This window comes from Diadema setosum, chromosome 17 (assembly GCF_964275005.1).
Source record: "Diadema setosum chromosome 17, eeDiaSeto1, whole genome shotgun sequence".
In the NCBI taxonomy this organism is placed as follows: domain Eukaryota; kingdom Metazoa; phylum Echinodermata; class Echinoidea; order Diadematoida; family Diadematidae; genus Diadema; species Diadema setosum.
The window spans coordinates 13,626,396-13,698,484 of record NC_092701.1 but is presented as its reverse complement, the minus strand read 5'-3'; the positions used below and the strand labels follow the sequence as shown (position 1 = coordinate 13,698,484).

The 72,089-nt window shown below is 37.2% G+C and overlaps 1 protein-coding gene across 1 annotated transcript; it reads left to right on the top strand.

The window, feature by feature from the left end:
* The first annotated feature begins 18,122 nt into the window (after positions 1 to 18,122).
* LOC140240468 (discoidin domain-containing receptor 2-like) lies at positions 18,123 to 65,408 on the top strand. Its single transcript, XM_072320239.1, has 15 exons — positions 18,123 to 18,207; positions 34,630 to 34,741; positions 40,086 to 40,323; positions 40,850 to 40,997; positions 45,153 to 45,330; positions 45,995 to 46,329; positions 49,679 to 49,750; positions 54,228 to 54,338; positions 55,937 to 56,281; positions 56,908 to 57,014; positions 57,970 to 58,107; positions 59,185 to 59,315; positions 61,366 to 61,590; positions 63,215 to 63,449; positions 64,620 to 65,408. The coding sequence occupies exons 1-15, from the start codon at positions 18,123 to 18,125 to the stop codon at positions 64,923 to 64,925; spliced, it is 2,766 nt and encodes a 921-aa protein (XP_072176340.1). The 3' UTR covers positions 64,926 to 65,408.
* The last annotated feature ends 6,681 nt before the right edge of the window (positions 65,409 to 72,089 follow it).

The following is a 72,089-nucleotide window of genomic DNA, read 5'->3' as shown; positions in this document are numbered from 1 at the left end:
AAGAAAAAGACAAAGAGAGGGAGAAAACAAAGAAAACATAGGAGAGAGAGAAGGGTATGGCGAAACCACCAGAGTGGCATTATGTAATCAACAAAGCTGCGTTTAACTTTACTCGAGTCCCCGAGAAGTGGTACTACACGTGCATGCATAATGTTTATCTTGGATACATGTACTGTAGGTACCCTTCTCTCCTTTCATGATAATTGTTTATACGTATCACATAACTATATCAATGCATGTTTACGTCGCAATTTGTCCAATCGGGGTTTTCCCTTTTTGAAGGAGTGCTTGCTTTCCAAGAAAAAAAAAAAAAGAAGGATGAAATTAATGATTATGAGCAAAATTGAATGCATTTAAGCAGCGGAATCGCGCTACATCAAGAGCACTCCAAAATCTTCGAGTGATCCCGGAGGTCACTCCGAGTGAAAATGAACATTTTCACTCAAAATTCACTCCAATTTCACTCTGAATTGACTCCGTTTTAAATGTATCCACCCCTTCAAGTGTGAATGTTTTCATTTTTTTTTATTATTATTTTTTTTAAGAGAGCGAGTAGGCCTACTGTGCATTGGAATACGAATCTCTGCTGTGCAGCGATATTATGATCGCTATAAAAACGATCAGTTCGATGAGCAAAGCACGTGCTTGCCCTGCCAGCAGTGAGTGCGCCATGTGGTTCAAACATACTCATCTTGTGTGCCCAGCGTGTTCTTATCGGGTGCTGTTCGTTATTCCGAAGGTTCGCTATTCCGAAGGTTCGTTGTTCCGAAGGGTCGTTAATCCGAAACACGCAAATTCCCTATACCTTATAGAGGTTCGTTAATCCGAAAATGAAAAGGGGTTCGTTAATCCGAAAATTTGTGGCGTTATTCCGAAGGTTCGTTATTCCGAAGATCGCTTGATCCGGAAATGAAATTCGGAACAATGAACCTTCGGAATAACGAATCTTAGGAATAAAGAGCCTTCGGAATAACGAACCTTCGGAATAACGAGCTGTTAACCGTTTTTATCACAGAACTCTTGTGTGTAGAGTTCTGTCGTTTTTACGTTATGGTCAATTCATGACGTGTGATTGCTTCGACTTGACGCCTGTGAGATTGACAGGTGCCGTTTATGAGAATAAAAACTGTCAGTAGTGACTATCAATCCCCAAATCAGTTGCTATAATAATCAGACTAATTTCTTAAATGTAGAGTTACATGTAGTTACATGTATTTCGAATGACAATGCGCAGATCCCCTTTATCATCACACTTTTGATACGGCGGACAGAAGGCCGTTAAATTTCATTGCTCTCAATGATTCGATACAATCATAGCTTATAAAAGGTCCAATTAAACAAATCGGATATGAAATCACGGTTACAGCTCGTTATTCCGAAGGTTCGTTAGTAAGGTTCTTTAGTCCGAAGGTTTGTTAATCCGAAAATGAAATAAGGTTCGTTATTCGGAAGGTTCGTTAATCCGAATATGAAACAAAGCTCGACTTACTTCGAAGGTTCGTTACGGACCCTATATCATTTCAGATCCTATATCATTTCGGATCAACGAACCTTCGAGATAACGAACCCTATTTCATTTTCGGATTAACGAACCTTCGGAATGACGAACCCTATGTCATTTTTGGATTAACGAACCTTCGGAATAACGCCACAAATGTTCGAATCAACGAACCTTTTTTCGTTTTCGGATTAACGAACCTCTATGGTTTAGGGAATTTGTGTGTTTCGGATAAACGAACCTTCGGAATAACGAACAGCACCCGAAATCACACCGTCTTTATCTTGTCAAGATATAAGACAAAAAAAAAAAAAAAAAAGGTCTTTATATGGCAGTGTCAAACATTCTTTACGAGACGCTGTTGCCCCGATTTCGTTGCTGTTCCCACGGCCCTCAGTTCATGAACTTGCGATGTTTCTTTATTGCGTGTGTTTCTAGCTTGTATTATATTTTGGCACTCAAGGAATGCGCGTACAGTATGGTATAGGCTACATACTCGTGCTCTTGTTGTTGCTGAACATTTCCCCTTCACAGTGATTGTGTGGCATGATCGTTGAGTATGTTCAGATGGTGTTAGTGCGTTGATTAAAATGCTACCACAATAGATGCACGTGTGCTATACAACGATCTGAGGTCTTTGCTCCGCGCTGCTTTCTTGTTTACAAACATTGAATCTTGGTGAACTTAATTCACTATCGTCCCCATGCTAACATGCAAAAGAAGAAAACGCTTTTGTTCTTGTTTATGTGTACCATGCAGTGAACAGAAGGTAGACCTGTAAACTGTGCCGCTAGGCCCTAGCTGTAGTTTGCACTTTGACGGATTGTCACTGCTCGTCTACTATTCGAAGCGAAATGAAAATCAAACTAGAGATCTCGTACTGTGTACTATATACCATATTTAAAATGCAATTTGTGGTAGTACTTGTCAACGCTGTGTTTTTGGCTCAAACTTTTCTCCCTCAAACTTACTTGGTTACGCAGGGGCGGATCCAGGGAGGACCGCAACCGGCGCCCGCCCCCCCCCTTTTTTTTTTGTTGAAACAAAAGAAATGTAAAAAAAAAAAAAAAAAAAAAAAAAAAAAAATGGGGGAGGGGTGCGTGCGCCCCCCTTTAATTTTGTAAACGCGCCCCCACTTTACGGAATTCCTGGATCCGCCCCTGTTACGGGATATAACCTATCAGAATCTTCATGTAGTATTTCTTGTGATTTTGGTGCAAGCTGCATGGCAGTATTGATTTTGAGACACTTCTATGGTCCGTCAGCACCTGATTCTCTTTATGTGACGATGTGCACGTGAAAAGCATTCAAACTTTCCCACGTTTTTGCTCTTGCATTAAAGGCGTATTAATTCACCACGTACATGAAACAAAACCCCCATAGTTCTGAAATGTGAGTTATAGGGATAGAAACAACCGCTGGAAAAAAAAAATGAATAAGTATGATCGAAAATACAGTACACAATGTGTACGGTTACAGTTCGCTATTCCGAAGGTTCGTTAATCCGAAAATATGAGGTTTGTAACTTGTTATTCCAAAGGTTCATTTATCAAAAAATGAAATAAGGTTCGTTATGCCGAATGTTCGTTAATCCGAAAATGAAACAAAGGTCCTAATTCCGAAGGTTCTTTACAATCTATAAGAGAAATACTGATATCTCCTTATATTCTAGGCTTTATTACAAAAAATTATGTAGGATGCTTTGCACAACGTACCTATTATGCATCACATGTGATATCTAAAACATCTTTTAAATCACTGCTCCCAAAGGTAAACATATGACCTTTGTGTATTTACTCGTTTGTGTGTGTGTGTGTGCGTGTGTGTGTATGGGGGGGGGGGAATAGTTTCCTTCTTCTTCTTTTTTTGTTAGAGTTTATCTTAGTTGATCTTGATACAGTGTACCTCTTTCGGTGCGCCCTTTCTCTTGTTATGTCACTTCATCTGTTTCTACATTTTGAAGCAAAGTAATTTGTTCAAGCATTGTGCATGTCCTCGTAACCGTAATGTGTCATTTTGCGGCGATGAGATGGTTCTAGTAGGCCCTATTATCGCTGTGAGATGTAATTTTTGTAATAACGTGTTGAGAATAACTGATTTTTGTTTCTGAACGAAAGGAAAATGACGGAATTATTGTTTTGATAACCAATGTGGATGACGTGTTGAGAATTCTGATTCCTGTTTCTGAACGAAAGGAAAATGACGGAATTATTATTTTGATAACCAATGTGGATGACTACCTTCTGTAAGTGATTTTGGTGTGAAAAGAGAGTTTGCTCAAAGAAACGCTTCTCATGAATGGTCAACGAAACAAAATACATCATACAATGCAACGTGACTCGCGTGCATTTAGCAAACGAAATGTCTAGACCTCCTTTAAGTTCAAGTAAAATGCAGAAAACACAGAATAAGAAAGCAGACAAACTAACAAATGTGGAATTAATGACCGCAGACGTAACGTAGGAAAACCTGACACCTATGCTTGAAGAAATTCCCACAAAAGTAGAGCGCAAGATAAAAGAATACATGTGCGTAGTCCATACAGGTCGTGATGCGCTCGGTCGAAATGCGTATGTCGCAGTAAACGAAATTTTAGGCATGTCTACACATGTATATATAAATACTTGAATTCTACATACATTTTATAGTTTTATCTTTACAATAATATATAAAACAACCCCTTTCCGCATCCCTAGAAGTCATAAAAGAAAAAAAAAAGAAAATCGCCCTCAAAGTTCAGGTTATGTTCAAGCTCACAACCCGTTCCCCCCCCCCCCCATAATATGATGCAACAGTCCTGCTTAGCGACGGCGTTAACGCTTCATCGCACACACATACATGGCGACAGCTTGGGTGTGTGAGAAAATTCACTCTTAAATGGATGCCCCCATGGCACTCAGGATTATCACTGACCCTCCTATGCCTTTTGTCTATCCACCCTCCTGCTTTAATCCCCCTCCCTTCACCTGTTGGCCTCCTTGCCCATGACCTCCCACCCTCTCCTTTTGTTTTCTTTGTTCCGTGTCCCTGACTGTTCGTGTTGTGTGAACTTCTTAATAATGTGATTGCTTTCCCTGCCTGATTATCATTTTGCCTCTGACGAAGATTCTGCTGGAATCAAAAGCTCAGGCCCCTTTAGAGTATAGACTCCATTTTACTCCTTTGGCACGCCACCGATATTCGTTAAGCAGTTTTCAGCATTTTTGTGTTTGTTTTTGTTTTTGTTTTGTTTTGTTTTGTTTTGTTTTTGCTACAGATAATTAGCCAATCACAAGACAGATATAATTCGATTCTAACCAATACCAAAATACGGTTGCCTGAATGTAAACTTTGGTGTGTTTGTGTGTGTGTCGGCTGCGGTGTAGTTTGAAACAACAGAAACAGAAAAAAAAAGAAAGAGGCACGCAATGTGTGCTATATACGAAAAGCCTCATTTACCGAGAAAGTTGATCGCTTCCATTCTCCTCCTATGTTGTTGTCAATGGAAGCTAAAGAGAATGATTTTAGCAAGTATACCAGTACCTAAAGAGGACCTGAGGAACCCGTTGTTTTGAATGCTGTGCTCGGTACGAATTCAAAACGCAGTCGAAGTTATCAGAATGCCATTATAACAGAACTGATAGCTCTATAGAAAACTTGTTTAGGTCAGTAAAGGTTGCCGTAATGCAATCTTTGTGGAATTGACTCATTACATCTGAGCATTTTGAAAAACGTGTAGAGTACTTTCGTTTTGCATATAATTGTTAAGAAATAGTTTGAACTATGAAAATAAAAAGGTATGGTTACTTCAACGATGTTGAATAGTTCGATTAGCCGTGATGCATAAAGTGAATTCATGAATTCATCTGACTAATCCTTACCGATTGATGATCACTTCTATAAGCCAACAGTTAAGCTGAACTGCTTTGGAGTGATAAGACGCCAACTAACGAACAAAATGCCACATAATCGCGCGATTTTCAAACATTTTTGTGAGCGTCACCCGACCAATTTCAAGTGACGAATGTAACACTATTACTGTATTATAGCAGACTGCTTTACAATTTGTAAAGATTACGATCAACTGTTAATAAAAAAATAAATAAAACGATGAGGCAAAGTTTAAGAAATGAATAAATGCAGATGATCATGCTCAATATCTAAAGCAAGATCTCACAATCAGTCACACGGCGATGTATTATGCTTCATTTTATGTTATTTGATTTCTATAAGCTATACTTTCTTTAAAATTGAAGAACCCTAAAAAAAAAAAAGATCTGTTCTTTTTTACTGAACTTGGACTTGGTCAGTGGGAAGATGAAAAAAAAAAATAAGTGTACCACTTGATGTGTTATATGAAGTACGGGTAATTGCGAAAGGGTGTATTCCCGCCTTTTCTAGACAGGTAAACGATGAAAACTTGGTACAACATGTTGTATGCTATTATAATTATTATAAAATCCTGTAGCCAGAACTGATTTTACGATCATCTTTAACCTTTCAGAAAGTTCCAGTTTTCAACTTGAATAGTAGCGATAGCATGTAAGAGTAAATTAGCATCTCTCTGACTATTTTTGGTCAATATGCATACTCTTAACCCTATTCTAACTGGGGGGGGGGGTCAAATTGACCCCCCCCCCCCACACGTTTCGCGCCACGATTCTGCAACGCGCAAAGATTTTGCCGCGTCGTTTCACAACTTTTTTCATTGAAGTCTTCCGCATATTTTGAGACTAAATTTGCGACGTCCGAGTACACCGTTCTGAAGTAACGTAATGTTATGCAAATGCATGTCAACCGGAAAACAGCTCAAATTCATGATATCGTGTGCAAATTGAATGCAAATTGTGTTTTTTGGTTAAATTGATATAAATTAGAGTATTTCATCTTTGAACCATTGAAATTAATCAATTCTAGTGTAGATAAGCCTGAAAAAGTGCCTGCAACAAATTTTGAAAAACAACACAAAACAAAAGGTCGAAAAAAACAATAAAATACATAAGAAATTAACAAAACAATAAAAAACAAAAGAAATTGATTTTGACTGTGCTTTATTTTTAAATGAAAATTGATTCATAATTATGTCTTGAGGAATTTTGACACAAAAATTTAGCAATACTTCAGTCTTTTTTATGGAGTTATAGGTGAAAATATGATTTCATGCACAACTTTGCATAATTAATTTATTAAAAATAGAAAGGCAATATTTTTCTATTGTATGACCATCTAATCTTGTAGTTGACATCCAGCTCTATCTTCAGGAAAAATTTCGCAGCGATCGCGCGATCGGTGGCCGAGATCTGAAGGGGGGGGGGGTCACCCCCAGTAAAAACTCCTCCCAGTTAGAATAGGGTTAAGCCAGCTGGACAGAGCGATCAATGGGCGCGATTATCACCACGCGTGGTTAACCTAAACAATGCTCGGCCGGCTTGTTCGGTTTCATTGTTGTTTTTTGTTTCTATTTCCCCCTTTTAAAAACGAAGGTTCCTCAGTCCAGCCATTGTTTTCGCTTCCTGCTCAAGACATTGAACAGTTCAGCAAAGCTGAAGTTTAGATCACTAAACGGCGACATGAACTCATGATGATAATAGGGACTTAGATCACAGCCGAAAGTGCGCTCCTTCATTACTCTAGAATGAGAAAGAATACCCTGTCTGTGTTCAAAGTAGGCTTGGGCGGGAAGCAGTTACCTTTATATACAAACATGAAGAATATTGTTTCATTGTCGGTGAGCTTCAACGATCTCGCTAAGTAGGGAGGACGCGTCAATCACTCATAAGTGAGTGCGTCAATCACCCGAGCAATATATTTCCAGTTTACCAGTTTAGAAGTTGGCACATAGTTATATCATACACACACACACGGTATAATCATTATGTTTATACAGTATTATGCATATATAGAAACTTGATTTTTTTATGTTAATCGTTGATTCTCTATTATAGGGGTCCTATATATTGCAATCTTGTAACATCATTTCAATTTTCATAATTAATCTCGTCTCTATTATAACATGCAATATCGCCACTTTTTTATCTTTTGATCTGTAAGTGTTCGATGTATTCTTATAATATTCTATGTATGACGGCGATAGATGCATGTTCTCACTTGCTAATGTTTACAATGTTTGCTTGCTTATGAAGTTCTTGAAAGGAGTATAATGTCAGCAAGATGAAATAGTAATTTGTCCGTGTATTGATAAAAATGAGGAATAGCGGACGATGAAAAAAAAGGTTTGAATCATGAATTGTCGGATGACGTCGACAGGTTGATGATATAAATATTAGCGTATCATGGGAAAGATTAAGTAATGATGAGCCCAATGATATCGCAGGGCTCCAAACTAATTTTTATTTTTTGACCACCAAAATCATTGATTTTTATTTTTTTTTTTTTGGTGGCCAAAAAAAATCAAGAAAAACATAGGAAAAACTAAATCGGTCCTACTAAAAACAATTATTAAGCATTACTGACGTGACAGGTACCCATGTCTAAAATAAATGAATACAAAAGTAGATCATCTTATCACCATTATTCTGAATTCTAAGATTTAGCAAATAGGCTTATAGATGATTATAAAAGTTGATGCCTATTAGGTGGTCATAACTTACTTTTGGGATGAGAAAGTGGGAGCATTTCCAGATTGTTTGTTTTAGCATTGTAAAGAGCCGAAAGTTACCGCTAATCATTTCTGATTGTAAAAGCAATCATCCAACATTCACTGTAGTATGTTAGAACCTCACGGAGCCGAATATTACCGTTAATCATTTTCAAATACACTGTATAAAAGCAAACAACCGACATTCATTTTAGCATCTTATGGAGCTGAATGTTACCCTTATTGATTTCCGAATGTGAAGCAAACATCCTCTATTTATTTAAGCATCATACTGAGCCTATTTATACCATTAATCATTTTCAAATGTGAAAGCAATAATCTGTTATTTATGTTAGCATTGTACCAGAGCTGCCAACCGTTCCGAAAAATTCGTATACGAAAAATCGAAGGGAATACGACAATATGAAAACGTCCTTAGAAAGTACGAATTCACAGTGGGGAAAAATAATGGGTAAAAATATAGCAAACGCACGTCGCATGTGCCATGTTATCTGTATTCAGCTGGGATATCGATGCAACGCGTACGCACCGTATGTGGAAAGCGCTGAATAGAAAAATGTGCGCACACGCATATCGCTGCTTGCGTACTGTGTACACCGAACAGAACTTCGCGCGCGTAAATCCCTGTCGCCTACGGACCCTGGATGTTTACATGGATCGCCGTGGTATCCCCATGTGTGGCGGCCGGCTGGGGAGTGTCTACACACTGTAGCCAGCTGCCACTACAGTACCGTATGAGGTAGGGTGAAAGCGTCCCGTTGTGCAATGTCTGCTTCTTTTTCTCTTCTTTTCATCCTCTTGTCCCTTTCCTCCCAAGTACGAAATGATTTTTAGAGTGTTGTGTGTTTTTTTATAACGCTATTGCATCATTTTCTGCAAGGAAGTTGTAGAGGTGAGTTTCTGTTCGTGTATTGATGACTGATGTGCACTGCCCTCTGCAGTATATGTGCAGGTGAAAAGCGTTCGAACTTTCTTTCCCGAGTATCGTGGAAACTCGATTATTTCTAGGCCTATTAAAGGAGATCTCATATAACAGAATACTTATAACTAACTATTTTCCGGTCAAAATGAATCAATTTCCTTTGTTTTTTATCGTTTATTGACTTGATCCCATAGGATCTCGTCGCAATACCGAGTTTCATATGTGTGTTTATTTTCGCGTAGCTTTCGGTGCTGCAAAACTTTTGCTAGGGCCTAAGCTTACTACTAAACTTCGTTTTATTTCCGTCGTTTCTCACACCTCGTTTAGTACGATTTCTTCCATTTTATATCACTTTATCCGTTCCCTTTATACTTTGAAGTATTTAAACGTAATTCTCTTAGTGTCTCGCACTGTTTTTTTTCGTAACGGCGATTTCTCCGCTTCGCTGCAATCGAAGCGACGGAGTTTGATCCCAGCCGCTTCGATGTGCTATTTGTTGTTTTCTAAATGTTTGTGTTGTTGGGAGGTGTTGATACCTTGTATTTGTTATTTACCTTGTATTTGTTATTGAGTTTCTTAGGTATTTATCTCGAGGGACTATACGTGTTTCTTAATGTTGATCATATATAGGAAAAGGCTAAAATGATCTTGAGTGATGTCTGATAGTGATGATAACTATGCTGGTGACTGGTGTAAAAAGACGGCTTCCTGTGAATGCTTAGCGTACGTGACGTTTTTTCCCTTTCCCTCTAGTCTTCTTTCCCCCCTTACTCTTCTTTCCCCTCTCAAGAATGATTTAAAAAAAAGACATTACGTACACCTCACAACAAAACGAACCATGTGCTATAGCAACTTTCGTAAAGTTAAATCTAAATGTTGAATATCAGCAAAGAATAAGGCGAAAACACGAATGACAACAAATAAAAGCGAAGAGATTGTGTATGCAGTCTCTTCGGCTCGAAGAAACTTGACACCCCACCCCTCTCCCTTGTGGAAATTTCCACAAAAGCAGGTGCCACACCCAGGTGCGTGCCAGACGAAAGAATGCGCGCATTGGAATAAACAGCGTGTAAATATCCTGGAAATATCGATCGAAGAACCAGCTCATTAGTTGAATTAAAGGAATAATTCCAAAGATATCATGATTCTATGTCTATAGCCTTTCTTTTGGCGCATAGTAGGGAACATCGAACAGTCGATTATAGTGTACTTGATCGAATATCTAATGTTCCCTGAACAATAAAAAAAGGATTGATTATTCAGTCAATTAAAAATGCAATCACAGAAATACATGAAAGGTCTCGTATGCCCAGACAAATTCACTACGAGTAGGTCCAATGAGATGCAGTCATCACCTGGTTAGACAGCAAAATACAACGTGTAATGACAATTAATTTCAGTTCACGCACATCAAAACTGCTTTATATTACTTTTCAAAGTTTTGACTATCAACATTCGTTCGTGGGTGTATTTTGTTTGTTTGTTTTATTTGTTTGTTTTGTTTGTTTTATGTGTTTTTCCCTCGTGAAAGACGTAATGATTTCTTCATATCGAACGTAAACTGCATGTTTACCGTAAACAAGCCATTCAGCTCAGCTCAGCTATGGCGCATTCGATCCATCGAACTTGCAGTAACCTCTTATAGGCAGGAGCACATGGCGCATTCATTTAAACTTGAAAATGAAGCCACGTGTTTGCACCACATCGGCGCTTCCACACACAGCGCGGCATTTTGCGATCATCGTTATAGCAGACTTTCCGATTCCAGTCAGGGGAAAAGGAATTGGAATACTTCGAAAAATACTGATGTTTAAAATCCAATAAAATGAAAAAAGCCTGAAAACAACGCATGATTATGTTTTGATAGTACATAATTGGAAACACAGAACAGAGTTTTGCATCCGCTCACACAGAAGCTCTCTTGAGAAGATCAAGCATTCCCCGTCCCCTGCTAGAAAGTGGAAGCTTCCATAATCAGCCCAGAAAGTTTTTGGAGGTACAAACTTGCACTTGTACACATTGCGAGAAAGCAATCAATCAACGCTGAACATTGCGTAGTTCTGAATCTTTATCGTGCTGGTGACCAGCTGGATGCTTCGGCATGTGTCATAACGTTATGTTTAAAGCCTGTAGGCCTCATAGCAAAAAGAGGGAGATTGAAAAAATACGAATTCTGGTGGAAAATACGAATTTTGGAGCTGCTGAGTACTAATTTGTGCTTCCAAAGGTTGGCAGCTCTGTCGTATACGGAGCAGAATTTAACAGTTAGTCATTTCCAAATATAAAAGCAAACATCTGACATCTATTTTATCATCGTACGGAGCCGAATGTCACTGCTGTCCACTTGCGAAAGTGAAATGAGTCATCACTGACAATTATTTAATCATATCGTACGGGGCCGAATGTTGAACGTCAAGGCAGACATCAGACAGTTGTTTTTTTTTTTGTGTGTGTTTTGTTTTGTTTTGTTTTTGTTTTGTTTTTTACCATCAAACGCAGCCGAATGTTACTATTCATTTCGAAATGTAATACACATGTAGCAAATATCCGACATTTATTTTAGCATAGTACGGAGCAGAATGTAACTGATATTCACTTCCAAACGTAAAAGCAATCATGTGACATTAATCATTTTGGCATCTTCCGGAGCCGAATGTTATTGCTATTTATTTGCGAAAGTACATAGCAATATAAATTATAAGCAAGCATCCGACATTTATTCAAACATCGTACGGAGTTGAATATTATTATCATTCATTTCCGAACGTCGAAGGGAGCTGATTGTTATTATTATATTTCGAACGTAAAACCGAATATCAGACATTTATTTTATCATCGTATATACGGAGTTATTTTGGTTAATCATTTCCGAACGTCACAACAAACATGCGTTATTTATTTTAGCATCTTCCGGAGCTGAATGTTATTGCTATTTACTCTTGAACATAAAAGCAATCATCAGACATTTATGTTATCATCGTATACGGAGTTGAATATAATTGTATTCATTTCCAAACCATCGAACGCAGCTGAATGTTACTGTCATTCATTTCGAAATTTAAAAGCAAACATCCGACAGTTATTTTAGCATCTTATGGAGCAGAATATTAATGCTATTCACTTCCGAACGTAAAAACAATAATCTGACATTTACTTTAGCATCTTCCGGAGCCGAATGCTATTGCTATTTACTTTCGAAAGTAAAAGCAATCATCCGTCATTTATTTTATTATCGTACGGACTTGAATATTATTGTTATTCATTTCCGAACGTTAAAGGGCTCTTATTTTGACATTTACCTTAGCATCTTCGGGAGCTGAATGTTATGGCTATTTACTTTCGAACGTAAAAACAACAGAATAACAGACATAATATATTGTATATTTTATCATCGTACGGAGTTGAATACTATTGTTGTTCATTTCCGAACATCAAAGCACTCATTAAACATTAATTTTACCATCGGATGCAGCTGAATGTTACTGTTATTCATTTCGAAATTTAAAAGCAAACATCCAACAGTTATTTTAGCATCGTATGGAGCAGAATATTACTGATATTCTCTTCCGAACGTAAAATCAATCATCTGACATTATTTTATTATAGCATATTCCGGAGCCGAATGCTATTGCTATTTACTTTCGAAAGTAAAAGCAATCAACCGTCATTTATTTATTATCGTACGGACTTGAATATTATTGTTATTCATTTCCGAACGTCTAAGGGATCATTCGACATTTACTTTAGCATCTTTGGGAGCTGAATATTATTGCTATTTACTTCCGAACGTAAAAGCAAACATCAGACATACATTGTATATTTTATCATCGTATATACGGAGTTGAATATTATTGTAATTCATTTCCGAACATCAAAGCAATCATTGAACATTAATTTTACCATCGAACGCTGCTGAATGTTAATGTTATTCATTTCTAAATTTAAAAGCAAACATCCAACCGTTATTTTAGCATCGTATGGAGCAGAATATTACTGCTATTCACCTGCGAGCGTAAAAGCCATCATTTTGACATCTATTTTAGCATCTTCCGGAGCCGAATGTTATTGCTATTTACTTCCGAAAGTATAAAAAACAAACATCCGTCTTTTATTTTATCATCGTACGGAGTTGAATATTTTTGTTATTCATTTCCAAACGTCAAAGGGATCATTCGACATTTACTTAAGCATCTTCCAGAGCTGAATGTTATTGCTATTTACTTCGAACGTAAAAGCAAACATCAGACATACATTGTATATTTTATCATCGTATATACGGAGTTGAATATTATTGTAATTCATTTCCGAACATCAAAGCAATCATTGAACATTAATTTTACCATCGAACGCTGCTGAATGTTAATGTTATTCATTTCTAAATTTAAAAGCAAACATCCAACCGTTATTTTAGCATCGTATGGAGCAGAATATTACTGCTATTCACTTGCGAGCGTAAAAGCCATCATTTTGACATCTATTTTAGCATCTTCCGGAGCCGAATGTTATTGCTATTTACTTCCGAAAGTATAAAAAACAAACATCCGTCTTTTATTTTATCATCGTACGGAGTTGAATATTTTTGTTATTCATTTCCAAACGTCAAAGGGATCATTCGACATTTACTTAAGCATCTTCCAGAGCTGAATGTTATTGCTATTTACTTTCAAACGTAAGAGCAAACATCCGACATTTATCTTATCATCGTACGGAGTTGAATATTATTATTATTCACTTCCGAACGCCAAAGCAAACATTCGGTTATTCTAGTATCATATACGGAGTCAAATGTTACCGTGATTCATTTCCAAGATCTAAAGCAAACATGCGACATCTATTTTTGCATCTTATGGAGCCGATTGTTACCGCTGATCATTACCAAAAGTAAAGGCAAACATCCGACTTTTGTGTGGCCCGATTGGGCCACCAAAATTTCAGCAATGAAATTATGTTGGCGCAGGTCGTTAAAAGTCGTGAATAGCAGACGCGGTGTCGGATCCACGAGGCTAGATGATCGTAACCGATGTCGATATGTTCTAATAATTATTGATACTCGAGTGATGAACGCATGTGCACAACTTCCGCAGGTGTACTTCTTTAGAAAGAAACGAACAATCAAGGCAGTGGTCATCAGAGTGTGATCAAATCGATAATCGAAAATCGGAATTTGATGAAAATGGGGAAAGTTGGAACTCCATGAAATGTATTTTGATTGAGCGGTCAGAATAGAACTTGGTTAAATATAACGGGAATGTGCCCTTGAATACCCTCGTCCACCCTCGTCCACCCTCGTCCAACACACGTCTATCGAGACGCAAATTCCCTAGGATGGATTTCCCGTGCGGGCGGATGGACTCGTCCACTGAACGCGTATACCCGCGGGTACCCGCGGGGATACGCGTGAGTGGCCTCGTCCAGATCTCGGAAAAGTGTGACGTTTCCCGCGGTCGGCACCGTATGCTCTCTCCATGACCCATGTGTGTGTGTGTGTGTGTGTGGGGGGGGGGGGGGGTCCCCACTCGTAGTTTTGCTCTGTGTGGACACAATAATCAACGAGCTTGTGAGTTAGTGTGAACCTTGCGTCTCGTTTTTGTATCCTGTATGGGCATAAGGTCATCCAGCAAAGACTCTGCACTTCCATTATAATCATCGAGTGGGGCTCGCTCGTAAGTTGTAACTTAAAGTTTAGGTGCGTGTGTGAACCCACGTCATAAATTCACAAGTGGAGCTAATCATTGACAGTTAAGTTTTCGACCTAAACTTCAAGTTTGGCAACTGTGTGTGAACGTAACTATTGTCTCACATTAGATCATGTTTGCTATTGTGCATTCCCTCAGTCTTCCACATTTTCCTTGTAAAATTCAGTGTATGCTATCATGTTTGCTGTTGAAAGGGAGGTCGATATGTGGTACTGCTAAAAACAAAAACCAAAAACAGAAAAAGTACAAACAAATTGAGGTAATTCCACAGAAAATGTTACCCAAAGGTGAGAAGGGGAAACAATAATGGTAGTGTAAAAAACAGCAAATCTTGATTGAATTATAAATGCCAGGTAAGAGAGTGTGTACTTCTTAGATGTTGCAAGGATGGGTCCCACATATAATATATTGTGAAGCAAAAGTTGATGTCATTGAAAGAATGTTAACCTTAAATTGCCCCAGTTCTTGGAAACTTTACTTTATTTGAGAAGCAGAATGTTGATTTTGGTGTTATCCATGACCTGTCAATTAAGCTTTAAAGGACAAGTCCACCTTCATATGTATACATATGGATTGTGTGACTGCAACAATATTAGTAGAACACATCAGTGAAAGTTTGGAGAAAATCCGACAATCCGTTCAGAAGTTATGAATTTTTAAAGCATCTGCGCAATCACTGCTGAATGAGGAGACTACTACAGTGTATGATGTCACATGCGTACAACGGTATAAGGAAAATAAAAAGAGAATTTCACAAAACTTTGTTTTTTGAATAAAGTGCACATTTCTTCGACTTGTTACTGATGTATGTTAAGGGAAATATTATTCCCCTTGCCTTCTGAAAGAGAAAAGTCAAGTGTTCTTTTGTTATGGGAGAAAAGTGAAAATATGTTGACTTTTCTCCATGCTTTCTTTATATCGTTGTACTCATGTGACATCACAAGCTATAGTAGTCTTCTCACCCAGCCGTGACTGAGCAGAAACTTCAAAAATTCATAACTTTGAACGGATTGTCGGATTTTCCCCAAACTTTCACTGATGTGTTCTACTAATATTGCTGCATTCACTCAACCCACATGTCTATGAAGGTGAACTTGTCCTTTAAGATTTGCAATATTGTGCTTGCTTTCTAAGCAGTTGTGGAAGCTTTGATGAGCTTTTACGATGAACTTTTATGTCTAATATCAGAAGCTAGAGGAGGAGGAGAAATAGTGTGAGATGAAGTGTATAGATAACAGGCAAATAAAGACTTGCATGATTTTCTTTTAGACTGATTTTCTTTCAGTATGTCTGTGAAATCAGTTATGTACTGGAGCATATCAGAGCTCTGCCATGCTGACGTTGAATGACTCTTGAGAATCCTGATGAATCATGACCTTTAAAGGACAAGTTCACACTCATTAACATAAGGTGAACTTGTCCTTTAAGATGATAGGATCAAGGTGGATGGAAACTCAATAGGTTTCTATTGCAAACTGACACATTATGATCCCCTTTTTTGGTAATAATTCTTTCTTTGTGAGCTCTTATGGGTCTGGGAAACTGCATAATTAATGTGATTTTAAATTTTTACCCTACATTTCATTTGAAGCTCTGATGATTGCCTCTCTAGAGCAGTGATGATGAAGCAAACACATTCTCATGTGCATTGAGGAAAATCTTTTATCACTTTGCCATTGAATATATGAATAGACCGTCTTACACTTATTGTACAGTTACAAGATGTTAATGGTCTGTGTGTTTTCATTGCATGATGTTATTGAGGATCTCAAAGTATATGATTATTGATATTAGAATAACTCCCTGCAAGCGTTATGTTTTATATCTATATAAATCTTATATCAAAGAAGAGGACCCTTGTCTACAGAGAATGAAAGGTCTTGCTATGAGCACCAAGTGCAGTCCTGTCCTACTAGCAAAGTTACTGATGTCGTTACTTGGATGCTGTAAGAACATTTACATATGTTTCATTCTCTTTTTCCAAAACATGTAATGAAATGAGCAGTGAAGAAAATGAAAGGTATTGTTGCAAAACTATGACAAGCTTATATTAGCATGATGAATGGCATCTAAGATCCATTCCAATTTTGCCTTTAGTCAGTATTCAGTTCTTTTAAGATAGATTGGTTACACATCACATTTTGTATTGGTATCCTTTCCCATGCTGATTCTATTCCAAGTATTGTATACAGGCTCTGTACAGTCATTTACCTTTTTAATTTAGTTTTCTGTGATTTCTGGCATCGTCATTCATGCACACCTTTTTTATTCCCTTTCATTCTTTACAGGAGCTTTGTTCTGCTGATGCCCTCAGACAAAGGTCACTGAAGCCTGAAAGCGTAAAATCCACCAACCCGCAATGAGCTGTCTGCAGACACCATCTACAACAATAAAAACACCTCATCCCACTCAGGTTAACCTCCTGTCAGCTCTGCCTGACTGGTGCTAAACAACTACCATTAGTTCGGGTTCTCTTTGTTGTAACCCTTTTGGCCCCTGAAAGTACCTGAGAAAGGATCACCACTCGGCAGTCAAGTAGCTGTTAGCAGAGCAGTGTGTAACGGTGGAAGGGTGCAGGTCGCACAGAATAGCTGGCTGCCAAACGACATGACAGTGGGACTCACACAGTGACGGAGTGAGGATTGCGGATACATCGCCAGATGGAGTTTGTGTGTGTGGATACGTAGGCTTTGAGCTACTGCCATCTGCATTTACAAGTAGCAGACAACTTGGCCACCAAACGCTGGCAAGGCTGCTCTGCCCTGTGCCCCTGTTCTCTGCGCTGTGGATTATGCGCTGGGAATGTAGGCACACTGCTGGATGACACTAGCGTGTTTTAGCAGCAATCTGCTCTACAAGTTGTGTTTTGGAGTATGCATGACCGAAGTGGAAAAACAGATGCCTGGCTTTTAGTAGAGAGCTGCATGGAGCCATTCTGTGCTTTTTAGCGTGGATCTGTATCACAATTTGGAGATAGCATTTGGATGGCTTATTGATGACAAATTCTCTGACGTGTGGATGGATATACAGAGTGAAATATATCCATAGTTGATTTTTGCTCTTTTAAGTACAGCTTCTGTGAGTTTTATGCCTTTTCATGCCAAACAAAATGATTTCTTCCTGATGCACATCTTGTGAATTAGATGACTTATGGATGAAGTAACATCACATAGATCCATTGTTTTTACAAGGGAAATGTACTTGCCGTATTGAAATGGACGTTACCCTGTGTAACTACAGTGACGATTTGATGCACGAATGGAACATGACTGCACATAGTCACATTACTTTTGCTTAGGTCTAGTTGAGTTACCAGACCTTACAGAGCTTGAATTTTTGCAGTTCTATGCAAGATACCTAATTCCTTTTTATGATTCCTGCTTCTTGGGGAAAAGACCAGTCGTCATCATGGAGACTACACTCTACATGTCAGTACTCATTGGTATCATCACATCAGTACTCCTGCAGGGAGCTGAATCTTCCATTGATATAAGTGAGTATTAAGATATCTACTCTACTTTTGTCATTTGAATAAACTTTATATGGCTGCATGTTAATATTTACCTAATATGACCAAAGATGAAAGTATTGAATCTGTGGAGTGAATGAAGCAGAGGAGTGAAACACCAGATTGAATGAAAATACTACCAAAGGCTGTATCTTATCAAGCAAACATACCGAACATACCAATACTCACTACTTCACCAAGTTTCTTTGAAATTGTAAGCATTGATAAAGGAATAAGAGAATGAAACTAAAAGTATAAACTTATACTTTTAGTTTTATTCTCTTATTAAAAGTAGAAAGTTAAATATGCAGTGTTTGCCTAAGTTGACTTTGACACTTACAAAAATAAGACAAGTAGCTCTAAAGTGGAGAGAAACTACAATGCTCTTATGTGTGAAGTCAGAGTCCAAAGGCTCTTGTTTCAAGTGAATCAGGTTAAAAAGAAAAATGTAGGAGTGTGCCTTGCTGTTTCACTTTTCAGTCCAGAGGAACCCATATCCACTCTTTCCTTATATTATGTTAAAATGTAATGCATTCATTTAAATTGTTATCAAATATCCACTTTATAACATTATTTTTAATTGTTAAAGAGACAGTGGTAGACTGCTTATAGCAGAGATCAATGAAGACTAATCTGTGCAAATTGATAAAATAAGAAGAAAAGTTGAATGCACTTACACAGGAAATGGGCAAAATATAGCATAACCTATAAAAGTAAAATAACATTCTGGTACACAGCATCCTACATGAAACAGCATCCTACATGAAACAACATTGATATGACATACAATTGCAAGCTTTTATATCCACCACAGGCTGTAGTCCAACAAAGGAAATCAATGTTCCAGATCTATCCCAGATTAGTTATTGCCAAGAGAAAAGAACTATAATTTTGTAATCAAAATTTTGTTTTCCATGGTCGACTATTCGGAAAAGGAAATGAAAACTATATCGCAGACAGAATATGCCAAAGCTGTCTGGAATTGTAGCTGCCAGGGAATAAACTTGACCAGAGATATGAGATTGCTTGATTTAGCTAGATTTGGCAGAAGATCAGAAGGAATATCCTGCAGGCGTGTTGCATTTAGAAATCTTGATTTGCTTTCTGGTGGAGACAGTGCCTATTTTCAGGGAGCAGTAACAAGAGACACAATATTGAATGTCAAGATTAACAGATATACATAGAGATAGACCTCGCAAGCTTTAGGGGCATTTTTCAAATTCTGACACAATTTGTCTGGGAATGCAATCATATTCAGAATTATATCACTTATAATATCATCTTAGTCAATTGCCTAGAGGAACTTAGGTCTCTGTTAAAAAACAACAACAAACAAACAAGCATTTTCTGGAAATTTGAGAAATGGGTCAGATTTCTATTTTCACTTGTAGAAAGCATGTGTGCAAACACTTTTCCAATAAAGAAGATAAATACAGATAATATATGCTTTGCCAGCACAATAGACACAGTTCTCAATCTCTTTTAAGTTCCTCAATTTTAAGTCTGCCAGTTGCTATTGAGATGCTTCCTTATGGAGCTTTTTGAAAGCATTCTTTGCGTCCAAGTTTGGTTCAGCCTGTCAAAAGCAAACAATCTACATTGTATAGATATTTTGTGAGGGATGCCTTTTGATCAGAATGTCAAATCAATATCTAGCAAGCTCTGTCATACAAGCTGGTACAATGTACATTGCTCAAAATTTGACACTTTATCATTAATAGTGGCACTATGTCCCAGGGGCACTAAAAAATTTTCTTTGACCACCAAATGTCTAAAAATAAAAGGTATCTTTTGACAGCTTGATAGGTAACCTGTGGCTCAAAATGAATTCTTATATATATTTCTATCTTTTTTTTTTTCTTATTTTTTCTTTACCAAAATGTCCAATTCAAAGATTTTGGTGGTCCAAACAAACCACCAGAGAGAAAAATTAGTGTCAAGCTTTTTGTTCATGGATTGGTACAGAGGCTGGAGTGCTTTCTTTGCTAATTCAATTGGCACAGATGTCTGGAAACCATTGATTGTCAAAGGAATTGAGATTCCCTAACCCTCCTAATGCCTTTGGTGTCACCATGACCTGCCCTGTTAGACTGTGGTACATTGCTTCACCTGAGTGGGCTTGTTCAACACAGAGGTCAAGTTTGGATCCATGTATTACCAAATGCAGATAAAAAAGCTGGCAAATTATTCTCAGTGACAGGGCACATAAAGGGTCAGGTCATCACAAAACTACTATCTTTCATTGCTCAAAAAATAGAAAAAAAAAAAGAAAAATGAGTGTGACATTACCTAACTGCATCATTTTGCTAATGCTGTAACCTAGGGAAACCCAAGTGGCAGTGTTCCGTACTGCCAAGATGTACATGATATTATTTCAGATATACACATGGGATGTCAGCTTACTGTGCATGATACAAGCTGGGAAAAGTAGTCAGTTACTCAGTTGAAACAAAATACACCCCTTGAGAATTCTATGCAGACAAAGGAAGGTTTTTCTTGGAATCACCTTTTCAGCATTCATAAAATGCAAGGAATGGTTCAATGACCAGCTGGTCAGAAGGGGCAGGACTTATTTTCTTCCTTTTTTCCCTTGTTACACAGACTATCATTTTCACTTGGGGACATTACCCAGAAGGGCTTATAAAATAGTAACAATATGACCCAATTCAAAAGCAAAAGTATCATACCAGGTAATCAGTTTCTCTTTTTTTTGTCCTGAATTATTCCATTCAGCTTATTTTCTTTTTTTTGTAACCTTTTGATGGTTTTAATGAAATTTAACTCCCGCTTGGCATCATACAGCTGTCATTTGCTAAGTTCCGTGGCATTCATCATTTCACCAAGGAGCTTCATTTCACACATTTTAAACATGCAGATCATTTATTTAAAGGTAGGGGATATCTTTTACAGATAAATGCTGCAAAACATTAAATATGAACCTCAGGGGACTTGTTTAGGCCACTGCTGAGAAATTTGGAAGTCAACAGTTATCTGCAATTTGAATAATGCACAAAACTCAACTACTCAGTAGTTCTGTGTGTCAGCCACACTTAAGCCTTTTTGTTGCAGTCTTCTGTATTTTTTATCTATAAACACAAATCTAAAAGTATAAGAGCTGATGTAACAACATATAGAGTGTGTGGCAAGAATGTATATAGAAATGTTTGTAAGTTTTGATGAACTTTCTTCACAAAATATACATGATGGACACACATGCAGTGCATGGGTCTGCAAAGGTAGCCTAGTAATGTACTGGAATTTACGGTGAGCCCCGAAAAAAATTCAGTCCAAAATCTAACGGTCAATATAAATGTACTAAATGTTACCTTCCACTTTCAATACTTTATGGCAGTATCTAAAATGATACTCTCTTCAACTCTCTTCAACACAAATGAATGACATACTGTACATGTCCCGAGTAATTTCTCATGAAGTTTTCAGTGTAGCCAATATAGAAGTATCCCTGCAATGTTCAGTGAATTTCTGTTCATTTAGACAAGAACTTTTAAATCGGAGCTTGAGAGCGGTATCAAGTATGCATTGCAACAAAAATTGAAGTGTTTAGAATCTTGCAAGTTTTTTTTTTTTTTGTGTGTGTGTGTGTGTGTGTTTGTAGATTAGTGAAATTACTTAATTTCGATCATAAAGTCAGCATTACTTGTCTCCTATGTGCAAAGAGAGAGAAAAAAAAATGTGTACTTGAGTGTCTTAAGAAGTAGCATGTATTGGGTGTTTGATGTATCATTTTGTCACTTTTCCAAATGTGACATTTACTATGGGTGTATTGGAAAAGTTTATATTGTTTATGTTGCTATCAAAGTGATTCATGTCTGGGGAAACTGGAGGGTAAGGGGTTTCCAAAACTCTTCCATATGAATGAAAAATGAGAGGGCATTGTGTAAAATTGGAGCATCACATTCCGATGTAGCTCAATTTTATATTGTCTCGAACTGATGTTGCAGTGAGCAGTATATGACTATGAATATTGCACATGATGATTGATACTAGCTGGATTTGCTCATATTGTAACATTGAGAAGTAATGACAATTTCATGGCTAATGTACAAATGAGGACAAAATCTGAAGCTTTTCTTTATCACCACAACTTACAAATAACAGAAATGTTGATTCTTAAACAGAATATAGCAAATTATAACAAATATAGCATTATAAACATCTACACATTTTTCCCTACATGTTAAAGTGTAACTGATATTTTACACTAGCAGTACTCGCTGCATGCTATTTAATACCAGTGGAACCGGCATTTGCTGTTGGGCGAAAGCTCAGTGGTCTAGTGGATAAGACCCCTGTCCCTTGATCAAAGGGTCATTGGTTTGAATTCAGGCTGAGTACATTTGCCCATGATTTTTTTTTTTTTTTTTATGCCTCCGCCACGAAGTGGTGCCGGAGGCATTATGTTTTCGGGTTGTCCGTCCGTCCGTCCTTCCGTCCGTCCGTCCGTCCGTCCGTCCGTCCTTCCGTCCGTCCGTAATGAATTTTGTGGACAAGGTAACTGTCAAAACCTGTTGAGGTATCCTAATGAAACTTGGCATGTATGTGTATTAGGGGGTGAAGTTGTGCCTATCAACTTTTGGGTGCACATGCTCAAGGTCAAAGGTCAAAAGGTCAAGGTCAAATACATAAAATTTCACTATTTCCACCATATCTATTGAATGCCTGAAGATATTTTCTTGAAACTTAGTGTATACATATATTACCCAATTAAGATTCTCTGGTGAAAGTTTGGGTCATGAGGTCAAAGGTCAAAGGTCAAAAGGTCAGGGTCAAATACATAAAATTTCACTATTTCCACCATATCTATTGAATGCCTGAAGAGATTTTCTTGAAACTTAGTGTATACATGTATTACCCAATTAAGATTCTCTGGTGAAAGTTTGGGTCATGAGGTCAAAGGTCAAAGGTCAAAAGGTCAAGTAAAAATATTAAAACTTCTTTTTTTTTCTCCGTACCTTGGAAAATTGTTCAAGGTATCTTCATGGAACATAGTATATACATGTACTGACTGGAAGTGATTATCTAGAGAATGTAGGGTTCATGGGGTCAAAGGTCAGGGGTCAAAGGTCAAGTGCAAGACTTCAAAATTTTACTATTACCCTCATATTTATGCAATGCCAGCAGGGTTATTTTTTTACACTTGGTGTATGCGTGTGTAACCCAATAGAAATTCTCTGGAAAGTTTTTTTTTTCTCTTTTTGCCTCAAAGGTCAAAAGGTCAAAGATCAAGTGAAAGTGCTGAACTAACTTTTTCCTCCATATCTCGGAAGTGGCTCAAGTTACCTTGAAACTTAGTACATATTATGCATGTTCTACCTGAAAGTAATTATCTTATGAATTTTAGGGTCAAGGGCCAGATGAAAATGGTAACAATTTACTATTTAATTCAGAAATTGTACTTTTTCTCCACACCTGTACCTTGAAAATTACTCAATGCCTAAATGTATGAATGGTCAAAGTCAAGTTAAAGTCCTTAAATCCCTAGATACATGCTCTCCTATTCATCCAATTAAACCTACGTCAAGGAAGGTGAACATTCAACACATTTGTGACAAACTTGTCATTCCAATATTTTGCCAATTTTGTGAAAATGTAATCACACAGTGTCCACATGTACTATCTAGACCTATTGGGAAAATCATGCATTATGGCGGAGGCATACCAGTCGCCAAAGCGACATTTCTAGTTTTCATCATGGCTTCTACTAAACCACTGATTAGTTCAGGGCCTATTTGCGTTGATGTACATGTAGAGCAATTTGGCAATCACTTGCCACAGATATTAGTATTTTTCATGCTTATTTGTCTGTTTTTAGTGATAAGTCATATGAAGGACCAGTATTATTCTGCAGTCGCCAGGGTAATGAGCACATGAGCTTTCTGTTAGTGGTAGTGGTAGCTTGAAACACAATTTCAAGGGATGTTATTTTCTCTCCTCAACCTACAACTGTCAGTCACAGGAGCTGTGCCTCTACTGGCATACATAGGTCACATGGACTAGAATTAATGCTGATGTTATGGAACAGGATTTCATCTGACACACATGGATGCTCTGCTGCCTTGCAAGGGACGTGCATCAGTGTACATGAATATTGATTATTCTATGGCAGACATTCACACTTCCAAAAAGAGAATAGTTTTATATATAGGCTACAATGTACAATTTAGGCCTTTCTGAGAAAATTTATGGTATAATTTCTTTTGTCTTGTTCTTATTGTTGTATTTGAAAGAAATATGTAGATTTGATCTAAGTAATCCTGTCAATAAAGTTTGAATCATTTTTCATTGTGTGGACTATAGCGAAATTTGTCTTTCCAGAACTGTCATCCTTATAAAATTACCAGCTACTTTCCTATCTACATACTGTATTCTCAGGTGAATATTGTCATTACCCATGCTGCAGTATTGCAGGAAAAAAAAGTAATTACAAAGCAAAATCAGGTCATACAAAGTGAGCATGACTTTTAAGCAGCCATCCATGATTGCTGTGTAAACTGATCATGTACCAGCACTTTCTAACATAATGTACTTGCATATGTTGCAAGGCAAGGTTACTTAAAGTTCGTGTTTAGTTTTGGTAACTAGATACTTCAAGAGAAATATACAAAAATCTGTTTAAGAGTAGTTAGTTATTTTGATCACATGGACTTGGTGAATGTAAAAATGAAGTTTGAACAGACTTATATGCAGAAATATATTCACAAGACAATGTATCAGAAAGACTTTGTAAATTCATTTCATTTGTATCACTAACAATTATTGAACAATTTCATTGAAAATACTTCTGATGTTTTAATTTCAAACAACTCAGGTTATGTTAGCTTTCTTTGCAGTTGAATGGTAACATACATTCTAATGAATTATTATAATTCTATTTAGACCTGTTCTTTCTTATATGTACACTGTATGTTTTGTTGTTGTTTGTTTTTGTTTTTGTTGTGTGTGTGGTTTTTTTTACACCAAACCTTGACTGAAGCTTTAAGTATGCAAACTGTATACCAGCAGTTAATACATTTTTTGAAGTTTTCGTGTTACTTGTGTCAGTTTTCATTTCCATGCGTGGCTAGCTGATATCAATGTAAGAGCAGGGTATGGACTGTAGTAGATTAGCTGCCTGTATCATGTGGAATCACATGATTCAGGGACTGTTTTTATTGTTTGTCTGAACAGTGCATGTATTCTGCACCCACTTGCTTTTATTCTTTCTTTCTCTTTCTCCCTCCCCTTGTCTCTGTACCACTTCTTGTTTATTGTTTATCATCTGTTTCTCTCTGTTCTCTGTCGATATCTAATCTGATGACTCCTGATTAGATATCACAATGTGAGATATTGCTATCACAACATACAAGATCTGCTATTGAACCATTATGGACAGCTTTTCTTTTCCATGTTGAGATATCTGTGGAGTTAATTTCATGTATTGACTGCATAATCTTTGCTTTGTTGTGGCCTCTTTTTAATGTTTTGGCAGTCAAGCTAATTGAAAGCATTAGGTATATTTTGTGTGCCAGGTGTGGAGATATTTTATGTGCAATTTGTGATTTTTACAATTGTTTGTATGAATATGTCTGCCAAAGTTCATGAACAGAGTCTGAGAAATTATAGAGCAGTCTGACTGCAAAACAACAAGCTGACTTATCACACAACTTCATGTGATGTTTAACAGGGATATATATTATTTGCAAAATTTTTATCTAAACAATTATAAATTCATGACCTCGTAGGGTTTTTCTTTTCAGTGTTTAGAGAGGGGGCAGCAGTTTTTAGATTGATGTGAGTGCTTAGCAGGGTTTTGTTCGTGTTTACAATCTTCTTTCCTCAATCTTCTTTTCCTCTCTCATGCATTCACATTTTTCAATTCAATTCAATTCAATTCAATTCAATAGTTTATTTATACATTCAAAATTAATGGGACAAATCATTTTTCTGTAAATGTCCATATAGTGCATTATGCATCATAGCTGATATTAGTACATAGTTTTGTTATTTTTGTTATTTTTTATTATTTTTATCAGTATTATTTTTTTAATTTTTTTTGCTGTTACATAGTTGTAGCCCCTTCATATGTAAGCCTGGTGAGAATTTAAATTGCACACCATGTATCCAGCTGAGTTTAACTGAGTTACCTTTCATTTCACCACTGGAGAGCCCCCTGCAGGTGAAGTGTGGATGATGTAGTGTGCAAATATTCCATGTAGATGAGAGTGTAGACATCTGTCAGCATAATACATCACACACTGACACAGGGAATTCAGCATGCATAAGCAGGCTGGCTCTTTCCTCTCCTTGCTTCCCACCATCATTATTTCTAACCTTACCTCCTTCTTTTCCTGAATGTCTCAATGTTGCCATACCAGAGCAATAAAATGGTTCCAGGAGTATTATTGTAAAATTGGTCACATTTTGTGCATGTTTATAGTCATATTTGCAGCTTGTATGTTGTATGTTAGGTTTAGAATTTGTGGTTTTTAATTATAAAGAAACATTCTGCAGTGCATACTTTAAAACTAGAAATATTTGCAGCATAAAATTTTTGCAATTTGTAGTCCACAGCCTTTTTTTGCAGCATAAAATTTCTGCGAATTACCACTGGCATTCAATTTCTTGTCTACACATATCGTCTTTTGTTTGCATTTTGATATCACAAATCATGGTGCATGAAATTGGCAAAAATTTCATACATGCAAAAATTTGTGGTTTTACAGTAGTTATCTACTTTAGATGCCGAACTTATGGTAACAATTTACCTGTGTAGTTCTTACACTGCAGAATTTCATCCAACGTAGAGCTCATCCTAAATGTCATTTCATTACCTTCATTAAAAGTAACTTTCTCTCTGTCATGAATCTCTTAATCCTGATCAATTGATGTTTCAAATACATAGTTTAAGAACGGAAGGCAAGCATGAACAAATACATAACGAGCATGTGTTACAGAAATAATTAAAACATGTGTAGAAGACATTGGTTGAACCCCAAACTACGCAAAGTCTGTGCCTTCTCTTTGACTTGTCCCTCACTTGTTCACATCCTAATTATAGCCTGGTAAGTCTGGTAGCCATGAGGCCATTTGTAAGGGTAAAGAAACTTAATGACATATGGACTAATTCGGTCTTGTTATTCACAATATTGAAATTTATTGCTCAAACTTTACCCCACAAATGACCTTTGGAAATAATTCATGCTTGGGAATCATCCATTCTGTGGTAGGGCATTCTATTTTTTAAAGTATGCTTTTCACAATATATCAGAAAATATATAATTTTGTCTCTTCTTCTTGTAAAATGATTTTCAATGAGGCATGTGACATGAATGGAGTGTGTCCATTGTTTATGATCCCTCATGAGATGTATTGCCTCATTTATTTGACAGCTCAGACGCTGTGAATTGAGATGTCGACAGTGGGATTGGCAATATGCTATTAAAAATCAAAACTGACTTGTGGATGGATTACTAGGATTGTGTTAGCTGAAATTTGATAGGGAAGATGCTGAGAGTAGAGGAGGCACAGTGAGAGAAAGCAGCCTAGAGTTGAGGTAATTAGGTTGAGATCTGTGAGGGGTTGGAGTGTAAGGATGACAAAAGGGGGTAGGGAGGGAGAGAGTGGGAATATTTGAATGAGACGTAGTCTCGCTCTTCTAGACACCCGGACCATGTGGATGTATTTCTCTCCTCTAATACTAGCAAAATAGCTTCGTATTTTGTTTTAGCAGAGAGAGAGATGTTGGAAGACCAGATATTAAAAGACCACTTATGACTTGTTACTTTGCAGTCTTATTTTCTTAATCCTAATCATGAAATCAATTCATACCATTAGCGTAGGGATTGATCTGCACAAATGTAAATAATAGGATATTTCATCAAAGTCTTAGGCTGGACTTTGTGTGCCAGTGGACTAGGCCTATACATGTATGTATGATTTGTTATTCTATAATAGATCTCAAACTACATTTGAATACCTGTCACACATAATTCTGTAATGCCTGAGGTCATCCTGTTTTGATGCTTAAAATGATGTGTAAGGGAAACAAAACTGAAAATTAAAGAAACGAGAACATTGTTTTTCACTCCAATACATGATTGCAAAATAGATTTGTTTTTGATTGAAATTTGAATTGACCATACATTTAAAGGCCCCCTATAATGTTGTTTTATAGATTTTATGAGAAATCAGATTGATGTCAATTTCCCCAATGTATTTCCTGTTATTTGATATGGTCTCTGAATCAAATTGATCACCTTATGCTTTGATAGTTTGAACATGACATGTTACACTTGCTGTGCATAGATAAAATACAGGTCTTATAAACTACAAAGCATTGTTTAGAAAGAGGTCACAGCCTACACCTTGTCTAGGTTCAAGCAGTGTGTGGCAGTGGCAATCTTTATTCAACCATTATTCGCTGTTCAGAGAGTGACTTGGTCAAGGTCAGCCATATATCCTCCCAGAGAACCAACACTACCACATCCTTGGGAGAATATGATTAATTCTTCTTCTTTTTTTTTAATCAGACATACAATACATGTTATTGTAGATGCTATTGAGGAACTAATATTCTACAGGAATTATATGTTGAAAACTTATATCAAGGTAAAACTATCTTGTGCTTTGAATCCCCACTATAATGTTTATGGTGTTTAATACCAGGGTGAGTGTTACACTGTTTCAAATTTGGAAGTACAATACTTTCTGTCTTGGGTTGATGTAGACCACCTTGAATATTTTGTCTAATGTTTTGATGGTGAAATAGCTGTGTCTGAAATATGGTGTGCTTGACATTTTGGATAAGGATTACAAATTGAGGAGCATTTGAGCAGGTGATGATTGATGCCAATAGAAACAGGAAGCTGGTTCTTGTTACAGCAGCAATCAAAATCATCTGTCTCCTTGTTTGATGTGATTCATGTGGGTTATGATCGGGAGCTAGGCCCAAACGAGTGTCAACAAAGCAATTAGGTACACAGGAAGCTCTGGGCCATCGCTCTTTGAAAGTGCAGCCACTCTAGAGGACAAGATGAAAGACAAAGGGAAAACAGTATTAAAGGACAGGTCCACCTTCAAATAAATATGGATTGAGTGAATGCAGCAATATTACTAAAACGCATCTGTGAAAGTTTTGGGAAAACATGACAATCCATACAAAAGTTATGAATTTTCAAAGTATCTGTGCAGTCACTCCTGGAATAGAAGACTACTACAGTGTGTGATGTCACATGTATAGAACGAAGTAAGGAAAATAAAAAGAGAATTTTGCAAAATTCTATTTTTTGAAAAAAGTACACATTCCCCCGACTTGTCACTGATGTATGTTAAGGATAATATTATTCCCCCTGCCTTCTGGAAGAGGCAAGTCAAGTGTGTTTTTATTATGCGAGAAAAGTGAAAATATGTTGAATTTTCCTTATTGTTCTATATGCATGTGACATCACACACTAGTAGTCTTCTAATCTAGGAGTGATTGCGCAGTCACTTTAAAAATTCGTAACTTTTGAACAGATTTTCCTCAAACTTTCAGTGATGGGTTCTACTATAATAATATTGCTGCATTCACTCAATCCACATGTCTGTGAAGGTGAACTTGTCCTTTATAGGTAAGCGATTAGAGCTGACAATATGTTATGGATAAATCTCTAAATGTACAGTGTACCTGTATTATGCATGCTAGTGTTAATGTTTATCAATGGGACTCACTTGTGATTGAGAGTGGAAAATTATGATCATCTTCGTAGTTACACAACTACAGTACAGATCTATGATAGTTTAAGGGGGTGGAAGATAGCATATGAAAAGTAGAGTTGATACACAGACTTAAGAGTGATCTAGCTGTAACTGGTTAGTGCTTCTTTATTCTGATACTGATGACAATTCTGATCAAAATACAAATATTGGTGATTTTTCTTTAGATGTATGCATATCTGTAGATTGCACATACTGTTTGTTTGCATTTAATTTTGTGCATGTTTCAAAATACGGGCAGTGTTCATGTGAAGCAATAATTGAACAGGGTTATTTATTGCTTTTGTGATTTGGGTTCATGATGGCTCCACCTTGAACTTGAATGGTAAGCAATGATAATATCAACAGCTGGGATATGTTGACATGTAGGTTCAACCATAGAGCTACAAATGAAAGGTTGCTCTGTGGTTCAACTAAACAAAATTCTGAGAAGTTTTTAGAGATGACTTGCTCTCCCGTGAGTACAGTGAAATCTCTGACTCAATTTCTCTGCAGTCATAACTAGATGGAATGTTAGAGCAGCCCAAAAAAAAATAAAAAATAAAAAAATAAATAAATAGTAAAGTGTTTAGCAGGTCAGGTAAATTGTTTAAATTTATTTTTATTTTATTTATTTATTGATCTATATTTGCTGACTGACTGCTTGCTTTATGACACTGCATGCTGTCGTTAGGGGAAATATGGTTGGGAAATGTCAAAGCAACAGTAAAGTTGGTGGTCTCCTTTACATATCTTTGAATTCCCAATAGAGTAGTGTGAAGCAAGCAAAAAGGATCATATTTGTCACCATTGCATCATGTGCTTTTAGAAGGCATTATTATGTACTTATGCAAGTAATGCTGGCATCTTCATTTCTAATAATTTCTGAAGAATAATTACTTAATTTCCCATTCTGTCTATTTTTGAACTTGGTCCATATCATCAAGACATTTCCCTTTTCTTTATTCTTAAAGTTTTCTCATTACATAACTACTATTTAGGTGGTATTACATAAGAAACAAAGTGAAGTGAGAATGTAGCAAAGTCCTTTATACATGGAAGATTTTGTATCATCAGAATTGATCTGGAGCTTTAATGAGCTGCTGCAGCCTGCAGATGCTACCCATTTTAAGCATCTTCCAGCAACATGGTGTAGTAATGCATAGTAAATGCTGCTGATGCTCCAAAGTGACAGTCTCAAACTAGGGGAACATAAGATTGCTCCTATAATAGGCATGCCTGCATGCATGTGTGTGTGTGCGTGCATTGTGCCAATAGGAGGCCGAGACTCTTCATTTCTCCATTACAGAACTGTGTGTCATTAGTGTTGGGAGTGGATTGTGTACGGATAGATATGCCCAGATTGAATGTTGTCTGGTGGCAGGAGAGTAATAGTTTAGGGAGAATTTTTACTTGAGGATGTGAAGTTGTATATACAAGCAGTCATGTAGTATGTAAGGAGTATTATCAAGAATATACTTCAAGGAGAAAGATAGTTGAAAAAAGAAAACTAACAAACCATGTTAAATATGATGGAATTCAGACCAAGGAGGTACCACACTCCTTGATCAGACTAAAATGAAGAAAAAGAAATGAATGATCATCACAAATAAACCATCATTGTTGTACAGTGTGTATGATCAAGCAATTACATCATTTTTTTTCTTTTTACATCCTCCAAGATTTTTACATCCTCCAAGATTTTTACTACTTTATTGCTGTTATGTGCCGTTTTCATCTAAAACAGGAATTTAGGAGAATAATTTCATCTTTAGGTATGAAAAGTATCGTGCAACATAGAAAAGGATTTTTCTTCAGGTGTATAGAATGCTAACATGTACAGCTTCATTATTAGTTTGTGTGAGAGAGCAGTGCCATACTGTTAAACCAAAATTATCTTTCTTTCTTTTTTTTGGGCAAATTTCACAAGAAGCCAAATTCACAAAATTAAAATGCACATTTAATCAAGCCATTGGCAGTATATTAAACTTTCATGCTAAAAAAAAAAAAGGCCATCGCTCCAAATTCAGAAGTTTCATGCAGTGAACGTTAATGGTTTTCCAGTATTTCTGCTTCTTGAAGCAGCTGAATGTTGTGTGTTTTCTTCACTCAATACCTGCAACTCTTAGTTCTGATACTAATGAAGACAGTTTTGTGTAACTTCCATGAAACACCATAATCAGGCTGTAAAATAAATCACAAAAACAACACAAATGTATGCATTTACTAAAGGTTCTACATTGTACAGATAGATGAATACCAATTTGTTTCCTCTGATGACTGACTGGTGTGCTTTATATTCTTTAGGCTGTAGATATGTGAGAACGAAGGCTGCCATACATTTTCATTCCCCTTTGTATGGATGTGTTTACACTGTTGTACATCTTATTTGAAGGATCACAATGGAGAGAGTTTGAATTCATCAAGAATATGCCTCTCTCTCTTCTAATTACATTTGCCTCAGGCTATTTTTCTTTTGATATGTATTATCATGAGATGCGAAATAAATGTCATCTTCTTTGTCCGTATGCAGCTCCAGCCCCCATTGTTGTGCACTTCCATTACCATTGAGTGGCAGCTAATGACTTAGTCATAAACTCATACAATAGATGAATTTATCATTTCAGAAAAAAAAAATATCCCCTCTTGAATCAAATCTTATCTTTTTAATATAGGATACACAGTCCGGATGGTAGGTATCCCATGTTTCCCGTTTTCCAGCTCACACTAGCCAATGCTGACAGTACAAACTATGAGTCATTTCGCAAACACACCACGTCGCGGGTTGATAGACAATGAGATACCCTTGTAATTTATTGAACTGGGATCAATAAAGTGATGTTGCAACATCAGTCAGACTTACTCAAGGATGCACGCTACCATCATTCCCTTCCATTGCGCTGCTAACTGACAAGATGAAAACCCCTGGGCAGTCGGGAGTCAGTACAGTTGAGGCAGGCTTCTTCCTTTGTGCTCATCTTATATTCCATAGCAAGCCAGTCAGATCTTTTCATAAAGGCTCATTTACAAAGCTTGTAGAAGTACAATATATGTATGTCATATTCATGGTGGTTAGCAATACGTATTAGTATCGAGAAGAGAGCAATTCTGCAGGGAGGGAGGAAAGATTTTATCTTTCAAAGAATGAAGGACCAAATTCAGTAGTTTAAAGTGGTTGATATATTCATTTCTCATATATTGATGAAGACAAAAGAATTCAATAGCAATGTATAATGTGATAAAGATTTCTACTGTTTATGCTGATTATATGTATATTGTGTTTACTTAGTCGAATAAATAAATAAATAAATAAACATAACAATAATACTAATGATAATAATAATAATAATAATAATGGTAATAATGATAATAATAATGATAATAGTAATAATAATATAGTTATATTGATAGTACTGCCATATAGCATATTTTATACATCAACATGTAAAATTGTGAATATGCTTTGAAGTCTATTGGTTTATAAGTTCCTAAGGAAATTTGTATATAGCTTGAAACTAATTATTGCTTGTTATACCAATTATGAAAGTTTTTTTATGATGTTTCCTTTTACACTCACAGAGCCTTTATTTGATACAATAAACATGACATTGAAAGAACTGATACTTAATTAGTTAAACAAATATTGATTTTCAACTTAACACTATCACTTCATTTGGAATAGCATCATTCGTAACTTATGCAAGATATGTGTGCATTGAATTTGAAGTTTGCAAGGGGCCACAGTATATTGTAGTCATTGAACATAAGGGCAGTGATGAAATTGAATTACTACTACCCTTCACAGTGAACATTAGAGCCTGTCGTGAGGAAGTGATCTAATCTTGCTCAGGAGCTAGATGACATTTTGTGTGAGATTTCATTATGCATTAGGTCAGTGGAGAATAAGAGGAATATATCTCCATTAACTTTATTGTTATTTGTCATGAGGATGAAATGACATCACATTGGGCCCTGATGAGCATTAAGAAGGATTATTTGAGGAAAAAAACATACCACACTCCAGCCGTGACATGCTTGCATCTTTGTGCAGGCTGTGGTGGCCCAGCGTGGCTCGCCTCATCACACAGGAAATTATGCGCATCCAATGTGGCGGGAGCTCTCCTGAGCTTTCCCTCCACACACTCCATCTGTGTCTGTTACTATGACCACTCTCTTCCGAGACCTGGTAGCCTCTCACACTTTCTTTTTTCCTTCTTTCTCTGCTCTGATCCATAAGTAATCACAAGTTATGATGGCCTAATTTTGTTGGCTACTCCTTGAAATATAAATGAACACAGGAGCTATTTTGTTGAACTTGTTCTGGCTATGTTGACAATATACCATCAAATGACTCATACAATGATGTTGTGTGACAAGCCGTAGCCATGTTATCAGTACATTGCAGTAGCTTCCTTCGAACATCATGTTTTACCACGAGGTAAACATTGACCACATGTGCAATTTCAGGTTATGTACAGAAAAGCATGGTAATGATAGGAATGATATAGTGCTCAGTCTGAATTGAAATATGATGTCCAACTGAATTCCAGTTTTGATGAAATAAAGAGACATAGGCAGGTAGTAAAGGAATGTGTGACCAGTGGAGTTGTTACAGTGAAGCATTCAAGTCATGACTAAACTATGTTTCGATGTCTTTCTCTTATCTCTTTTCAGATACATGCCTGTATCCACTAGGCATGAATGATAAAACCATCAAGGATGAACAGCTATCTGCAAGCTCTGTGTACATGAATAACACTCTCTCTTTTGGACCCCAGAATGCAAGGTCAGTAAAAGTTGGCAGAGGTTCTCCCATAACTTTTCTCATGTGATACACATGCGGTTTATTATATGGGAGCTCTTTGCAGAAATTTAAGCATGCTATGTTTTATTGTACAAATATTGTGATAACACTGTTGCAAAGCCTTGGTGTAGTGTAGATTTGATAAGGAACAATGTGACTCTTCAGGTTTGTTCCAAGTAGTCTATGTATTCTTTTGCAGCAACTTGGTGAAAATGGCTAATTGCGCTTAGTATTAGAACAAGTATGTTGATAAGGGACATGGAACTCTAGAATAGGTAGTCATTTTTGCCTATAAAGAAAAGAGTTTAGTCAGTAATTTATACCCCTTTCAGGTAATCGTGGATGCGGATGATAGGAGCATCAAGTCGTAAAATTTCGATTACATGAACGGGAGAGGAGTCAAAAAGTGCGCATTATTCTGATGCTGCTATTATGCGCATTATTGCAGCATGAGGAGTAGATCGAGAATACATGAACGCGTTTTACGACTTATGCGCACTAACATTCCACAGTTCGGTCAAAGGTCACTCGATTTCCCGCACAACCGCTGATTGCTGAGCTTGAGCGAGAGCTGTGCATACACGTGAGTATATAGCACCGGAATCATTACGTCATTGTAGAGGCGTGCGCAGTAACCATGACAAATACTCCCGTCTTTCGCACCGTTATATGAACGGGCGCTCGTAAAAGTAGTGCGCACTTCATGGGATATATGAACGCGATTTTGAATACTTCATCCGCATTATTTGGATGCGGATAATTGAACCGCGATTACCTGAAAGGGGTATCAGTTTAGTGATATGTAGAGGAGGGAGAACATAACATTGATATATTTCATGATAGTAGCATGAAAGTTTGGTATTTTTTCTCTTCTTTCTTTTTTTCCCCCACTATTAGTGGCTTGAAGATTATGGTCAAGCTTCCATCCATATAAGGACAAAAATCATCCAAAATATGTAATCATGTGACACCAAAGTTCAGATGAATAGTTTGTTTCCTGATCAAGGGAGAATGAATAACCACATTTGCACAATGCTTTATGTGATTCTTTCTAGTTGGCCCCCTATACCTTGAAATTTTCAGACCACTGTCATTAATGTGAGGGTCTCTTTCAACCACTTCTATCAAAGCATATGTGCACTTTTTATTTCAACTGCCATTGTAACATGCACACACTGTACCTGCATCTTTCCACCATGTTTATTACTGCAACTGATCGCCTGGGTTAGCCCACTCCTAGTAGCTGTCATAGACAGCTGAGAAAAGACAGTCTAGAATCTCAGAATTTATGTTTCCCAAGTCTGCTTTACTAACAGAAAAGATCCCATTATATCTTAATCAGTCTGACAAGACTTTCACACATCAAAGAAACTGTGTTTAGAAACATGTTTCATGCTACTCTAGTAATTTTCTTCTTTTTTTTTTTTGAAGCGAACGTGAATCATGTACATGTATCTAATATCTTAAAAATGTTTGACTAGTGGTGGCCAAGAGGTAATTCCTTATTGTTTAAGTTGTGGTGGTTCTGATATTGGTAGTTGTGACAGTAATTATGATAGTGTGAAAATAATAGTTATAGGAGCTGATTAATAAGTATCACAATTATGGTAATGATAATGATGATGAAGATGAATATGGTAATCATAATCATCCATATTATCATCTTAAAATGACAGGAAAATAGCAAATGATATGCTGGTTCTCACACCATGCCCACATCCATCTGAAGGGACAAATCAGCCTTAATACAATAGGTACCCACCTCCAATCCGTTCAAAAACTGGACATCACTCTGATTACACTCCATTTAGTTTGAACTTAATGACCCTTTTTCATTGCTAAGATGTAATTAGTCATAATATTCCATTCAGTCAACAGCTGTTTAACGTTAACAAGACCATCAATGAAATCAATAACTTTTCCCTCACCAAACCACCCACTGGAACCTCCCATGTCAGTGCTTGGTGTGTATAAAGCCACAAGTCATTTCTTAATCATCAATGCCATTTACAGTGAGTCAGTGTGTGTCTGTCATATTCCATAAGTTCATTTTTTTCTCCACAGTAGGGGAACTAGACAATGTCATAGGTAGCTGCTCAGTCATGCCAATGCCCTGATTGAATCAATAATTTCTTAGCTAATCTAGCTGGTGCTGATTTACCACTTAGAAGTGAGGAAACCCTGCAAATTGATGTGGTAATTCGTTGGTGGGAAACGGTGACAAGACTACTGTGTGGAGGGCATGTAGATCACGCACTGTTGTGTCTGCCCAGCGGCAGGATTGACAGCTGGAAAAACAATCATAGTCCAGGCAGATGTCTGATGAATTATTGCTTTTTTAAGTACCAACAGATTCATGTATACCATTTTACAGTGACCTGGAAATTTTGATGAGTCTGGGTTTGAGACTGACAGGAGGGGATGACTGAAGAACGGTGAAATTTCCTCAGAAGGAAAGCATTTGGTGATACATTATTGGTATCATCTCAAAACATTCTAGCCATATGTCATATAAATACCTACATTTGTGTGAGTGTGTTTAATTTATCTTTCATGTCATACTGTAAAACGAGGAATGTTTGCATGCATTTTCATTTCGCGAATTTCGCGAGCGCCAAAATTTGCAAAATTAAAATGCATTCGAAATTTCTTGTCTACACTATATGCCTTGAACACCAGAGGCAATTCACAAACATTTTATGCCACGAAAAAGGCCATTGGCTCCAATTCGCAAAAATTTCGTGCCACGGATATATCATGTTCTACAGTATTTGTTCAAAATATTGAAAGAGGTTTTAACAAATTAGGTTAATAACATGTTGACATAAAAAAACCCTTCCACAAAACCGATGACACCCCTTTCAAAAAAAAGAAAGAACAAAAAAGCCCTATGAAGTTCTTCCACATTGATCTGATAACCCACATCGCAAAAAGTAATGGGAAAATGAAATCCATACTCCATGTAAGCTGAGTAAAGGGGTGGTGCTGATTGAGTAAGGACTTTTTCTAGCAGAATGATGTAGAATCATTGGGAAGCTTGGCATTTCCCATGAAAGTCAATCCCATGGAGGGAGCCATTGCATTTGCACTGGGAAGAATTCGTTCACACATGATTTTTTTTTTTTCCTGTGTCTTCATAAGTCTCCCTGTAGAAAGCTGTATTGTAGATGACATCAACACATCTCTTGTAACAGGGGTGGGGTACTGAACTTACAGGGAACAGAGAGGCAGATATTATGGTTCTTTGGTTGAATAAATCTTTATCCACCATCCACCAAGATACTTTTAAAAACCACGACTAGTGCAGGCTTGCAAGTATAGAATTGTCCATCAGCAAAATAATATGTGCACCAACACGCATTACAGTACAAATCCTGTTCATAGACTAGGACATTAGTAGATCAAAGTCCGTACATGCTGGAAACCATACTTTTCTCTAGATTGGGCTGCTTGCAAGAACATGTTATGCACACTTATTCTGAAGAATTACAGGGATTCCTTAATATATTCTTTCATAGTCAGGCCAAAGATTGAAATTCCTAGTCTCCTCATGATACAGTCCCCTTAAAACCCATTTAGTGCAGAACTGATAGAAAGAGGTAACTGCCAAATCTTCAAAATTTCTGCCACACATATCAGCATATATGTGCCTTAAGTGCAAGTGTACCTTTTCTGAGTCATGAACCCTAACATTTTATGAATTAAAAGCAAGGGGAAAATTAAAAAAAAAAAAAGTTGAATAGACTAGATGTATGCAAGGATCAAGACACCCCTAACACAAGGACTTATAACAACTGTCAAAGCAACAGCCAGCATACATGCGACAGCTGTGAGTGCAACACTTTCCTCCACTCATGGAAACTGGGGTAATAATTATATGCAATAGTGATGCATGATGACTAAAGTGAGGCTAATTACAGTATAGTCACAACATGTTACATTTTGTAATGGTTGTACAGAATTCTTGCCCCTTCATAGAAATCCATTTAGGATGTTGAGAAATGAAGTCAAATGAAACAATAAAAACCATGGAGCCATGTTCACCATTTCCTGAAGCATCATCATTACCAGAAATGTCCCTGTTCAATGATAGATCAGAAAATGGAATCATGCTGGTGTGAACAGCACCACTGGCTATTCATAGTGGATGTAACAAGAGTTTATTTCACCTTAGGAGAGGATTTCCTCACGGATGTGTTGCCTTTTCTTCTACTGTCTATTACCTATGTCGCAGCCAGTTCCAAAGTATATTTTTAACAGCAAGGAAGGAAAACAAAGTGAAAGTTTTTAATTTGGCCAGATCTTTGATACTTTGATAATGCTGGTTAATGCCAAGGAAGGATGTGAGATGACTCTCAAAATATGGGCATGCTGTTAAAGAAGACCTATTTATTTTTTCATAGAAGAACCATGAGTCAAGTGTGTTTGTTATGTATGTAGGCATTATGCTATGTTTAAGCATGCATTCATGTGAATTGGTAAGCTGAACTTTTATTTCAAGCAGCTTGATTTAGAAATGTTGTTTGTGTTCACTTAGTTTCTTAATGTGCCTTTGCTTTTTACAGTCAGGTCAAGTTATACATTGTGTGGGATCAATGTGTAATTATTGGATTTGATAGTGGGCCACCTGGCTTTTTTGCTTTTTCTGCCCAATTTTTATCATTTCATAATATCCCTTCTTAGAGCAAGATAAAAGTAATCAACATTCGGATAATTTTCATCTCATAAATGAAAATAAGAATTAAAAGGGGGTTATTGAATATTTGTATCACTTTTTTGTCAAACTAAAATGCCAGTGTCAATCCCCTCCAAAACCCTGTATTGGTCAGATTTTTTTTTACAGTTTTAAGACATGTCTTTGAGAGGGCATATTGATATGATTATTACAATTAGCTACAAAGATATGGGTCACCATGCAGAGAAGGCATCAGATCAGTCTGTGTATCTCCATGTTTCTCGGTTTGATAAGATTCAGTCAAGTTTGATACACAGGTAGAATGCATCATGACATTTAAATAATTTTGGCAAATGTGTGGTGTGTGTACCTAAACCTGTATGGATAGATAAAGTATGATACATAGAAACATATTTGGTAATGTTATTTGGGAAGGCCAGTTTTTCTTGTTAGAGAATTAAACAAAAATTTGTCATGAGCATGTTCTCTTGTAATTACTATTATGTTCACAGAATAAATAAATGGAACTTTTACAGGGTGCATGATTCTACACAAAACTGGCTGTAAGTATTGATGGATGCACTATTGGATCAAATATGACTCATATTTGTCTTTTGTTTTTGTTTTGTTTCTTTCTTTTCATCCTTTCAGACTTCACCTTAATGAAGGAGCTGGTGCATGGTGTCCAGTCAGTGCCAGGCCAGAAGCCGCTGGCCCCTACGAATATCTCCAGGTAGACTTGCTCAACCTCACTGTTGTGTCGGCCATTTCCATCCAGGGCCGATGGGACACAGACTATGGCATGGAGTATACTCAGTTCTTCCGCATCGAGCTTTCGCGGGACGGCGGCCGCTCGTGGCGCCGCTACGTGCAGAGGAATGGAGAGGAGGTGAGCTCTAACCTTCATGAAGAGCTAAAACATGCCATGTAATGTAGTCCATATTATGCCAAGACTCCAAGGTTTTCCTTGATTTAGCCAATTGTTTATGAGAACGGCATTTTCATAATGAAGCATTAAATGTCTTGTAATCACATGCACTCTAGTAATACATGTATGTAGCCCCATTAAAGGATCGTAAAGCACCATTTTTTCCCCTTAAGTTTGAAGTAAAAAACTATTAAAAAAAAGACAACTTTTTTTTTTCATCAGAACTAGTACTTCTTTAGTACTCATCTGTGACTTGTTTGAATGAGAAAATTGTTACATCTCACCAATGAAGTCAAAACAAGGGACGGTACCCTCTTAAATCATAGAACTGGTATTAATATCAATATGTAGTTTTAGGAAAAATTTTTACATTTAGGAATACCTTGTTGCCATCATCATGGGTTGATCATTATCAAAGGGAGTATTTGTAATTGAAGCAGAAAAGATGTACATTCACACCAACATGTCTCTTGTTTGCCAATACTAGGAGATCCAAGGGAACCGGGACACCAATACAGCTATGACCCGACACATCAGCCCCCTAATCATTGCACAGGTGCTCAGGATTGTACCTGTTGTCAGGGTAACAAGCTCCGTCTGTATGAGGATAGAACTCTATGGTTGCAAGTGGCTGGGTAAGTACTGCAAGCATTCAGTTCTCTGCACAGCAAACACAGTGCCTTAATATTCAGTCTACCATATTATGTGTAAAAAAAAATACACATTCCCTTTTTCTTTAAGCAGAGACATTCTAACACATCCCCTGCTTTGATCACACTGGATTCAAGACAGCAGTCGAGGGATGTGTAATACTATAGCAATGTGACAACTTCTCCATTGGGAAACACATTCGAAAGAAGCATTTCTCATGAACTTTATTGAATCAGACTGGGACAGGTTTCCAGTCCACCTGAGTGAATACATCAATGGAAAATGAATGTCACAGATGTTTTTTACCCCTCTCCAATGGAAAACAAACAAAACAAAAACAGCAAAAACACGAAAATCTAAATGCAAAGCGTACTGTTCTGCACATTGCAAAGGTGTGTTGATACACAGTCAAGCCAGGACTGTGTGTGTCTTCATGTCTTCTCTCACAGTTCTGTATATAAAACAAATAAGAAACTCATTGTGGCCTTCCATTACAGAGGGATGATTGACTCCACTGACTTCACCTGTCTTTGTTGCCTAGCAACCAATGCAATGCCAGTCTGCTTCTGGTATTTCTACTCATGTGCAGAAGGGATGAAAGCTGTGTATGGGCAGAGTTAGAGACTTTATGTAGTGCCCTTGAAATAGGCCTCTGAGCTAGATGTGGCTCATTTATTTTAAGGTCAAATTAAACCTCAGAGTCATCTCGAGAAGCTCTGTATAGGAATTGTGAAATTGTGTATGCTTCGTATTGTAGGTAAACAGTGAACCTTCAACTTCTGTTGTCTGTATAGCAGTTGGTTATATAGGTCCCTTCACAGCCTCTCTGAAATGGCTAGAATTAATCCGTTGTCCCTTTTGCATGGTAGGTCTCACTGTCACGCATGAGAAGGGCTGCTAAAGGATGGTAAGGTTTTACTTTTAGATACACAGCAGCTCATTGCACTGGCAATGTGCCCAGTGTGCAACATTTGTACTCTCAGTGCAACAGACCTCTTTATTTTCCCCACCCAGCGACTGATTGGCTAAAGTTCCCTTGTGGGAACCTTGCTGAGAGCATGAAGAAATAAGAGTGACTTTGCGAATGTGTTAAGGCTTTGTCAACAGAACTGGAAATTGGAAAATTTCAGGTGAAGAGAAGAACAGATAAGGATGTGGATATATGAGTGTGTGTGAGAGACTGTCATTGTCAAGGAGGAGGAGGCAAAGAAAAAAGGGTGGAAAAACATGATGCTGTGAGAAAGGAGAAAAATAGACTGTGAAAAGCTGAGAAGGGAATTTGATCTTTTTGAAAGCTGTAGCAGAAAGCCCTTCTGTGCATTCACCAGGTTAATGGGGCAAATATCCTCAGAGAGAAAGTAGCTCATTGTAGGAAACCACCATTTATCAAATAGGCCTAATGATGAACTTCTAAGTGGGGATTTGAAATAAAAAGATACCAAATCAGCATGAATGAGACGAGATGATGTTGGCTTCTGTTTGAAAATTATTTGCCTTGCCTAAAAATATGCTTGTGCTTCAAATCTTGATTTTTATGTTTGAGCATACTTTCTGACCAATACTACCACAATTCTGATTTATCTTCACTGTAACATTAAAGGGACTGTACAGTACTGGTTGAGGTGGGGATTCATGTTTTGAACATTCCTAAGTGAGATAATGAAAAGCCTCTTATGACATATGAAAGAGCATGTAATTTTAAGAAGGATTCAATGTTTATTTGATAAAAATTGGTTTTTAAATAGCTGAGATATCCAAAAAAGTGCTAATAATAAAAGGCAACATGCCACAACTTTATTAGGATCTCTTTGCTTCACCTTGTTTTCGGATATCTCAGCCATTTCAAAACCGATTTCCATCACATAAACTTTTGATACCCCTTAGAACTGCATGCTCTTTGACATCTCATAGAGTGGTTTCTGAATATCTCGCAAAACGTTAAAAGCTAAATCCTCACCTCGACCAGAACTGTACACATCCTTTAACCACTAAAACAAGAGGCTAACAAGTTTGTCTGTAGCTAGATTAATGAATTCAACTGGGTTGTCAACTTTCATAACTGGAGTAACAGTGTAAACTTCATGGCAGTCACTGAGGTTATAGTAGCAAGAAAATAACACGGGGAAGAGAGTTTAATTGTATCAGTTGGTAATGATGCAGTTCATGAGACAGAGCAAGAAATGGTGGGAAATAGGTCGAGAATTTCCCACAGCAGTGCAGAATACCAGTGACTGTGTTTGTACAGCTTGAAGCATTACCCGACAATAACAAGAAAGTGCAAGAGTGAGAAAAAATTGTTATGTCTCTGGATGATATGGGATCAGATTTCATCTCCTTGGAGACTGAAATTGAACTGACCTTTCCTGACCTCCAGGAGAGTTGGATTTTTTTTTCCCTTTGTTGTGCAGGGAATAGGCATGTTTGGAATGTGGGCACATAGTAAAGGCAGAAGTGGCTAAATTTCTTTCTTTTTCTGGCTTTCATGTCTCTCTTTAGAAGCCATCTTGACTTGATCTGTTTTAGATTCTTATGCTGACCTTGCCTTTCTCTCTCTCCCTCTCTCTACAATGTACAGTGTATGTGTCATGAGAGGATCAATTGGTATGCTAAACAAGTGTAGAAAGAACTCCCCCTCTTCTCCTTTCTCTCCTTTTTTTTCCTCTCTCTCTTTCTCTCTCTCTCTCTCTCTCTCTCCTTCATTTAGCAGCCCCTATTCTGGAGTGTAATCAGCCTGAGGCTGTTTTGGGGGTAGCAATTATTTCTAGACAAGGGCTAAATGAGCCATTAGTATTTAAATTGTTCCATCTCAAGCCAGTTGACAGACCTTGTCATGAATAATCATGCTTCTGTACATGATGATATCTGGCTCCTGCTAGATAAACCTTCTCCACTGTCCAAGCCTGCAGAGTTGTGCCTTCTCGGTGTCCATCACTCGAGTTATGCTATATGTATATCACCATCTCAATGTTTTCATTCCAGTATGGCACAGGTATATTTCCCCTTCCTTTCCACTCTGCCATTCTCTCACCATTAATGTCATCTCACTCTGTAAAGTCAGATCTTTTATGATGGGGGTATAAATGTTGACATACAAGATGTAATCAACAAGTGTTTCATATATTGATAAGAACAGATGCAGAAATTTGGCTGATGCATTTCTTGATTATGAAGAGTTGTATTTCTATGTCTAAAATTGTATATGTGTGTATGTAGAGAGGGAGAGAGATAATGTGTAAAGATTTTCCTTTCCCTCACTATATAAGTATCTCTCATGCCACTTTTTTAGGGCCTATACTTATGATGGATGATTTGATTTTGAATCATTTTTAAATGCCACATTTGATTGTGTTAAGGCTAGAGTACAAGTTCTTGGTTGTCAGCAAAAAACGGTTTTAAATCCAAAATGAAAGATACCTGGTAATTTCATTTCACATCATTCTTATAAGCTTGCTCATAATGATCTTTCCAAAGGCAGTTAAAAGCATTACACAGACAAATGGGTTTGTTTATTCAATTGAGTGTGACTAGAACCCTGTTCATGATGTGAAATATTTCTTTAATTCTTTATGTGCCATGGTATCAACCCCCTGTGTGCCACATTATTTTGAGACACCAACGTTGTCATTCTTTGGAAACACATTCTGTTTTTCAAATCCATGTAACTTTTATAGACTTCTGTTTAGCTGGGCCTGTAGTAGGAAAAGTTGTAGAGAAAATGCCAGGCTTTGCTTTGATGTAAATTTTATGACTAATCTGTGAATATTGCTTTTCTTTCAAATGCGAGAACTACATTATTGTAAAAAGGCATGACTTTTGCACACAAAATAGTGACAGAAACTTAGAATTTACACACAAATTCATTAAGGAACACCGCTTGCTTGTCAATAACCATATAAAGTGCAAGTTATACGTGAAAGGAACAAAATCGCAAGAAACGTTTTCATTGAACTGTGGCTTTTGGCAATTTATCGATCGGTTTGGGTGGGTTTGTGCGTTTCAGTAGAATATGCGAAGTTGGCACGCCGTCGACTGAGTCAGGCATGCGAAGGTGGCACATAAAGAGTTAAGTTGTTTCATGGGTAGTCCAGTCTTGTTTCTTGCATGTCACTGTGAGGATTCCTACTTTAATTTCTCCACAGACCATTTGAAGTCATACTCCATGCCTGTTGGGGACACACGAGGGGAGTATGTCTTTGAGGACCTCTCATATGATGGCTATACGTATGAAGGGAAAATGATGAACGGGCTGGGTCAGCTGACTGATGGCATGTTTGGTCACAGCAACTACAGGCTCAGCCCCCTCAATGTCCCCCAGGGGTGAGGCTTCATTCATTCTAACAGACTTTTCATTTCTTTATCACCAGGGCAGTGATTCAAGTTATTGTGTGCCGGGGAAAAAGAAATGTGTGTTGTGAGCAAAATGAGTATTATGTCAGGTTGAAATATTCACCTACAAAGTGATTTACAGGGTCTTAATGTTCAAACATATCCAATCCAGTATCTAACTTTAACAAGTGTCAGTCTGAAAATGATGTTGCAGTATCAACTTCAGCATCACTTGCTGTTGAATAATAGTTATGTTGAATATGTATATTGTGTTTGAAAAGCTATATTCAGTACAGAAATAAGATCAGCTGATGTTTGTTTGGCTAGATTTAAACATCCGCTTCAAGATGAATGCGTGTAATGACCACCAATTCACAAGCTTGTTATCTATCAAAATTCCATGGTCTGTTTAAGAGTTTTGATGTGATGCACAAGAAAAGTGTAAAAAATTACCTAATAAAACGTAGGATATTGTATGCAGTAACAATAAAAGCATCATGTCTCACACTGAAAACAACCATATTGCCTTCTTGATAAACCTGCGCCGTAGAGAGTGGGACTGAGTCTGTGTGAATCTCCCTATATAAACACAGTATTTGTATGAACATCCTTATACTCATCAATGTTGTTTTTTATGTTTGATTATCCTCAACAGGTATGAATGGATAGGATGGCGCAATGCAACCCATAGTAACCCAGAAATTGTCTTTGAGTTTGACTCCCTGCGCAACTTCACCAGCCTTGGATTCTACGTCAACAACTACTTTTCCAACAACGTAGAAATCTTCCAGGGAGTAGAGGTCTATTTTGGTATCTTCCGTGACCAGTACTCACCGCGTTCTGTCTACAAGACCATTAGACAGGACAGAGACCATCAGGATGCGCGATGGATCACGATTCACCTGGCCAACCGTGTGGCTCAGTGGCTGAAGGTCAAACTCTACCACCGTGGCCGATGGATTCTCATCAGTGAGGTCTCATTTGAATCAGGTATGTACAGTTTTTGTCACCTAGCTTTGCTGCTATTTTTATTCCCTGAACATTCAGTCATTCAGTCATATTACTTTGTTTTGTTTATTTATTCATTTTCTATTTTGAGGAAGCTATCTCAGCACTACAGTATTAATGGTACACTTTTTGTCCTTTGTTTAGATGTACAGTAAAGCTGGCTTACTCAGTGCTGGAGGCTAAAAGATGCCATGACCTTAGTAGTCTGTGTTGCACTTGTAGTCAGGCTGTGACAGTGCCAGATTTGAGTAGTATTTGATGGTCTTCATCTTGTTTTCAAATATCAGTCATGAGAAAATGACTTAAAAATTTTCTCTTTCTCTAAATGTAGAATTAATGTCTGCAATGAATGTTAAGTTATCAGTATTTCCTGTTAACCTTGAGGATAGTACCTTTATGAATGATTCAAGCAGTGCTACTACAGTATTCAATGTCAATTTGCTTTCTTTGTGACTTTCTCAATACAACAAAAAAGTCTATTCAGGTCAAGGACACACACAAGGTGATTACTACTGCTGTTAAAAGGGATATGGGCAGCTAAGATTACCCTGCATTATTTCACCAGTGAATTATGCTCTTGCCATTTTCATTGCACAGTTCAAACCATATTTCCCCATATTATTGAAATCTAGCACTTCACTCACTAACAGTCTATTATTTTGATTTAAAGGGTGTGTACGGTTCTGGTCGAGGTGAGGATTTAGCTTTTAACGTTTTGCGAGATATTCAGAAACCACTCTATGAGATGTCAAAGAGCATGCAGTTCTCTAAGGGGCATCAAAAGTTTATTCGATGAAAATCGGTTTTGAAATGGATGAGATATCCAAAAACAAGATGAAACAAAGAGATCCTAATAAACTTGTGGCATGTCGCCTTTTGTTAACCAAATGTCGCCATTTGAAAACCAATTTTCATCAAATAAACGTTGAATCCTTCTTAAAATTACATGCTCTTTCATTTTTCATAAGAGACTTTTCATTATCTCACTTACGAATGTTCAAAACATGAATCCCCACCTCAACCAGCACTGTACAGTCCCTTTAAAACTTATACAGGAAACATACAATATCATGGGGAAATGTACTCAGGTTTCTCCATCATTTGCCCTAAACTTTTTGTGGAGAATTATACCAGTGTATAAGATACCTCGTCCAAAGCTCTAGACTGCACTGAGCAGTCTATAGAGCTTCAAATTATTTAATTCCAAAGATATGCAGCAGGATTTTAATAATGATATCAATCATGGCGTCCAGGTATTAACTGTCTATCAAGCCTTTGTAGGTGAAAGTCCCCTATTTTGTATTTACAGTGGAAGCATAACTCTAGATTACAATAAAGCTATAAAGCTATATTATATTAACAATATACTATGTGGTAAACCTTCAGAAATTGTGGTGTGATTATTTTATAGAATTGCTTACAAAATTCAGTACTGTTTACAAATTAGACAATATAGTTTGTGGTGTTCTATTTTTGTGAATTTGCAGTTCAACTGGTATTTGCAGAATTAACAACTCACAAAAATATTACCTTTTGTAACACAAATACAGTATATACCATGTCAAAGGTGGAATGTTGCTAATTTCCTCTCTTGAAAAGTAATGACGCTTCCTTCCTATTCCATCAGTATGGTCCTAGATTGCGATTCAATCACTTGTGAAATTGTTTTACAAGTTTCAATTTAAAATATACCCATTGTGACATATGAAATGCAAAAATTGAAGCCAACTACTTCCTGTGAAATATTACATCTTGTATAATGATAATCATTGTGTTGAAAGGAGCATTTTGTGTCATTAAAATAGAAGAAAATTGAAGCTTGTTAATGTAATTGTTGTATGCTGTAGTCATTATAAATTATACACTGTATGGGCTTGTCTTATTTTTGCTTCTTATACTGTAGCATCAATATCTTGGCAAATGTCAGTCTAACACCCACAGTCAGTGTATACTGTGCACATTTAAACCAGATGTATGCACACCTGGTAATCTAATATGGTGCTGATTCAATTCATGCTGCACGGTATGAATGTGAAACATAAACAGTATCAATTGCTGAACATGACAGACGGTAATAGAGCAGGGTTGTATCGGTATGCCTGTGGGCAGGTCTTGAGCGAGGTGGCAGAAAATCAATACTCTCTGTCTGCCCTCAGTGTGTGTACATTATCTCTTTTAGCTGTTTAATACACTGTCAGGTAGCATTGAGTACATTATGTGTTCTTGATCTTTGGCTTCCCTGGTCTTCTGTTTTTTTCATTTCCTGAAATACATGGAAACTATTCTTTTAAAAATGGAAAAATCTAAAAAAGTAGAGGGTACTACAGTGATAACTAGCAGTACTGTTCAAACTCTAATTAAAATGGTGACTTTGTGGGATTGTTTCAAAGTGGTAGATTTTGTAGTTATAGAATTGTTTTAATTGAGCCTTTGTCTTGAATCATTATGATATGATTGGAGCTTGCATTTAGTCATGGGTAGAAGCTTGCACATGTACAGTTGCCTGGTTATCACTTTAGACTGCATAAGGATGTTTGTTTTATAATACTTCACATACTTTGTATGCTGTGGATAACTCTTGATTCTGACCCACTGCTTGTTCTCTTCACATTTGCATGTTTTTCTTTGTTACAATATATTTCATCAGTAGACATATTTACATGTAACATATCGTACGATATGCTTGCATTGATGCGTACACTTATTATTTTGTTTTCTCTCCCCATAATCAATTCAGTGCTTTTGCATTTCATGATATATAAATGTAGTTTATAATGCTTGGTGAATTCATAGTTGCCTTTGATGAATGCACCTCAATCTATACCTACAATGTATGCTGGCATTTGTACAATATCAAGGGGTTCAGCAACGATAGTTGCGACAAGCTGTTTTACAGCATACACATGTATGATAATGATAGTAATTTTAAAAAGTTGTCAGACAGGCCTTTCTGAAGGCATATATGAGAGAAGAGTGCCAACAAAGTTGATATCTCCCGGAAAACATCTTCCTTACAAGAATTCATCAACAGCATCAATTTTCATTTTATTTTTCACCAAAGATTTTTTTAAAGAGTGTAATATTGAACTTGTATGAACTATAGCATTCAGACATTAAAAAAACCTCACTCATTTTCTAATGTACAGTATCAAAGGCATCTGCGAAGAGAAAATTACTTTTGGGTGCTAAAAGCAAGTTTGTGCATTCATCAGGTATCATGGTATAGAACAGAATTTTAATTTGTGTCTGATTTTGTGTGCCACTCAAAGAGAATGTTTATACATGTTCCTTGTAACATGTTTGCCACCACTTATAATTGACTCACTGACAGAAGACATCCCCGACAACTTTGACACTAGTACAGCTGGGTATGACACTCCTGTAGTAGAACCGCCATCCTCAGGTTTGTGCCTACCTACAATAACTGCTTCTCTAGACAATTTGGGTGCTACATCATCAGCATGTTCAGGCCAAGATCCCCATGATGTGTCTGTAGTTTGCTGAGCACTGTCACACATCATGCAGGCATCTTGCAGAACAAAGTGACAACAAAGTGTTATCACACAGTGAGAAACATTTTTTTTTTTAAATTCTCAAAATACATCTAACATGAATATGTAGGGAGAGAGTCTCCTTTCTGGCTACTTTATGGTAAAAAATTAGACATCATCAGAATGATAACTTTGTTAATGCACACAACAAGACTTGTCCTTCTTCATATGTGGGAAATAGAGTGAGATGAAGTAGCACCCTTCAGTTTGTTCATTTATTCAACGGTAGTTATTCTTTTGTTCCTAACATTTCATATTTTAACAGGATTGGTTTGTGTTTGTGGAATTGTAGGGTATTCTGTGCAAAGTCACATGCAATGGCAAGAAATTTCTTGACTATCCTTTTGTCAATGCTCATAAATGGTGATTTTCTGGACCATGTTAGTTGTAAAGGTGGTTGTCATGTACATATCTGAATGAAATTTGGTATTTGTCATTTTAAACAGGAATATTTAAGGATGAAAAATTAAATTTACAGATCATGATTTCAGTTTTGAAGTACAGGATCAAACTCAAAATCAAAAATTTTAGGATTTGAGAAGTATTTAAAGAAACCGAACCTTGCTTTGTTGAAGGTTGTAATACATTGATTATTGTCAAATCATTCAAACATTCCTTAGCTTGCAAAGAATGAAGAAATTGATTAAGTAATTTCATTAAATCTGATTCAGTCATTTATTTTGACAGGCTATGATTGGAATGATTTTGCCTAATATCACATCTCAATATCACCTGTCGAGGTTTGATTATCAATATTTTCTGAGATTATACGTGACTATTAATCAATTCAAGGGTAATTCAATGAAATTTAGTTGAATGTGGTTACAAGTTAAAATAGAATATGGGCTGTCAGTTAAATGAATTAGGATTTGCTTGCCAAGGTTGTAATGAAGCATTCATATGAAACATGACAAGCTTGACTTGCTTTGATTGTGACATAATCTGTCTTGCTCTAAAGGATATGAATAGGATAAGTCATCTTTTGTGTGCATCTTTTTTAAACTTTCTGAAAAGATATCAAAAGTGGTAAAATATGATATCGGGGTCTACCATCTGTGATTATATACAGTCTTTAAAGTTATCAAAATTTGTATATATGCGAAGATCTGTTACTGAATGTGCATCCCACAATGCTTGTTAGTGCATTCTATCATCTCCATGATTTGCTGGCATATGTTGCATCTTGTGTTATGTCATAATTTTGTTCGTTATCCATTTATGTCTTTTCCACGAAATCCACCCAACTGAATTGTCATTTGGTAGTCCATACATTGTATTTATGTCTCCTATTAACTGTTGTAACCAATTGCACCAAAATCCACACTATTTCCCTGTGTGGTTTTTTAGTTTTATCTAGTCATTTGTCAACCTGTCCCCATAATTTCCTTCATTTATATTCCTGCTTAGATGTACGTGCCATTGTAGTTCACTCTCTTCATGTGTGTGTGAGAAATGATGATTGTCATCCCATGTTATGTGTTTGCCATCGCTTATACTTGACTCACTGGCAGAAACCATCCCCGGCAACTTTGACACTAGTACAGCTGGGCATGAAACTCCCGTACGATCCTCAGGTTTGTTTGTGTCAATGTAGTAACTGTTCGGGTGAAAGTTTCTGCTATAGCTGATAATCACATCCCCTTCTCAGTAGTGGTCTCAAAGAGAATATATTTACATTGCTACTAACTCTTTCGCTCAAACAAACTATTCAAATTCATGAAATTCTTCCGTCGAGATGTTTTCATTGCAACTGATTGACAAATTGCCCTACATCGACGTAAATAAGCACTGAATTGATCAGTATTTTAGTAGTAGCCATGATAAAAAAGTATACATGTATCGAGTATGTACGCCCATGATTTTTTATCATGGCTACTACTAAAACACTGATCAATTCAGTGCTTATTTACGTCGATGTAGGGCAATTTGTCAATCAGTTGCAATGAAAACATCTCGACGGAAGAATTTCATGAATTTGAATAACAAAGCAGTGCCCGCTGCATGCTATAAGGATTAGAACCAACACTTGCTGTCGGGCGAAAGCTCGTTGGTCTAGTGGAGATGACGCCTGTCCGGTGATCAGGAGGTCGTAGGTTCGAATCCTGCTCGAGTATGTACGCCCATGATTTTTATACCCCCGCCAAACGAAGTTTGAAGGGGGTATATAGGAATCGGCCGTCGGTCGGGCGGGCGGTCGGGCGGGCGGTCGGGCGGGCGGTCGGGCGGGCGGTCGGGCGGTCGGTCCGTTGCAAATCTTGCGTCGCAAACTACTTCCTCAGTTTTCAACCGATTCCCATAAAACTTGGCACAGATGTGTGCCTTGGGTTGTAGATGTGCAAGACGTATTTTTTGACGGTACCCAAAAGTACGTTGCCATGGTAACGGAATATTATGGGCAAAAATGGGTACAAATCTAGCGTCGCGAACTCCTCCCACAGTTTTTGATCAATTTTTATGAAATTAGGTACAGATGTTCATCTGAATATGTTAATGTGCAAGACACATATTTCCGCAGTGGCAAAAAGTGCGTTGCCATGGTAACGGCATGTTATTGGTGAAATATAGGGCAAAATGCTTCATGGCAAAACTGCTTCATCAGTGTTCTTCCAATTCTCATGGAATTCATATTGAATGTTTGTCTTAGGATATAGGTCAGCATGACACATTTCTTGACAGTTACAAAAAGTATGTTGCCATGGTAACACGCTCACATATTATGAGCCAAAATGATGGGAAATTTTGTGTTGCAAACTACTTCCTCAGTTTTTGCCCAATTTCCATGAAACTTGGTACAGATGTGTGCCTTTCGTTGTAGATGTGCAAGACGCATTTTTCGACAGTACCCGAAAGTACGTTGCCATGGTAACGGCATATTAATGGCAGAAGATCAAGGAAAGATCTTGCGGATTTAACTACTTCCTCAGTTTTTTGACCAAAGCTTATGAAATGTTGTTTTGACCAAAGCTTATGAAATGTTGTTTGGCGGGGGTATAACCAGTCGCTGTAGCGACATTTCTAGTTTATCATGGCTACTACTAAAACACTGATCAATTCAGTGCTTATTTACGTCGATGTAGGGCAATTTGTCAATCAGTTGCAATCAAACAAACTACTTGTCTCTCTTTCAAGAACATAATATTTAAAAGAAAATGACAGGTATCATTGTCATATTTTAGAAAATGCACAAAAGAACATACAGATTTAAATACAACTAGGCTTCTTGCTCATCAAAACATATTTACTAATGGTATGCTTACAAGGTCCCACACCTATTGAGCTGAACTAAACAGATGCCATTGTTGTCATGGATAATTTTCTGATTGTTATATGCATGGTGGAGTACTCTGGTGATTTAATGACAATCATTTTCACATATGTTATTCAGGGACCAAGGTGCACTAACAGCATTCTAGAGAGAGATTCAGTTGGAATCAGTGTTAAAGAGAGAGCATTTTTGTATGTTGTCTCCCCTCCCACCACCCACAGAATTATTTAGTTAGCTCAATTTGTGTAAAGCTAAAGAGAAGACCCTTGCTATAGTGGTCAGATGTTTTGATTTTTCTTTTTTAGTTTCAGAGATTGGGAAATTTCAAATCAATTTTGAAATAGTGTGCATTTTTTTTCCACTGATATATGCACTGCTTAAGCAAAGCTCACTTTGCTCAAATTCATTGCCCAGCATGAGTTGTTACACTCGATCCTTTTTCTTATCTTGGTATAATGAAACAGAAACCAACATCACTAAAATAGACATCCCCCCCAAAAAAAAAAGAAAAAAGAAAAAAAAAAAAGAAAAAGAAAATAGGACATGAAAGAACATAGTGAAATCACCTCAAAGACTTTTTATCGATCTTCCATTGCTAAAATGCAATAAGTGTGAATTCATGATGGTTGTCATGTGATAACATGTTGTGTATTGTATTCATCAGCAAATTTTTGCCTGTTTTGCTTGCCCCCTAACATCATTTGTGAGTGTATTTCATGTTTCCCCTACATCTTGTATAACCACTTGTATACATTTGTTGGCTTAACAATTTATCTTGTTGCAGTTTCTGTCTTTAATGAAACTTTCTTTCCCTTATTCATGTGGTAAGTAGAAAAAAGAAAAATGACTAAAATGCATTCAGCCCGATGGTAAATGAAAGAGTTTGGTCATCTCTTGCATAGCCCTTAACAGGGATTTGTAGATGTTTGGTAAGATGTACAGGTGGTTACACCAAAGTATGAATGTGCTTTTGTGGGCAATGGCTGTAATGTATGGTCTTTCATTAATACATGTACTCATTTCTCCACAAGTAACCACCAGAATCTATGTTCTATTATTGGTAGGTCCTGCAGATCGCACAACTGTGTCCACCACAGATGCTGATCGGTATGTGCCAAAGACAGGCAATGGGACACAGAAGCCTAACCTCATTAGCTCCACGAAAAAAGGAACTGGTAAGACTTTCCCTTAAGGGTTTCTTCCATTTTACTTTGCTCTGAAGCAAAAAGTCTTTTTCATTATTATATATTTTTCCTTGTAAATGTTAGCATATTATTGAATGCTAGAATGATACGTAATTTTAAGCTGCAGTAAGCATGAATCCTCTTGATCTTGTATGATTGTCAAGTCGATATACTTTTGCAGAATGTACAAAACCTAAAAATGAACAATTACATGTATCATATTTGAGGAATTCACTGTATCTTGTGATGAGGACCCTTAGGTTGTCATTGTGACAGTGACACCCCCAAAGAGGTATCAATGTTTTCCTTTGTCTCATCTAAGGCCAATCTTGTAAACTCAGTTAACCAAATTGAATAACATTTCCACTTTTCGGAGTTTGCAAGGGAAGATGTAATGCAACACCTTTTCCCCTTTTTGCACAATATCATAACCTCTCAATTTACTCAGCCAATGGGATGCTCTATAGGTCCTTCATGATTTTGTGTAACAATCATCACATGAAAACATTTTGTTATGATGTCAAGTTTTGACTGGATTATTGTGGCTTTCTACTCTGTGAGTTCATGTTTATATCTATGAATTGCTTAATTCTTATGAGTTTTAAATCCCTCTGAAACTGAACATTGATGTCAGTTTATGTGAATATGTCACACACAACACAACAATGGGCCGAATGCATAAAACAAGCAATTGCTTGTAAGCAATTGCTTCAAGCAAAAGCACAAGCTTGTCTAGCAAAAGGTCTAGCTCAAGCAATTGCTTAAATCCATATGCATAAACTTTTGCTTGTGCTTATTCCTTTTGCTTGTCCCGCACAAGCAATTGCTTGAGTTTTCAACAAAAAGGATGTCACGCCTGTGCGAACACAAGAACAAAGGCGAGTGTGACGGCATGTATTTGAAAGGGCATGTGTGTACGGAAACATCTCCTGACATAGCAAAGGAGCTATGAAATGACACTCATAAATGCACACCCAGACCCACACACACATCTATACACACACACGTACTGGCTGATTCCCATCACTGCTTATAGTAGCCCGGATGTTCCAGATCGCACGTGGAGCGAGGTCTCCTTGCTCTCCACCGAAGTCAGACATCCTACCTGATTTTCATCACATTTTGCGTGCTAACCACTGGACATTCCCGTTGTTGAAACAAAAAGTTTCTTACACTACTTAGGAGTAATTTCTTCTAGATTTATACCACTCCTGCACAAGTGTGGTCTTTCTTTTTTTGATATGAAAAATGATACTTAGAAGGGAACGTCCCAGTTAAGCAAAAGCTCAAGCTCATTTTACAGAGCTTGGAAAATCGTAAGCAATTGCTAGCAAGAACAAGCAAAAGGTATGCTTTTATGCATACGTTTATAAGCAAATGCTTGGTCTCTAAGCAATTGCTTGCGGGCAGCAAGCAATTGCTTTAGCTTGCTAGCAAAAGCTTCTGCTCGCAAGCAATTGCTTGTTTTTATGCATACGGTTTCAAGTAAAAGGCTAGCACAAGCAATTGCTAGCGTTTATGCATGCGGCCCATTGTCACTTGCTGATGATGATGATGAGTCTCTCTTCATCACTTTTATTTTCTGCTAGGAGTTAATATCATCCCCAAGACTGGTTCACCCACTGCCACAGTGATCGGAGTTGTGGTAACCATTTTACTCCTCCTTGTGCTGGTCTTCGCTCTCCTACTGTTTCTCTACCGTCGCAAGTACATCAAGCTCAAGCACCGCCTACCAACAATGGCCTTTGAAGCCAACTGCAATGGGGGTGGTGGCACCATCAACAACTGCAATAGCAACACCATAGCCATGGGCATCACCACAGTGCCAAGCCGACGCTCTAATCCCACCTACCAGATCTCACACCCTGACGATGAGCCCCAGTACCACGTCATCGACAACATGATGGTTGAGAGCGATGACGATTTGGATGCTTGTGAGTCTGACTCTCCTCTCTCTAGTCTGGCATACAAATGTAGTTGCTACAAAGCTGTAAACTATGACAACATTCATCATGGGTTTTGTTTTTTGTTTTTTCACAGCCAGAAAGACTTAAGTAGGGAAGGATGCCCCCTTATCTCATCCATCAGAAGTCAACTTGTACAAATGTGTTGTACATAGTTGCCTGGTATCATTTCATTAAAGATAGCCACAATGATTTTCTTGTTTCCAGTTACATGAATTAAGCAAACATGTTTTCTTCATGAAACAAGCAAAGAAAATCTTTGTTGTTGTTGTTGTTGTTGTTGTTGTTGTTGTTGTTGTTGTTGTTGTTGTTGTTGTTGTTGTTGTTGTTGTTGTTGTTGTTGTTGTTTTGTTAGTCATAATCAAAAGGTAGTAAAACAGAGTTTGCATCATATCAAAATTGGGAGAGAAATACATAAAGTTTGAAACAAGTCAACATGTTCAGGTCTTCAGTATTCATCCCATAATGGTGAAATGTTATGCCACACAAATGAAGGAAGAGTGGTATATGGTGATGATATAATTAGTCATGGAGGCAGAGAAGAGGGTATGCCAGTAATAACCTTTCTCTTGTACTTCATGATGCCCTCCACACAGGCTCAGACTCATCCAGAATATATGCAGAGCCAGAGAACCCAACCTGCACATACAGGGACAAACACATGCTGCAGCACTATGCCGAGACAGACCTCATCAACATTCAGGTGAGAAATCAATGAAGACAAACATTTGAACATATGTCCTATCTGTTTGTGCCTTCCACACACTCATAATGACTGTAGATTCTCACAAAAGTGTCAGTTTGTACGTTAGAGGCAAGCATCTACATCAAACACACCAATGTCTGTAAACTTTGATTTTAGCATGACAGTGTTTTACTGTGTAATGATACTTCTCATACACTGAACATGATGTGTGCAAGTAGTCTTATTTTTGTACACTACCACAAAGGGGACTGAAGGCATTATTTGATACCATTTGTGAGCATTTAGCAAGAAATGTATTCATTCTGGAGATGCTGTATATATGGAAATGAAAAAACAAACAAACAAACAAACCAAGAATATAAAATGATATTCTACACATAAACTCATTTGAGAGTTAGGGTTGCTATGATGCATGATATATGAGGGGAGGGTGTGTGGACGTTCATTATTGAGCAAGAACATGATTTTCATGGCATGTTTTATATAAAATCCAATTGGAAATGTGAGGCATCAACATTATCACCTCAGTTGATTTCCATAGGTGATAATAAAACACTTCAAGCCATTAAAATCCCATGGCTTTCTTATGTTGTGTTCAGTTTTAATGAAACTTGTCATTCTGTTTGATTTTAGTTAGTTTATGAAAGTCATAGCCTTCACACAGAGCAGACTCTTACGAGGTCAGGGGAATAGCGTTCAGTGTATACAGTATAATGCATTTAGAAATTTGATTAAAGCAAGGAAGTGGCAAGAATATTGCTAGTATGTACAGGGTTGCAATTGATTCACTACAAAGTTATATGTGATTTTATTACAGGGTGTCAAAGTCAATTCACACTGTTTACTGATTGATGCACAGAAACATGTACCAGTGAAGATCATTGCCTCCACTTTGGAATGTGTACAGTCAATTTTCGTTATGAATCCTCTCTCAAACACTCTTTGACTACAGGGTGTGTCAGGAAACACAATATATGGTGTTCCTTCACAATGCATAGAGAAGCTCAACAATAGCAGAGTGCCTTGCCCGGAGTACCCAAGACATCAGCTCAACTTCCTGGAATTACTTGGTGAAGGAATGTTTGGAGAGGTATTTATCTGATCTACATGTATCAATCAGAGAGAAGTACAGTATGTCCCCCCCCCCCCCAAAAAAAAAAAAAATACAATCAAATTTTTGCTTTGATAACACCCAATATGATTAAACTGTCTAAATGCTACTTGAGGGTCTTAAAACATAACATCTTAGCTCTATTTTGCAGAATACCCCATTCAATTTGGTTAAGCGGTCGCAGAGAAATGTGGAATGTTGTAAAGCATGTCATGAGTCTGATTCTTCCAAGTTTAGCACTTCGATGCTTTTGTGTGTGAATACAATAGACAGAACTTGGAGGGAAGAGATTCTTGACATCCGCTACAAAATTCCTCAGTTCTCTTTGACCACTGAAGCAAGTCGAATGGGGTTTTCTGTAAAATGTGGGCGATGAGTTATAGTTTTATACCCTGAATTTATATTTGGATTGATTCACTATTTTCAAAGATATCATTGCGGAGGGTCCCGTTGTAATTTTTTTTTTTGACATACGGTAGATTCTTTTGGGGGAAAAATGAGCCTCATATTCATACATCTGATTGATTGATAACACACCATTATCTGTGGTAATGATAATCAAGTTTCTCAATGTCACATGGAGTTAGGCTCGTGAATTCTTCTGCTACAGTGATTGGTATTTGAGAGTCTGTAGACATGGCCTGTAAGCAGGGAAATCGTTCTCACAGGTGGAAACCAGTTGGCTTTATTTGTTCAGTTCTCCATAGATTTCTAGTTATCAAAAGAATTCTAGTTCTTATACAGTAATGTATTGACAGAGTGTGATCGTGTTGTTTGTCACTTTGAAATGTTCAGGAGATGTTGTGTTGCATGTACAATGTGTTTTGCAGTGATATATTTGAATGAAAGTGTGAAATGTACAATGTATATGTTAGCGACAATAAGTTGTGAGGAGAACTTGAATAACAAGTGATCGCAGGGAAGAACATTTTAAATTAAATTGGATAAAGAGTATCTATGCATGAGAAAAGTCTTATTGTGAAATATGTTTGGGAGAATTTGTTTGTGTGTATGGAGCAGATATATGTGTAAAAATCTTATAATCATTGTTTGCAGGTTCATTTATGTGAGGCTGAGGATATTCAAGATTTCATCGGAAATGGCTTTCCATTTGAAAATAAAAACAAGGGAGAAAAGACATTGGTGGCAGTGAAAATGCTGAGAAAAGATGCATCCAAAAATGCGAGGTGAGTTACATGTACAAACCAAAATGCAGTGCAGCCCCTGTCATGTAATTACAGCACTTGCTGGTTGTTATTAAATTATTTGCTACCCTCTGGATTCCCATTCACATGGCAGTTATTACTGCTGTGAACAGCCTTAACTACCATTCACAAGGTATGTTGCTTTTCCTCTCATTTGGCTTGTTATCAGTAGTTAGAGTGCATGACAGACACAACTACTCTGCAATAGTCGGTCAAAGGTCACGAGGGGTAATTTGTCTGCCTGGGGAACGACAACAACAACAAAATTGTAAGAGACAGTCCTAATCACATCTACAGGCAGCTAGATACTGGGTGCAAGGCAAACAAGCCCAGAAACACTGGCTGAATTGTGACTTGATGACTTTTCCACGCCTTGTTGCAGTCGCTTGGGAAGGGTGGAAACTCGCTCAGAGCTGTACGAGTGTTCTCCCAAAGTCATGAAGGCACAAGAGATACTTTGTGCCTCCCAAATTTGAAAGGAATGTGTGTTCACCAGCATTCCACAATGACATCTGTGATTTCTTCTTTTTTTCTTGAAGGTGACATGATGTGTCATTTAACAGGCAGAGTAAGATAGGAGATTAAATTACTAGGGTGATGATAGTGCATGTTCGTAGAACTGCACATCATTTTAAGTACTCTTTACATTTTCTTGTGGAGAAAGTGACTATGCCCTCTATCTTACACAAGACCTGTGACTTCACATACATGTACATATCCCACAATCATATGCAGTATTATATATTTAGTTAATTCCAATCTCTGTCCCTGAAAAAAAAGAAAGAAATGGTGGCAAACTTACAAACATTGATGTGCTGTCAAATGAATTATGTACATCCATGGAGTCTTCGTAGTGGGATAACTCTATTCTCATGTACTAGAGTACATCTTGATGTCTATAAAGGCATTGAAAATTATAAAAGTTGTCATGGGGAGCTTTTAGATTGCATTCATGTTGATAACATGTAGAAGTCTTCATTTCAAACAGAAAGAAAGTCATTTTATGTAGGAGAAATTATTTGATATGTACTCATAAACTGAAAGGAAATTTAGTAATCTTTCCTAGTCTTGGAAATGTCACAGACCTGTGTACTAACAGACGCTGCATGTCAATTACTATGGGCAGTCAGCTGTCTGAATTTCTTGATGCTGCCATGGAAATAATTATCTTGTTGATTATGAGTATGCAGTGGAGTCCTGGTGCAGTTTGAATTGAAATGCATTTTAATATTTTGGTAATAATTAATTTCCTCTCCGATGTTCTGTCGCATATGGTGTGCAGGTGAAAATTATTATGTATTGTTAGTCATTAGATTTGATGACTGTAGTGACTAGAACATGTAACCTACAATTGATTTGCATAATAACTGTATGATTATTTGGAAAAGATCTCACAAAGGTAAGTGGTGGGGAACAAACGAAGTCAAATATGAAATGTGTTCCATGTTGACTGACCCAAAATTTGTTTAAGCAAAAAATTTGCCATATAGGGAAGGATTGTCTGAATAAATTTTGTGAAATGGTTTGGATCAAACTGTATTGAAGGGATGATTAAGTATTTGTCAAGGATAGGATTCAGCTTTTAACTTTTTGCGGGATACTTAGAAACCACTTTGTGAAATGTTAAAGAGCATAGAATTCTAAAGGAATTCAAAGTTTACTTGATGAAAATCGGTTTTTAAATGGCCAAGATATTCAAAAACAAAGTAAACAAAACAATCCTAATAAAAGGAGGGTTCCACCTTTTATTAAAATTGCTTTGTTTTGGATATCCCAGCCATTTCAAAACCAGTCTTTATCAAACAAACTTTAAATTCCTCTTCGAATTATACAGTGTATGGCTCTTTCTTATTTCATGAGGTTTCTCATTATCTTAAAAGATTATCGAAAGAAGTTGAAAACCTGAAGCCCCTTCTCAACTGAAACTGTACCATCCCTTATAGATGTACCTAATTCAATTATTTCTTTTTTTAGGCATTTTGCATTTATTGTTATCAGAAGTGGCAAATCACTCTCATTTTGATGTCCTCAGAGCTGACTTCATGAAAGAGATGAAGATCATGTCCCAGCTGCGAGATCCAAACATTGTCCGCCTTCTAGCTGCCTGCACAGAGGATGAGCCATACTGCATGATTGTGGAATATATGGAGAATGGTGATCTGAATCAGTTTCTCTATGAGAGTGACCTCTGTGAAGTCACCACTAACAACTGCAATGCAAATTTTGGCTCTACAGCTCCAAACAGAAGAACTGTTAGGTAAGGTTTACTTCTGGTTTTTCTCTCTTATGAAGGCTACATGAAATTACAACTTACCAGTAGTAATGTGGATTGTTTGTTTGCTTTTTACATGGTGTCAAAACCTTCCAAGGTGGCACTCATTTTCATGCCTCCGCCACGAAGTGGTGCCGGAGGCATTATGTTTTTTTTTTCTGTTGGCCAGCACACACAATACTTCCACAGTGTTAAACTCATTTTTGCTAATATTTCATCTGTTGTTTAATTCAATTGGGATGAAATGTAATTTAGGTAATGTAGAGCAGGTAATAGGTGCTTCTAAGTAGTCATGATTTAGACCAGGTTACAGGCGTTTCTAAAGCCCGCCGCACTCTACATGATCCAAGATCGTACAACCTTCTAAACCATGAGACCAGGTCAGGCTACCTGGCAACACACACTATGCAACCTGACTACACACCTATGCTTACGACCGTTCTGGCTTCAGTATATCATACCAAAAAGTATAGAAGCACATGCAGTACACACTGCATTCACTTGCAGTATACTGTATCGTGATTGGCTGAAACCGACTGGTAGTGAAAATTTGACATGTCAATTCTCTACGACTGGCACTAAGACCCAGTCGCAAGACTGGAAACTGGCAAGGTTGGTGATGTCATACTTTGGGTCGTTAAAGGTTGTAGGACCGGTCTGATCGTATAGTGTGCATTGGGCTTCAAGTAGTACTCTTACGGAGATAACATTTTGAAGCAGGATGAACTGGAATTAGGATAAGATGAGAACTGTACCCAAATACTGTAAACGTGGAAATTTTCGCACATTTCGCACAACCAGAAACTAGCATGAAAATAAAAGCACGCAAATATTTTTGCTTGCCATGTGTTCCAGTAGTCTTGATCCCGCGGAATTAAAAACATGCGAAACTCCTCTTTACCGACCGAGCTTGAAAATATCCACTTTTACAGTACATGTACCTGTGATTTAAAGACATGAAGTGTGTTATGTGCTACAGTACCATCCTCCCTGAATGGTTACACTCACTGCCATCAACTCTCAGCCTGTCACACAGGCACTCTAGGGGGTCACATGGCTTTGTGATGACATCAGCACAATTAGCCTTTTTTACTTGTCATGACACAGCCTTTCTCCACCGAAAGCTTTTGGAGAGATTGAAGGGATGTTGAGTAGAATGCCACGTTTGCTGCTTCCATTTTGGAAGAGTGCAAAAAACTTGCAGGATGTTTGGAACTTCACAGCACAGCCATTCAAGTACACATGAAGTGAATACGGCAGCTTAATAATGCCAATGTACTCTTTCATACACATATTACATTTATAGCTCAATAGTACTGTAATTTGCAAGAGAAAATGAAATTATCAATAGGGCCTGCGCCGCACTTTTAAAGGGGGGGGGGGGCAGTTGTGAAAACATGATATTTACATGATTATGATGAATATTGTTATATAATCATGCAAAAATCTCCCAGAATTAGTTGAATGACATTTACAATTAATGTACATAGATGATTTATATTATTCTACATCACCATCATTGTCATTAGACTGTTGAGATTACAGAACTGTTGCAAGAAAATGTGTTGTGATTCACATAAATTCTACATATTGTTTTTTACATACTCAGTGTGGGAGCGCTGGTTTACATGGCAACTCAGATAGTGTCCGGCATGAAGTACCTCTCTGGTATGAACTTTGTCCATCGGGATCTTGCCACAAGAAATTGCCTCGTTGGGAGGGCATATACAATACGAATTGCTGACTTTGGTATGAGTCGGAATCTCTACTCGTCCAACTATTACCGGATAGAGGGTCGGGCAGTGCTTCCTATCAGATGGATGGCGTGGGAGAGTATTCTCATGGTAAGTAGGATTGGTGATAATATGGCAAATAAGTATTACAAAGAGCTTAAAGGGGATGGCTAGTAACTGATCAGTGGGAATCAGTGGGAATGCTGGGGATGATTGTTCCAATCCTTGTGGGATTCATTTAAGAGTACATTATACATGTATATCTGTTGTGTGAAAATTATTTGCTTCAGAATGCATGATCTCATAGCATGCCTGTAGAGTGACGGGGCGATTGTTAACGGCCCGTTAACGATCGCTCCGTCACTGTACAGGCATGCTAACCTGGAAACATTAAATTTGCACATTACTTGAATATGAGACCATTCTGAAGCAAATAATTTTCACGCAACAATAGATATATAATGTACTCTTAAATGAATCCCACAACGATTGGAATAATCATCCTCCAGCATTCCCACTGATTCCCACTGATCAGTTACTAGCCATCGATCCTCTTTAACCCTTTGTGTGCCAGGGACTTTTAACAGTATGTACAACACTGTTGGGTTTCTGTACCAATCAGCACTCCAAAGCATGCTAAGGGTTTCAATGTGAGTATGAGGTAGTGAGAGTAGATATTGCGTAGGTTAATGTTCTAGACAAAACAAAAACAAAACAAAACAAAACAAAACAGGTATGCATTCAAAATATAACTGCATTAAAAAACAATATTTATGCCTGAATTGAATATTTGACTTTGTATTTCTCAGTTTACTCTGAACAGAAATCAAAACCTTGTAGAGACCCACATATAAAAGCCATTTAACAATGATCATGGCATATGGTGCCAGATCCGTTATGTACAGATAATCATGTATAGGTATGGTTCATACCAGCTCATTCTTTAAATATTACGATATTGAAATGACCTCGCATTATAAATTTCCTTGCAGCAATGCTTTCTGATGTACAGGCAAAGCCTTGAACTATGATTTGATGGTTTCACAAAACTTTCACTCTCATGTTTATGTTTCAAGATTTGAATTCTGTTAAGACTGCAGAACAATACAAATCATCAAAAATGTAAAATGAAAATTGACACTCTTTTCAAATAATGCTAAATTCAATAAGTGTTGTGCTGTATATGTGAAGCAAGTAATTAAATCTACTGCAAACATTCATCGCTCTTAAAAACAATTGACAATCCCTGACTTGTCTTTTTTCGTTGCCTCCTTTGTATAGGGCAAGTTCACATCCAAAACTGATGTGTGGGCCTTTGGCGTGACACTTTGGGAGGTCATGATGCTGTGCCGTGAGCAGCCATATTCACAGCTGACTGATGAGCAGGTCATAGAGAACACTGGTCACTTCTTTGAGAAGAGTGGCACGCCCATTCTGCTGGCCAAGCCACCCCACTGTCCAAAGGACATCCATGACCTCATGAAGCGATGTTGGCGACGTGACCCCCTTCAGCGACCCACGTTTGAGTTCCTCCACACTTTCCTACAAGCAAGAAACATTGGCTACGAGCCCCCTGTCACGCTGTAGGCACATGCCATGCCTTGTCCAGTTATGACTTTGTGACGAATTTCTGATCATCATCCATCCATCGTAGTCCTAAGTGTTGGTTATTTGATCTCTTTAAGTAAACTCTATTTGCAATCCTACACCAATCATCACACGATCTAATGAATGTGGTGCTAGCTAATATTTCAGGTCAGCATTTACAACTCGTCCGCATGTTTGAAGTGAATACAGTTGTTCCAAGAGTTAATTAGCAAAGAACATGATTTGCCATATTACGTGTGACATATAAATGACTTTGCTGATGCACCAATAAGCTCATAGCTCTTCGTATGATAAGTCTTCTTCAGTGGAGTCGAGTGAAAGTAATCTCACGAGGTAGAATGTGGTTACTCTGAACCGGTATTAACATTGTGTTCTCCATAACTTATTAGTAATGACTACATAGAGTAATCATGTGACAGACGCATATGTGCATTTATATGCAAGCTCCATTGAGCGAAAATGTTGATGTGGATCACCATCTTTAAGAGGCTTTGTTGGGATAGGGCTTTGGCGTCTTTGATCTCGGAGTGATCTCCTACAATGTACACTGTACTCACTGTACAATACCCGCAACAGAGAGGAGTGGTCAAATGCTCCAAGGTGTACTATACCATGTTTAGCCAAAGGTGGACCACTTCCTGATATCCTCCAAAAGCATACTATTCCATGCCATGCCAGAGAGTGCTTAAACACAAAATTGTCCAAAACAGCTGTTGATGTAAGAATGTGTGTAACATCCACTATGTCACAATACAAAGTTTATTCTCTTTGGTAGTGGCACCTGTATGTAGCACAGACGCGCGAGGTGAATGTGTTGGTTGCTACAAAACGTGATCCGTCTGACTCGAGTCCAAAAATAGCTCATGAGGTACGCTCTCTCCACAGAGTGCTCAAACACTCCCAATCTGCTGTGGTATGGTACGTTACCATATGGTTTGGTTTGGTTCAATTTGCTTGTGAGTGCTTGAACATGGCCTTGATCATCCCTACTTTTTGCATTTAGGCAAATGGTTCAATAGATGATCAGTGACCTGCTAATATACACTGTACTGTAAAAGTGGATATTTTGGCACAACAATTTTTTTTTTTCGCTTAGCTGGGTAAGAAGAGTTTCGCATATCTTTAATTCCACGGAGTCAAGATATAAACTACTACTAAGCAAGCAAAAATATTTGCTTGCTTTTATTTTCGCGCTTGTTTGTGGTTGGGCGAAAAGTGTGAAAATTTCCACTTTTACAGTACCAAAATGAGATGAGATAATCAATATCTGCTCTCATTCACTGCAGAAATCATCATAGACTGAATATTAATATACCTCACTCTCTGCTCTTTTACCTTCAATGCCAACAGTGACTACAAATCAGTTAAACTTGAAATACATACCCTGCAAGTATTTTCACATCACACCATATGTTTGCTTTTCACCTTTTGAGTTACACCTGTGCAAGATTAAGGATTTGCTTTTCAGACTGCTCAGAGGGATTGAGATTTTAGGGAACTCATTTCTAGCTTATTCCAGTACGTTTACAATGTTTGCTGTACTAGCTGTGCTGTAATTTTTCAAGTTTTGTGTACAGGTCTATTCCAGTGATAGGTGTGTTGATCTTATGGCTGTTCTCTCCATGTCTGCTAGCAATGATTGTATCATCAACAGATATATATGAGGGTTTTTTTGTTTTTGTTTTGTTTTTACTATGTTCTCAAGGAGAATGCATCTTACAAATCCAGCTAATGAAACAACCCAAACCTAAACTCCAAGCCCAACCAACAAAAGCATTGCTTAATTCTGTGCTTTTCACACTTGGAGGATATCAGTCCAGTGATATTCTTCCTAAACTGGATTTTTCTGAACTGTACCAATTACATGCTAAAAGTCTTCACATTTTTTTTTGCCCCATATATACATGTATTTTCCAGGGTAAGAAATGTAGTTAATGTGTGTGGTTTATATCAAAAGACTCTGAGAGTGTTTCCAGTAAAGAAAGAAAGAAATGATCATTGTTGAGTTACAGTGCACTTTGATGCATCGAGATGTTAACATACGGCTTTGGTATAAATACAATGAAAGCATGATTTGACAAATGTCTGTGTGCCTGTAGAAACCAGTATATTGCTGTTTTTATTCTGAGGCTGTACATATTTTTCCACATTTGTATCTCAGAAATTCCTGTTTGCTTGTGTTTGCGGGAAAATGAAGTAAGCCATTATTTATCCTATATATTTTGTACCACCGATGGTCTGTAATGTCTCTGTACATTGCAAATACTAGAAAGTTATGTTTAACATTTCAAACTTTAAAAGAACTTGGTTGTGAATATTGGTCAGTTTGGGCGTGGTTTCCACTCTGTCATATGTAATGTGAATGTGTTATTTCTAAAAAAGTATCTTTGTAGTTTATCAACCAATTGTTGTCTGCATTCCAGTACATATGTATCACTGTTGCTTTAGTCTTTAAACTGTACCCTCATAGGCAGACAAAGCAGTGTCAGTTGATTTACTTCAGAGATTATTGCGTAACTAAACCTTTATGTATGTGCTATTGCAGGGCTCGACAATAACGTTGGCCCGGGGCCACCAAAAACGCACGTCGGGCCACCAAAATTTCAGAAATGAAGAATTTGGTGGCCTGATCGGGCCACCAAAAAAAGGTCGGATGTTTGCCTTTGGGCCACCAAAAATCAAAGTTAGTGTGGAGCCCTGGCTATTGCCTTTTCATGGGTACAGGTATGCCAACCCCATTTCATATTGCAGCCATCTGCAAGAAACCATTATTACACACAAGAACGAAATCGAGACTAATGGTAGCATTTATATATAAAAAAAAAAAACATAATAAATTGGTGAAGAGTAAGAAGCAAACCTGTCAATTTTTTTTTTTTCTCAAAGCGTTCATTAGTGATTGCGCCCTAGATTGCAAGACATTCAAATCAATCCAACTGGTTTTTAGATATTTATAGTCACTTCAAAAACCATTCTTTCATGGCAGGTTCTTGACAGGATCTTTGACGTGTGTTATTTATTGAACTTTATCAAGGTGTAAATAATATATGTACACTGAACTTGTGCATTAACAATTTACCAGATCCATTACAAGGCGTCATGATGACTCGCATCATACAAATCAGGAAAGAACTGGACTGTGGAAATTTTCAAAAGTGAACTAAATTCTACACATATTTTGATATACCTTTTTTTTTGGGGGGGGGGGGTGAGTTGGCGAGGTTTGGAGAGTAAACATCCATCAAATTGTGATGAATGTTTGATATTTGTATTCACGTGAACAATGATTGTTCATTTTTTTATTCAATTCTTGCATTTTTTTGTGCTCACAAACAACCTTGTATGTGCACTATCTGTAAATTTCATATGCCAAAGTATTGATTTAGCTATTATCTGTATATTTTTGTAAATAACCCAGCATTACTGTGTATGTCACTGTGCTCTATGTGTAATTGTAAAGGAAATATTATGTCAGCATATATCAAGTATTTGTTGAAAATGCCATAAAAATCCAATAGCAGGTGTGAATTGTATCAAACATATTTGCTGTTATAGCAATTGTAATGATTGTGTTGAGTACGAAATTAAGTGCATTCCTCTTTTCTGCTAAAAAGCATTATGTGAAATCAAAGTTTTTGACAAAGTCAAATTTCTTTGATGCATAGAATAGTGTTTTGTTTTGTTTTTTTGTTTTTTTAATATATGTTTCCTTTGGCTGGAATGTCATTTATCGACATACAGGAGGAAAATATTAACAATATCAAAAATCAGAATCAACTTAAATATAGTGTTCTTATACTGGTGTTCAGAGCTTGTGAAGTCTTATTGTTGCCGCAAGTACACTGTGTCATTGTCTCTCCAATCATTGTGAAGGAGCCAAGGAACTGAAATACGTGTAGTGGGTTCCTTCTTAATAAGCACCAACGTGAAACACTGCTCGCTCACCAAGCTGTATTGTCTTCGAATCGTTTGGCGTACTGGCAGGGCGTGATCTCACCATGGAGAATGCTTCACATATTTCACAGGAATTTTTAAGTAGTATTACATGTACATTACGTACACTTTGCCTATAACATTGATTCTAGTGGATACACACAGTGTATGAAGGCAATATTAAACACAAGAATGAAGACATATTTTGGCATGAAACCTTCAGCACCCACAATTATCACTGAACTTTACATCATGTTCTTTCCAATCATCCAGTGGAAAAAGCTCTAGATGTAATTTCAAACTTCAATGTGCCTTGATGACACCTATAGTCTACATATTATCCCAAACCCATTTTAGTTACTCTTAAAGGGGAAGGCTAGTAACTGATCAGTGGGAATCAGTGGAAATGCTGGGAGATGATTGTTCCAATCCTTATGGGATTCATTCAAGAGTTCATTGTATATCTATTGTTGTGTGAAAATGATTTGCTTCAGAACGGTCTCATATTCAAGTAATGTGCAGATTAATGCTCCGTCACTGACCAGGGACGCTAACCTGGAAGCATTAAACTGCACAGTACTTGAATATGAGACCATTCTGAAGCAAATCATTTTCACACAACAATAGATATGCAATGAACTCTTGAATGAATCCCATAAGGATTGGAACAATCATCTCCCAGCATTTCCACTGATTCCCACTGATCAGTTACTAGCCTTCCCCTTTAAGGGGGTATGTACAGTCACTATAATTTCATCAGGATATTTATTATCTTGACACTCACTCCATGGGACGCTGTCTGTTATTTCATCACATATTCAATAAAAAAAAAAAAAGATGCCACATGTATGACATTCTGTTTTACTTTACAAGTTACTGAAGCTACAAAAATGAAGGCATATTCAGTAGCTCAGGATTTATTGGCAGACACTACATGGTTCATTACATATTTTGATAGGTCTGTTGCTTAACCAGGACAAAAATTTCACTCCCCAGTTTTCCCCATCGAATGGTGGTGGCTGTATTTGAAATTTGCAGGACTCACTTTGCTATACATGTACTTCATGGATGATAGTGGGTTTCACCAGCATTCACACCTCTCCAATTCAGTTTTCCTCAAGCTTTACACATTTGAAATGGATTCTCCCTGTACATATCTATGGAGTACAGCTTATCTGATGGAAAGAAAAATATCAGCATTACTGACATATTGGTGTCTTCATAATACTGTAAAAGTGAAAAATGTTTGCACTCAACCAGGAAAAAAAAAAATGCTTGTTTTTGATACAGCAGAATCAAAATATAAAATGATAATACATATCACAAGCAAAAAAAAAAAAGAAGCATGTTTTTTTTTCGCACTAGTTTTATGGGTTTTATGTCATTAAAAAAAAATGTTCAGAAGTTTCCACTTTTGGAGTACACAAAGTACATGTAGATGAATAATTTGGTTTAGTATGTAGACTGTAGGTTGTTACATTGACCAGGGTACTTGCCTTCTCTGCTTAGCTTTTCAAACTGCTTTTGTTACAATGGAGCACTTTGTAGTTTCTTACAAGATTGTGAACTTTGTGATTCAGTGGCATCAATTTCTGTCTTGATGGAAACTCCTGTCACAAGCCAAAGAAAATATATGGCTGAATATACTTGTATTCATCATGCCTCTTTAACACAGATTGCCAAGCAGATTAGTTTATTTGGCATTGTAAAAAGACAAGATATTCATTGCCATCAGGATATGGTTTCTCTCTCTTTATATTTAGTGTGGTGTTGATGGAACTTGATTGTATTGATTCTTCTATCAAATCACTAAATGGTGTATATGTAAAGGAGAAAAAAATGATACTAAAAACTTATGCAATAAAATGGCAACAAAATGTGAAAGTTCATGTGTGTGTGTATAGAGAGTTTATTTGTGGAGTGAATAGATTGGCTCTATTGTTATTGTTGAGGCAAATGCCCTCATACACGGTACCTTTACATAGTCGTGAGTAAAATGGCCTCTCTATTAGGACTGTTGTCTAAAATCTGATTATTCATAATTCCTGGTCCTTTCCTTTTGTACTTTACTACAATAGTGTACCTGTACACGTACATTGGCATTGTACTTGTACCTCACATCAATTCTCATGTCAGCACGTGGATTGGTAGACCAGGGCCACGTTTTATCAAAAGATATAATTGATTATAAATTTCCTTACCACAGGCTACCATAGACTTACCATAGAAATCAACTCTATAATCAATTACAGTGTATAACTCTTCATAAAACAGGGCCCTGATGGAGAGATTCACAATCGACAATGACTCTGGCTTTTTATCTCCGTCCAAAAGATGTTAAAAGGTATTGAATTTACCACACATCTTTCCATACAATCATCCCAGATAATGCCATGACTCCAGTAACCAAGATACGTATAGTGTAATTCTTGTCAAAAATATATTACATGTTCAGCTGCATATATTATTATGACACTGGAAATAATTTGGAATTGTCTGTAATAAACTTTGCAAGGTCAAACTTACACCAAAGTTAGAAGTTTTGGAGATGGAAATTACTCAATTCTTTTATCTGACAGAATTCAGTATGAGCATGCTTGAACTGTGACTGCAAGCTATCACAGAGCTTTTAGGTTTGGGTCTCTGCTGCAGATTAATTTTCAAAATAGCATTGGCTGTGAGAGAATTGAAGAAGTGCATGTATATGTAAAATGTAATACAGTACATGTATCAGATTTAATTTTAAACTTGCTTTTAAACAGGAATGCTCTGGCATGTTATACTTGATTATCGGGGTTCCTCTAGTCAAATTTTGCAGTCTCTGGAATCACTTGTAAGAAAGGGACATATTCCAACAACAAAAATGTATACTACAAAGACACAATAACATCAATTTAAAGATCCTATGCAGTCTTAGGTTTTGTGTATCACTGGTCAACATGTAAGACTGGAACTAATACAATGTAATCATAAACATGACTACAGCAGCATTCACATAATGCAAAGTTCCACAAACTTGGTTGAAATACAGTGCGTATCAAAAAAAAAAAAGAAAAGAAAAGGTAATCCAACTTTGAAGGGCTACTATTTCATAATTGTCAGATATGGAGAGCATAATGTTGTTTGCGAGGAAAGAAGAACTCTTCCTCTTTTTATTACTACCTAATTATGTTGACAAATGTCACGCATGACTGAGCACATGAACTTTAA

Bases quoted from the DNA above. Each gene is read 5' to 3' on its own strand.
- LOC140240468 (XM_072320239.1), top strand. From the start codon at position 18,123: ATGGAGACTACACTCTACATGTCAGTACTCATTGGTATCATCACATCA. The intron at 54,339-55,936 runs GTAAGACTTTCC...ATTTTCTGCTAG, and splicing joins CTCCACGAAAAAAGGAACTG to GAGTTAATATCATCCCCAAG. The intron at 63,450-64,619 runs GTAAGTAGGATT...TCCTTTGTATAG, and splicing joins CGTGGGAGAGTATTCTCATG to GGCAAGTTCACATCCAAAAC.